This window comes from Accipiter gentilis, chromosome 10 (assembly GCF_929443795.1).
Source record: "Accipiter gentilis chromosome 10, bAccGen1.1, whole genome shotgun sequence".
In the NCBI taxonomy this organism is placed as follows: domain Eukaryota; kingdom Metazoa; phylum Chordata; class Aves; order Accipitriformes; family Accipitridae; genus Astur; species Astur gentilis.
Window position 1 is genome coordinate 20,612,590 of NC_064889.1, and position 66,805 is coordinate 20,679,394.

A 66,805-nucleotide genomic window follows, 5' to 3' on the forward strand; every position below is an offset into this window, starting at 1 on the left:
CACATTACTGTTATGGCAGAGAGGGGAGAGCCACTCGCATTTGTGCCATTGATTCTTTCCAGTTTGGAGGCTGAGAAGTTAATGTATTCAACTCCTCTTTAACGCCAGCCTTCCTTCATGTTATTCATACAACTTAACTCTGGCTGCCTCCTCCTCATCCCTCCTGCTTTGCCTCATGCTTCTCAAAAGGCATTTCTCTGCATGGCACATCAGAAACTAAAAATCTAAGTTGCTATCTTACTTCCAAACCGAGCTGTTGTCAGCATTAAACCTACACAATGCATTACAATATAATCCATTTACAGGGTGTCTTATCATGCAAATAACTCAAGGTGCCTCACAATAAAATAAAAAGGACAAGAGGAATAAACCCCAGCCATTGGAACACACAAAAAGGAAACCTTGAAATTTACTTTTAAACACACTAATGGCTCTTTTCTCCCAGTGAGGCATGAAGAGGGACAGGGGAGAGGATTTGACCAAGGAATTCCTATTAGCATTTGATGGGACTTAAATGTGCAAATCTACCCCAAGATCACTGGGAGACTAGATTCCTTAAAAGCAGAAACTTCCTTGATATTTTGAAGAGAGAAGATTCATAAAGGCATAAGCGTGAGCGAAAAGCTTGGTCACAACATCGTCCCGTTGGCTTAGATCTAAAGAAGTATAAGGCCTGAATGATCTGGCTTAGGGACAGGAGCCGTAAAAGTTCCCTGCAACACAGAAGCAGAAATTCTGTTTAAAAGCAAAAATGGCTTTGGCCAGGGCTTACTTATGACTCATTTCCAAAAAAGGGTCCTGGTTTAAATTAATGTTCCATTATCAGTGTAGAAATAGCAAATAAAAGGCACTTTTCCCCTTCCTACTTAATTTGTTTTCATTTTCCATAGTTCTTCCTTAGACTGTCACAAACTGCTCTTTGGAGGAGATGTATCAGTAGTTTCCTCCCTCTCCTTTGCTCCCCTGGGTTGGAGCGTGAAAGCAGTCGGAGGCACTGAGCAGATTGGCTGTCCCAGGAGCAGAACAGGGGAGGAATGAAGACCAAACCACGCTTTGGACTGTTGTTCTCCCTCTCCCTCTGAAGGCAGTGCCAGCTCACATCACGGCCCACGTTATTCCCCCGGTCAAGCCAAATGAGCTTTACCAAAATGACAACCAGAGGATGGGGCAAAGCAGATACGCCTGTTCCTCGCTTAGGCACAGGAGCAGCAATAGACGCCACACGCCTCATATGGCACCCAGAAATAAAACCACCGTAGGAGAGGCGACAACTTGAGTCACTATTTTCCTGCTCCTTAGAGGCCAAATTTTAATGTAGTAAAAATGTCAAATACTAGAGATATAACCCAGCACTAAGAATAAATGTATGAGGGTGATGGCTCTTCTAGCAGGTTGTCTAATGCAACAGTTGCCCACATCAAATTCAACCGTTCAGCCCACTGGCTAGTACCCAACTGGAGACTGTGGCTGAAATCAGACTGAGGAGTGGGAAGACTTGTAGCACCAAATTCAGGCTGTTGAGGAATCTCTACCTGACTTACAATAATAGAGTACAGGTTTGAAATGATCAGAGGTGGAGCTTTATTAGTCAAATATTAGCCAATATTAGCCAAACACTTCAGCAGGACTCAGCACTGGCCTGCTGTTCTTTGATCTAAATAGTGACATTCAGGTATTTCCTTTATTTTCTCTTCACCATTGACCAGATGTACATGCAGGTTCAAATTCAAAATATTTAGTGAGTGTTCAGCTTTGGGGCACTCAGGAACAGAATAAAGAGGACTGGAGCACCTCAAGCATCTGTAGATAACTACCACAATAGAATGGAAAGCCTGTGGATATCCTGGCAGAGTTGAACACATCTTCCTCCTCCCAAAAAAACCATTTCCAGCATCCAAAAATTTGCTGTATTTTTTTTTAATTAGTAAGCATTAACACATAATCGGAACCATAATACAGCTAGCAACCATCTATCACATTCTAATTTCACTGAAGAATGTATAACCTATTTCCAAATCTATACTAGCTGCCATTATAGAATGTTATTATTATGCACCACTACTTGCTCTACTTCTGGAGCTCGTTGCAGCTAGCCTTGCCCACAAGCTGGGTTAAGTCTATAGTCAAATAAGCAAAAAACTAAATTGTAATTTTACATTTTTAAGACCTCTTCCTTTCTTTCGGGGTCACAATAGCCATGGTTTCTATGTTGCTCTGAACATTGGCTCTATTCAGATTTGACTGATCTTTTTCTTCAGGATACCCACTTCTACATTCATTTCCACTGATTCAAATCCAGAGTAATACTTAAATAGTGAATGATATTCCACATTTCTAAATACTATCAGATTGTTACTTGTGGCCCAGGCTAAGAAGTAATGAACTCCTAAAGTTACTTTAAGAAATAAAAGACTAAAGTAAAACTGCAATTTAAATTGGAAAGTACTGTGTTGTTTGACTCCTCTTTCTTCAAAGTAAAAAGACCAATTTATTTGCCATTTGAAGACGATGAAAGCCTAAGACACTCTTCCCCCTTCATCTGTCATATATTGCTGGACATGTACATCACCCATGGTTTGTGAGAGCCTTTCCTTAGGGATCATAGCTAATTTCAGAAGAGACGGAGGGAGATGTATAATCTGCCTTTGCAAGATCAGAATCAGGTCTGCCTTGGTAAGCTAAGCTTTAGCTTGGAGAGAGTTTTTATGGCTGAGTTATAAAAACCCTGGAAACAGGGGAGTTTATGATAGAACCACTGACAGACCCTTAACTATAGCAGTATTCATGGTTACCACTACAAGACATGCATTATGTTGGAGGGCAGTAAAGTTAAACCTGCCCATAGGGCATTCTGAAATGTTAACTGCCAGTGCATATAGTAAGATTTTTAGCACAGGTGTACTCTCCAAATAAACTTGGCTTCTAGAAACCTCGTCCTTTTCAAAAAAAAAGAAAGAAAAAAAAAAAAAAAAAGGTTTTCATCTATGACACTGGAAACATTTCTATAGTTGTTGTGAACAACTACATTTGATTAAAATCTGTCAGATTTATCTTTGTAGCAGGAGGGAAGAAATATGTGTTTTCCTCCAAAAGGAAATCAATGTGTCTTTATGATAGATGCAGAGTGAAAACGGGGATGGTGTCACTTTAAATGGTGAGGGAGGAACAACGGGTAACCCACTGGATATTACCATTAGCTGCTGGCATAATTGTTGTGAGGCAATGCCCCCATTCAGATCTTATATTCTGCATTTATAGGACTGTTTTATGGTCACTGACCCAACAGTTATTACTCAGACTTTTAAGGCACAACATCTTCAGTGCAGAGGCACTGTGGTTTTTTGTTCTCTTCACATTTCTTAATTATCACACCTTAGTGAAATCTCAGGAAAAAAGTCCTTGGGTTTTTTGCTGACATTATTAGTGCCAGAGTCCAACTAGCTTCTTTGAAACAGAAGAATAATAGCAAAATAATTTTACTTGAAATAACACAGAATTTGAAAACTGCTTACAGCATGCTGGTTGATTTAGAGGCCAAAACAAATATTCCCATTGAGATAATGTATCACCAAAATTTGAAAAAATGTATTAATTGAAAGAGTGAAATAGAGCTTGATTAAAAGCAGTAACCTAATGTCCTTATCAAACTATTTGACCTTAACAAATGCATTATCAGGTTGGATTATGACATTATCCAGAGTTACCAAATGAAATGGTTTAAAGAAATCTACGTATAAATATGCTACCCCTATCCTGGAAGGCTTAGAAGCTAAGTAGAGGAGAAGGAAGTAATAAGTAATGATTGCACCTCTGAGCAACTGCACCACAGAAAGATGAAACTACTTGCTCAGTAAGACAGATTTTTTTGCAGAGAAGGAGTATAATCTGTATGTCCTGAATACCAGACCATGGTCCTATGTAGAAAAACCACGCTCTCCTTTTGAAATTATCTTAAATTTAACTAAGCAAAACCACCATAGTTTTTGATGCCAAGTGATATTCAGCACCATTCCTTGGTCTGCACAAACCCCTTTTAATAAGGTTCTGTCAAAGGAATCAACAAATACACATGCACCTCCAGGAAAGATACACAGATTTTTAGAAAGATTTTGAGAAGGTTTCACAGCAAAGGCCCTTAAACTGAGCTATTATAAGATGAGATGGTTACAAGAATAAATACCCCGTTTTCAGACTGGGGAGAGTTTTTGAGCAGGGTCCCCCCCAGGAGTCTATGTTACCAACTATGCCAATCATATATGTGAAAATTATAGACAATTATCCAAGACTATCCAAGCTAAGAGATCTCACTGTACAAAGTGCCAAGGTATTAGAAAAACAGGAGAAATTCAGTGTCACTGGGTGGAGAGTGATGCAAGTACAATATAGACACGCACATAGGCTCTAGACAAATCTATGCCACAAAGATCTCAGTGATTGTGAATAATTCACTGTAAAGCATCAATTCAATGCTCCACAAAAGGGAAAATAAGATACAAGAATATGAATAGAGAATGAAAAGCCAGAAAATATCCTCATGCCATGTATAAAACCATGGTGGTTCTGGTCATTCTGACTCAGAATAGATACAGAAGATTATAACACCTTACTGCCTTTTTTTAAGTAAAGAATACCTCAAAAAAGAAAGAAGGGACATGATGTCTGGCCCGTAAAATCTGGAATAGAATAGAGAAGGTAAGTAGAGAATGATTATTCATTATTTTTCATAATACAATACAGGGCACCTGTTACAAGAAAGTATTTTTCTCCTCAGCACAAATTAAATGATGGAATTTATTTTCATAGATGTTGCAAAGAACAAAAGTATATATGGATTTAAAAAAAAAAAAAAAACAAACCCATGAAACTTCACTCAGTAATATTAAACATCAGCTTTGGTTGTCTTTTAACTGCTGATTATGAAACCAGGAGGCTACAGAGTCCTTCTCATAATCGTTTCCTAAGCATCTATCATAGACTGTGCTTGGGTCAGGTTTTGCTTTGGTTTGACCCAACTTGTAGTTTACAATACAATGAACTTTATTATGAAATTTTCACATAGTACATAAAATTGCGCTAATAAAATCTGTAGGTGACAGGAAGAATTATTACGTTAACAAATGATGGGAGAGGACAAATTCTGATTCAGAGTCTGTTTTTCTGTATTTACTGTAATGTAGCTAAATACAGCAAAAGTCAGGGAACAAGGCTACTTTTATAGAATGGAAAACTGACTCAAAACAGTTGAACCTGAAAGATTTAATCTCCACCTCTACTTAATGCTATAGCATAAAGAGGCCAAAAACCTCTGGAGTCCAGAGCTGGGGAAAAAAAAAAAAAAAAAAAAAGATCCAAGTAGCAACAAGGAAATTATCTTGTTTCTGACAAAAAGCACTGGTAAGATAAATCATTAGACAGCTGGGTCCAACTCTGCTTTCAAAAGGGAGACAAATACTGAAGTAAGACCATAGGAGTTGAAAATAATCTAGATACCAGAAACAAGCACTACTGTGCAACATAGAAACTCAACTTCTGCAGTTTCACAAAAGGGAAGGAGGAGGACTCGATTTCTAAGCAGCGGTACCTGTACGCAGGGAGAATATTGGATAATAGGGGGCATTTGACCTTGCTGCCAACTTGACGAGATGTAAAAGTGGAAACAGAAGTTACGGAAAGTGACCTTTAAGTAAGATGCAGTTTCCCAGTACTGAAAACTGCTAAACTTTGAGACAAGTGGGCTTGAAGTGGTTTAAGCAAAATTTGCTCTCTACAAAGAAAAAAAACAGATTCTGCTGTAGCTCTTAGGAGAAATTCTTCAATCTGTAGATACAACAGTACAGCTGAAAATAAAAACGGGTGAAAGGTGGCTATCCATTTTAATTGAGACAACATAGAATTTGTCTTCTTCATGGTCTGACTTGGAACACCCAGCAATTTATACACCCTCATATTTGAAAGGATATGGGGAAAGAAGGAGGATGCTTATGCAAGTGAGAGAAGTGTTTTGCCAGCCTCAGCATCCATAGACCAAAGTCTTCCTCTTACTATTCTGTGACTCTGGAGCCTTGCCTTGCCTTCTTTTATTATCCTTGTGGTTCAACATTAAGAAAATATTTATGTTTCAGAGTCCTGGGCGTTAGACAAATACTTGCAATGTCAAAAATAATTCTCACACCTTGGTGGTATAATTCTGCTTCTGATCTTGCTTTATTCCAGTATTTTTTCCCTTGGCTACATCAAAGATTTTGCAATGCTAGAGATGAGATGTTGAAGAGGTGGTCAAAATTTATGGTGGCAATGGAGACATCTCACAGGTGGTAGCTGGTGTCTGTTCTTTTCATGCTCAGGATCGCACTGACCACCAGTTTTGGACCTGAGAAGGAAATTAACCCCAGATCAGATTGTCGGGGACAGTGAGGGAATTTTTACTGTGTGGGATTACCTGGATATATTTCAGCCAGTTTCTCTAGACATTAGTGCTACCTTGTTACGACCTATTTTCTGCCTACACTTAATATTTGGGCAATGAGAAAGGGCAGAGCAGAGGGAAAAAATTGTATAGAGTTTTAAATAGGTTGCAATATCTGGTCTTATCATAGGTAATTTGTAGTATTTAATAGCCCTGATATACAGGAGGTCACATGAAACCATTTAGAAGTCCTGTCTGGATTCAATTTCTAAGAATGTATTAATCTCTGCCTGGCATGGGAAAGATAATGGCATTTCCTTCAGTAGAGCCTCAGTCAGTGCCAAGAGCAGGAGTCCAACTGTCATTAGATCAGCCAGTGAAAACAAGAGGGGTATTTGGTTGTTTATTTATTGAGTCATTCCAGCTTGATATTGGCTTTATGCCAATGCATATAAGTTCAGAGATAAAGAGTTATTCCTAACGATAGCAGGACAATCCATTTCTCCCCATTACAGCACACAAATCTAGTGCTAAATTAAATCCAATCCCAGATATGCAGGTAACCTGAACCTCGACTTTCACAAGGGAGAAAAGGTTCAGGAGACAAGCTGGGACAAATCCAGTGAAGGGTCATAAAGGTGCAACGAGCCAGATCCCTGCATAAAACTTTTGCTGTCTTTCAACAGCCCAGCGAAGATTTGAACTTGGAAAGGTCCAAAGAAAACTATTTTAAACCAGGTCCCAGAATGCAAAGTGAACTAGTGGGATTGCTCAGGAGCCTGAAGTGGCATTTTTTTATAGAGCAAACAATATAAAGTAAATAAGGGAGAATGACAACCCTCTGTATACTCTAAAAGAAAACTAAAAGTCCCACTGGTGTGCTCTGCTTGTCAGAGAATACAGGAGCAAAATGCAAGCGTGTTAAAAGGCTCTAGCTTGGAAGAACTTTTTTTTTCTTCTTCTTTAAAGCAATGAAATGGTTCAACAGCCTTCTGAGAAGGTGAAAAATCTTGCCTGTCTACATTTGTAAGAAAAGCCTGAATTACCTGCCTTTCCCTTTAAGCATTTTCAGATACAAATCAAACACAGATGGCCCATTATGTTTATGACCTCACTGTCAATTGCTCTAGATAGTGCATGCATTAATTATTGAAATATTTTCATAGCATACAACTTTTTAGTGTTCACATTGTCACAGATAATTTCAACTTTTGGATTAGGAGATATAAATGGTGTTATTTACGAGAATTAATCTCTCCAATGCCATAAAAGCCACAAATATACTGGACTTTTTTTATAATGAATCCAGCCTAAAAGAAAAAAGAGGAAAAAAAAAAAACACAACCGAAAAAAACCTGGCCTCAGTCCTGAAAGTCAACATTATGTTAACATTCTCTGCGATACATAAACGATGCCAAAACCTATTACAATTGCAGTAAATTTTGATTACCAGAGTTGTTTGTTATTTATGTCTAGAAGATAAAGATAATATTGGGAATAGCCCTCTTCTTTGCTGTGTATAAATTACATCCATAAAATATTGTGTTTTTTAAACAGTAAAAAAACTTGATTGAGGTTTTCAAATTGTTGTGTCTATTCTGCTTCAAGAAAACTGCCTTTGGAGAGTGAGCAGGCAGTGGCATTTCTTTAATTCTCATTTACTTGCATTAGTAAAAATTGAGTAACTCTAGACCAAGTCCAGGAAAGTCCAAAGAGTAGCAAACAGCTCCTAGGAGCAGCGAAGGAATCATTTTCAGAATAGGGTCATCAAAAACACCAGTCTCCCTAGAAACAGCCCATTGACTGAGAGTTAAGGCATTCTCCTAGAGGTAAGATTTAAGTTTACACTCCTGTGAGCAAAGAAGAGGAATAAATCCAAACCTCCCCTTCCTTGGGTAGATAGAGGATAAAAGGTGGGGAATGGCCTTTCTGCCAGCTGAGTTTTGGGGAGTACCTTGAGAGCATCAGTCAACTGCAGATCCCTTGACATCAAACTGGGATGACCCGCCTGTGAACAGCACCAGCCCCAGGCATAAGCTCATCATCACTGGATCCACATGCTGGATTCCTTAAAAAAAAAAAAAAAAAAAAAAAAAAAAAATCGAAGCTTGAGTTCCTATACTATTTTCCTTCTCCCAAAAACCTAGATTCATATAGTGAGAAACTTTTCTAGGTAGGAACTGTCTTACTGCAGCAGAAAAACATAGGTATTTTTATTTCAGTTGCTATTCTTAAAAAAAAAAAAAAAAAAAAAAGGCAGATCACCTGGTGATTAAGATTGCAAAAGGCATATCTCTATCTAGAAAAAAAAGAAAAAAATACTGCAGCTTCTTTTACTTATGCTTTTATTGCCTTAACATTTCTGCAAGACAAAACTAGAAAGGGAACCCCAAATTTATGGGGTGAAGAATTAAATGAGTTAATCTGTCCTAGAATATTCCAGATGAGCAAACAGAAAATGTGCCTTTTTCATATTACTATTTTCAGCAAACCCTTCCAATAAGCTGATGCCATCCAAAGAGCAAAGGTAGAACAAGGTGGGGGAAGGAAGAGAAAGATATTTCTCATGGAAGTACCCCAAGGGAGAAATAAGTTCATGACTAGCACATTTACACCTTTCTTGATTTATTTAAGGTACAAGAATAGTGTAATATGACCTGTTTGCTTCCCTAACAAGCTTTTATATTTGCAGCAGATCAAGTCCAGACCCACTTCTTGTGGCACAGGCATCTCTGACAGCCCTACAGAAGACCAAGAGCACAGACCTAAGACCTCTCCAGCTTCCCATAAGCGGGGGTGGGTGGGTGTGTGGGTGGGTGTGGGTGGGTGTGTGTAAGCAATTAAAGGGGGCGGGGAACCACACTATTTTTAGCTAAAATTTGTGGTGAAGCAGCAGCACCTCCTTCAATCAAGGGCCCCAACTTCACACACAATCTCCATCTCTAATCTTTCTACTTAAGTGGGATCTGGCTTTTTGTAGAGCCCAGATTTATTCTTCCCCACCCCAAGGAAGAACTACACCAAGCAGGGGAGTGCTTTGTGGTACTTCCATGAAACCCTCCCAAGCAAGTATTTCCCATCCCCTTGTGTCACTCTTCTCAAAAGCTCACCATCTGTTGCAGATGCTCTGATAGTTGAAATAACTGAAAAGGAGAAACAGCTGGCAAATAAAAGCCTAAATTTTCCAAGACATCCCTTGTCTCATGAGATGGAGCCTTCTAAGTCCTCCAAGGTCCCAGCATTCCTTTAGGTTAATTCCTTTGGTCCCAACTGGCTATAAATTCAGTGCAGCCTTAGGGCTGCTTCCTTCAATGTATCTTCTTCTTGGAGGTTGTTGTCATTGTTGTTCTCCTCCTCCTCCTCCTCCTATGTGCTGTTAGAAGGGAGTTAGGAAGGAAAGAAGATGTCTTCCCTTAAGTAGAAGTTGCTCTCCTGTAGGTTTTCTGTTGCTGTATTTCTATCCAAAACTGCTCTTAATCTATTGTCTTTTTTTATTTATTCTAAAATTGTTAGCATTAGCTTTTGCTAAATCTGAGAATTAGAAGTAGAAAGATGAGGTTTCAATTTGTTGTGGTTTGGGGTTGGGGTTTTTTTCTGTAGAGGATTGTTAAGGTTTTTGTACAGCTTGAAGGGCTAAAGCTCATGCTTGTGATCATTTCAAATGGATAGTGTCTACTCTTCCAGGACCAGTGCTTATGAGACATAGCAAATATTAACTCTTTCTTTTTTCTTTCCTCTTTTTTTCTGCTTCTATATAGAAAGCAGAGGCCAGGTTAAGCTTTTGTCCTCCTAGATAACTAGGAAGTGTATTGTTTAGCTGCAGCAAACCTTTACTGCTTTTTTCCTGTATACTGTGAAGAAAAGTGGATGTTCAGGAAAAGACATATCCTACTGAAACATGTTTGGGGCTGGTGGAGGCGGGCTGGCTGTGCAAACATATCTTTAGGGATTTATGATGATCAGTTTTTCAAGCATTAGGAAAGCCTGAGAGCACGTTATTTTTAAATGAGTTATATATTTAGCGCTATGCCCACCATTCTTTCAGCTCTAATTTTAGAGGGCAGGGGACAACTCTGGCACTATTGTAGCCTTGTCTAAATTTAATATAGCTGAGCAGCTGATGATTATCAGAGAGATTGCCTTTTTGCTCCTTCAGGAATTTTTCACTCAGGAAAAAAAGTCGCTGTGTAGTACTCCGCTTAGGGTATCATACAAACTGTTGTAGCACATGAGAAAAAAGTGTGCTCTGAAATAGTCTTTTAAGCCCTACCCTTACTCCAGGTAGGTATTTCGGATACAGGAGAAGTGAATGAGGTTGGCTTGGACGATATTTTCCTTTGCCTTCTGTAGAAACAGTAGTAACTTGTGCTGGCATATACCAGCAGACCAGTCCTATCCCATCTCCTTATGAGTACAGATGCCACTAGATAAAGAATGGAGCTAAGGATCTTCCGGTTCACCAGTTGCCTTCTGGAAGAGGTGAGAAGTGTTGTTCTTCTCATCTGCTTGCCCAATTCCAAGGATCAGGTGGTCCATCCAGAGCCATGGTTTGAAGACCAAAAGAGGAACTCTTCTAATCCTTCAGTTCAGTCTCTTACAAGGTGAAGCCCCCGGGGGGTTCCCCCAGTTACAGTCAAGGGTAAGTGTGACTTTTAACTCTTACATGGGCGTCAAGACAGTCAGGCCTCAATGTGTTGTTTTTCTTATTATGGCCATAGTAAGCAGTATCGTCTCAAGCAGTGTCTCTCTGAATTTGTCAAATGATATGCTATTCATATTTTATGGAAACGGGGACTTGTGATGCAAGGAGGTTTTTTAAGGATTTGTAAGTGATTAAAGGCAACATACACAAACACCTTAGTATTAGAGGCAAGTTTAATCTGCATTAACTCTACAGCGTCAAAGACTCATTCTAGACAAAGGGTGCTTAATGAAAAACTTCGTAAAAAGAGGCCTTGCAACTTCCTATAAATATTAGGCTTTCTGCCTTCCTTCTGAAATACACTAACAGACTCAAGGGGGGTTATTGATGCTGGCAAGTAAGTTTAAGCAGTCCTCAGAAGTTCCTGACACTGTGTACAGCATTAGATTTTTGCATATGGTTCCCCCCACACGCACTTACGTGTTTTGAGGTTGGGGTGACTGCAGGTCTCTGAGAAAGCAAGATTGATAAAGCAAAGCAATCGGAGTTATTTCCTATGCATGAAATTGATTAAATGCTTCACTTAAATGGCTTATAAATTTGGCTCTCATATTTCTGTCACCCACTGCAAAGATTACAGAAACTCCGTCTATAACCATGTTGTATACAATACCAAATTACAAAAGGTTGTAAAAACTAATGTTTTGTTTAAAGTTTTGAGCAGGACCATATGCCTTCGGTGACCTTGAGTAAGCTATTTTAATTCAAAACATTTTAAAGAGTAGAAGGAAAGGAAAAAAATCCATCTGCATAACAAAACTGAACTAACACAATTTAATACTCAGTATGCAGCATATCATTTTTTACTTCTTGCCAGAAAAAATGTTGAATCTCCTTCTACCAGAGTATTCTAATTTTATAGCTATTAAGTGTATGTGGTATGAAACCTAGAAGCTCAGGTTTCCCCAGATTGAATTTGCTTTTCTTATTTTATGAACTCTGTCATCAAACCTATATGGGAACTTACATGGTCCCCTTTACTCTAGAACCCATGTGCATCAGGCAGTAGTGTTTTGGACCTCATCAGACTCTTTAAAGGGAAGCTTTATTGATTTCTGCCTTAGCATAGCGTTTCATTACCACCCAAAATAGGATGAGAAACTGAGGCACAGAGACGCTGAGGATCTCAAGATGCCAAAAACAGGTGTGAGCATAGTTTGCACCCAGATCTGCTTGTTTCACTTTCACGTGGGACAGCCAAAGGACTTCGTACAGTTCGGGTACTGGGGTATAGCTGTACAAGCATAGTCAGCTGCTGGAGATCTACTGGTACAATATTAATTCCCTGACTGTGCCTAGTCACATGCACTGTCCTGCACACATTTAATAACAGCTGCTGGTTACACCCAGTTATGGTCTCAGCCCACAGCAGAATAAACTTTGGGCCACCTGAGTCTTCTGTTATTTTAAAATCTTGTGTTGGCTTATGCGTTGGCTGTCCTGGTGTAAACACCTGACCTGGAAACTTGAGCTCACCCAAAGCTATCTAACTGTAGGAAAGCACATTATAAAATCACAGATATATAGTTAGCCACACTAAAACAGGTAGATTGCTTTATAAAACCAACAAACATTGTTCTTCTGACAGTCATAAATAAAAATTTACAGGATCATTTTTACCTGCAGCTCCATTTTACAGATGGGAAAACTAAGGTTCAGCAAGCAAACAGGCCTTGCCCCGTGTCAGAGTAAGTTCTCTGGCAAAGCCTGAGGCTGAGCTCTGGCTCTTCTGCTCCCCAGTGCTTTAAGAATGCAACCATACTCTCCTTAGCTATACAAATAAAGATCTTAAGCGATTAAGTGTAAGTACTGAAGCGAAGCTCAGGGCAAGCAAGAGTGAATTGGCATGAAATGCAAACGTAAGCATGAGAAAATTATCCCTGTGTTTTAACCATAAATGCCTGTTTTCTACAGGAAAAGCTATGTTCTCCTATAACATTTACAAGCCATCTTGTCCCCAGCAAGGATTAACATTTGGCATCGAAGTACTGATCTGGCAAAGAGCTGCCAGTAATGTAATCTTTTTTACAACCAACGACATGCTTAAAGTCTTGACAGACTTGACCTCTGCCCATTGCTAATCCCTAACTTTCTTGCCCATTCAGATGTACATCTTTAAAGAGATGGCACCGAATGTATAGCCAACAGCTAAACTTTAACTGAAGGTGTAACAGGAGCTGCCCAGAGAAAAGCACTGGGTGGAGGGAAATCTGAGTGTTTCTTACCCAGCCTTGTGCTGGGATTTTGACCCCATCGTGGGGGAAGAGGTGTCTGCTCAGTTATACATGTGCAGTGACTTTGTTTCTGCCCAGATGGGAAAACACACCTTTTGGCAAGAGAGGATGTAATGATTTGCTTGGATTACAGGAGCACTGAAGAGCCCTAACTATAATCAGACTCTTTATGCTCAGACTGTCTGAACAGTCCTTGATCCCAAAGGATAAAGCTAAACAAAGTAGATGAAGCTCACACAGAAAAATGAGGTATAAAGAGACCTTATGTTTTACTGAATAAGTTTCTCAACTCCCAGTTCAGGCGTTTGGTTGAAAAACCAAAGTGATAGATTTACACTATGTTCAGAGAAAATAACAGCCAATCCAAAAAGATTCCAGCTGTCTTTTCTTTCAGTTGTGTGACAACCAGTCCTGGGACACATGCCAGCTCCTCAGATATTGCTGCTCCACAGTTTAGTTATTCTAACTCCTGGCAACTGGTTATTTGACCTCTTGGTGGCTTGTCGTTTTAATATCACTTTCTCTATGTGGATAATCTAGTGGGAATCCCTCCTTTATAATGCAACAGTCTATACATGGTAATTGGCCAGAACACTGAAGTATTGTGCTGTTAAGTTCAGTCTTGAGCTACAGCTGAGGAGCACTTATCTTGGTTGGGAAGCACAAAAATATGGTTTAGTCTCTTGTTTGTGAATTAGTGATCCCCAGGCACTAAGCGAAAAGTCTAATCTTTTCTATGCCATGTGTTATATACCAGTTTTGGATCACTCTCTAAAGCCATGTGATAGCAATCCCCTCCTCCCAGCTGAGCACAGCCCTGGCTCCAAAGGACATACAAAGAGGAGATCAGCTAAGGAGCATCAGCCCTCATGGCTTTTGCTGGCTTGTGGGTGATGAGTTACATCACCTTTGTGTGAGAAACCGGATGGGTGTAAAAACTTCTCTATATTCCTCTGTCCCATTAACAGTGATTACAAAGCGGCATAAAAGCCAACGGAGTGCTCTCTATCTCACAGGGATCCTCCAGTGAGTGGCCAGTGCTGTTGGTTGAGGGTTGCTTTTCATTAGATTCTAAAGCAGCCTAAAAGCATCTCAGAAGAGCCTGGTGTATCTAGACAGTCTAATCTCCTGATGCTGTACTCAGTGAAAAAGCATGCAAGCAATCCAAACAAAAGAAGCAGCCATATATCTTTAATTTAGGGTTATATTCCATTGTAAGCCCTTTGTCCACCTTGAGCAGTCAGAGCACACCCATAGATTTTCCAGTAGTCTGGGAATGGGATCTTAGAAAATGGTGCACTCAGTCTCACATGGACTTAAATAGGTTTCAGAATAATCCATTATGCATCAAGTGTTTAATCGACATAATTAATATTTTTAAGGGGAGCCATTTACATTGTAAGTTCTATACACATTATTTACAATTTCAACAGTAACAGTTAATGCTCTGTGACAAACTATATTGTTTCCAGCTTGTTATCCATTCATAACAAGGTCAATCTATTACCATTATTTTTGTGAATGTAGATGTTACCTTGAGGCAAAAAGTTAATTGTAAATTACAGAGGAGGGATTATTGAGGTTTTTAACTGTATTCACTGTAATGTATTGTAATGGTGCTATTTTATGAAACATTTACATTTAAAAGCATTTTGTTATTCTTATCAGATATGCTGGACAAATTCACTTCCAAACTTTTCAAGAATTTACTCAATGGAAAGGGAAGAGCCATTTGAAAGGATCCAGCTGAACTTTTTATAACCATTGCAGTTAAAACCAGATGTCTCATCTATTTTTCCCCTTTGTCTGAGACTCGTCCCTATGCCATTACTGTCCAACACAACTCTGAGAAATGCTTAGTGCTCTAAGAAGCAGGAGTAGATTTGACTGTAACTTAGAGTAACGCTTTAGCCCTTACATCACGAAAGTGATCTGTAAGAGATGTAACTTAAGTTTATTCAGCCCCTCGTACACAGTAAGTACACAGTGCCAGTCTGATGTCTGAACTCTTCTACCTCCTTAGTTTTGCACAATTTCTACTGCATTGGCTGATGCCCTGGCAGACAAAGTTAAATTTTGTATTTTTGCCCTGTCTTGTTTGCCACCACCTGAGAAAAAGTCAAAGGGTGTGTGGCATCGCTGGTTCCTAGATCACAGTAAAGGCTGTCATTCATAGGCTCTGCAGAATAAGATGCAGAACCATCATAAAATCTGTGTTTCTCACATTTTAATGATGCATCTCAAGGCAAAACCCATGAGCTTTCTATTAGATTATGGACTCGTCCCTCATAATGGACAATGGAGAGTTGACACTGTTTAACTTCAATCTAGACAACGCTTCTGCTTCACCTACATACAGATACAGCAGGTCTGCCTACCACACTGGTCTCCACCTTGGTTGTCTTCTATATTTGTACTTTGAATTAGGTGACTGACTTAACTGCATTTTATTCTGGCTTCAGTTGTAACACTGGCATTGAATCTTTACAATCGCTTCCAGAATAACAGCAGACAAACTCAAAACACTGAATATTTTGAGCTGACTAAAGGAAGTAAGAAGATGATCACTGATCAGATGCAGAAATGCATTTCTAGTAGCACAGGAATAAGAAAAGTGTGTTAGATTTTTATCTACCTTTCTCTAGTGTAGAATAGGCAGGTGACAGCTGCTGGGATATTTGCCTAACCATCCTATAAAAGATACATTCTAATTTCTCAGTAATGAAGTTTGTGTAGTATGCTAGGGGTGTTTGGGTGAAAAGAAATTTATTTCCCCTGAAATATTATGGAGAACAATTTAAATTTGTTAGAATCCATTGTTCCAAACCCCAACTGCTCACTTGAAAAAATCTCTTCCTTTCTTCCTCAAGTCCTAATGAAAAAGAAATTTGACAGGCTTATGTCTTCTATTTGAAAGGCTTAATATGCCAAATCAGACCAGGTTTTCTTTTACCACACACTCTCAGAAACTTCAAGGCATCATCAGGTATTAGCATATCTAGCTTGGGAAGGGTTAAGCAACATTATTTCTGTGGTCTCCATTGCTGGTAGTATGTTCAAAGTGCACAAAGCTCAAGACATGTGCATTCTTCGTCCAATAACTTGTCCAGTAATTGGTATATTGATTGCTAATGTCATCATGTTTTAGTATATATAAACCCTCTCACTCTATCACACAGCCGCCAACAATCCAAGAAGTCATTGTTTATTCATTGTAACTCCCAAACTGGCCGTGTCAGATTCTGCTTGAGGCCTTGCTGATAAAAATCAGCAGATGATTGGGCACACACATTCTTGACATGGCTGACCCATGACATCTTAGGGCCAGCAGGGAGCCTGTCATTATGTGTACAATACTCTTCTTTCTTTCCCCTTATCTATTCCCAGATGACTTTGAGATTTTTATTAACTCATTAATGACTGAAGATGTCATTAAAGAAAGTGGGGAGGAGGGGGAAGAAGGACATGTTGTTTGTTTGTTTAAAAGTGGGGAGCAGCAAGCCATTGGCTCCACATAGAGAAAGGTGGAGGAAGCTTAAAGACAAAGCTGAAGTCTATCCAGAGGAAAAGATCATTAGTTCATTAGGATGACTAAAGTTAAGCTTTGAAGGGAGAAAAAAATACTAGACCATATTTGACACACAACTGAGGAGAAAAGGATGGATTTCTCCACAAAAAGAAAAAAATGCTGGTCAGGTTTACGTAGTACAACCAGTAGTCCTTACAAGCACAAAAGGACATCTTCCTGGTGTCACCCAGGTGTTCAAATACTTAAGTATTCACTCAGAATGAGTTTTGTGTTCAGGGTTAGCATTTTATCATGTCTTTAAAAGTGTGTTGTTTTCTACAGGGAAATAGTATCTGCTTTTTTTAGTTTTTCTTGTAAATATGTCAATTGAACAGCATTATATGGTAATCACACCTGCAGTTCTTCTCCAGTTGTTTTGGGGGTTTTTTTGCATCTTAAGTTTGTGAATTCTGTCTGTAAATGTAGCAAACTACTGAATATAACTTTGTGGATTTTTACTATATGGTCAGGATTTGATTGCATTAGAATATACATTAGGAGCAGAATTTTCATGTGAGTTTGTTCACAGCCTGCTTCTAATCCTACAGCAGTCAGTCACTAAACTTCCCCTGAATTCAGGATAAACTAGTCCCACCTTATAGACTTTTCTTCCATGTTAAAATCTTGCCTATATTTCTTAATTTTTCTTTGAAACAATCTCACAGTTCATATTTTTATTGGAAGCTGGATTCCTGTGACAATGAAAGTTGTCTTTTTTCCTCCTGAAATTTGGGTGTTTCCTATCATTAGAGGCCTGTTGGTTTCAAACCAAGGACTGAATATTTTCAAGAATTACAATTATTTTATTTTAATGATTGCCATTTGTGGATTGACTGAGGAATAGTGAATGCTTTTCTGTCTTAGGCAGCTGCCCTCCATATGGTTGTTGATCTCAACCTAGAAATTCTCTGACATGATTGTAGTGGTGCCGGACATTAAAGTGACATAGAGCTAGATGTCATCTGCATTGGCTGGCCTTTAATAATCTTTGTTTCAATGTCTACCTTTTTGATGAGGTGAGTGGAAGAAAGATGAGCCTGTTTCCCTGAGGGACCTGCATGTATTGGTATAAAATAATAGAATAAACTCCCTGGATGGGACCTGTGAATTGCTAAAACTAACTCAAACAGGAATCTGCTTATTCCATCATATAAACTGCAGATAATGGCTCGGCAATCAGGCATATCAATCTGACCTTATAGACTGACTATAGCAAGTTTTAGAAAGCTTAATAGGAGTTTAAAAAGAACAATTTAATTATGCCATATTGTTTCTGACAACTCTCCCTTCTCTCCACTCAATAGATGATCAAGATCACCTGGGTCATAGGGCAAACATTTATTCTTGGGAATAATGATAATATTTGCTGTGTCCTGAGTCCTTGCAAAGGCAGTGGACATTTTCTGCAATATTAGAAGTCATTTCTGGTTTGCTTCTTTGAGAGATTTCTTTTCCTCTTTTGTCTCCTGATAATTAACAGAACATCGTTTGTATTGCACTGGGAGCAGGGGTTCTCCATCAAAGTTCAGAGACTTGTACAAGGTGCTGTCTGGGGCTTTAAAAACTACATATATATATATATATATATTCCAAAGGAACACGCATGGGTTTGGAAAAAAAAAGAAAAAATAAATAAAATAGCAAGAACACATCAGCATATGCTGGCCTAATCAGCTATGCCCAGCTTAATCAAGGTGTGCCATTTACCTAATGCACATTTTTGAGAGGAAGGTTTCCCTTCTTACTTTCTGACATCCAGGCTCCCTTCCATCACGTACCAAAGTGGGAACATGTGATGAATCTTTGGATAATGGACTGTTGCTTTGACAAACTACTTCTCTAGCGAAACACGTGCCTGTGTTGGCGACAATAATAGCAAAGTGTGGATTTTGTGGAAGAAATAGAGGCTTTGAGGGCTACAGCACCAGACTCTGAGTCTATAAATTGCTGGACTGGGATGTTAGATGCCTTTTAATATTTTCAAACATCCAGTAGAGTAATGAAAGTACTGTAGGACTATCCTGATGCAAGACCTCGGGAGAGTTGTTTTCAGAGATCATGGGAGCTCACAACTTGTTTAAGAACATGAAGTCCTATCCAAGTAATAGCTGGAAATAAGTTGCTTGATTTTTCTATCCCTAAAGACAAATTCTTGTAATAGCAAAAGTGTAAAATCCAACAAAGAGAGGCTTCATACTTTCAGATACTCCAGCAACTTCATAGTGGAAAAAAGGCATACTGACAGTGAAACTATTTGGGGTAAATAATGAGGACAGACTTCTCAGAAATAAACTGGCATGGATTTGGCCATGAGATGTCAGATTCATAACTTGGGAAATGAAAGACTCTATATACTAGAGAGCAGGCCCGAGCCCAGCAGTGGCAATTCAGCCTTCTGAGCCACAGGGATTTCTTTATAAGCAGTGGTATATTAAATGTGGAATCGGGTAGGCCAAAGGGACAGCAGTAAAACAGAGACAACGTGCAGTGACCAAAAATGAGCTAAAGCCAGACACTAATTACCTTGCAGTAATTTTGTTTTCCTTTAGAGTTGACTAATATCTCTTGCTCCTGGATGGTAAATGCTTTTCCTATCACTTAGGTTTTACAACTAGTACCTTTTTTATTTTTTTTTTTTTTAGTTTAACTGAAGCTGCAGAGAAAGCAGGTTTTGTCTATTTATCTGATTTAATACCTTTATCAATATAAAGATGAGGGGTGGATTTTTATACTGTGCACATAGCTGGAGTGGGCTGAGGAAGAGCACTTTTAGACAGGCCTAGGTCAACAAAACAGATTCATCCATCACATCTGCCAGAATGGAAAGATAGTTGTCTCGATGCTCAGTCAATCCGAGACCTTTCTGCTGAGTCAACTGACAAGATTGCAGATATTTGTGACAATGAGGACACTTATCCGCTAGTAAATAGACTGAAGACCACCTACACATTTGGCAGTGGGTCTTCAGTTTAGGAAGCTCTAAGCTCTTGAACACCAGCATATTGTTATTTGCAGTCCTCTTCTCCTTATCGGCTGAGAATTGTTACCAAAAACTAAGCTAGAATAAGACAAAATAACAAAAGGAAGGGTTTCTGAGGTGATAATGGTGGAAGGTGTGAGAGTCAGTAGAAAGTACAGTAAAGAAACCCATGACAAGTCATGATAAATGGGTCGTTATAAAATTCATGTTTAGGCTGCACCAGTCTGGGGATAATGCCATTCGTCATGGCAACACTGGGGCACTAATGAGCCCTCATTGCATATTCATGGCTTTGGCGCCTCTCTTCTCTCTCTGCCTCCCTCCCACCCCGAACCAATGCCTGGTAAATATCTCCACCTCAAGCTGAAACTCGACTTAGGCTGCTTTTTTTTTTTATTTGTTATGTTGCAGCAATTACACTGTAAAAGTGCTGCACAAGATTGATTGCTCTGATCTGTAGTTCAATTGTAAATTAGAATACACATCCCCCTGGGGACACACGGCCCCTATTTGTGATTAAGAAAAAAGCCCCATAATAGACTAATAGCTAAAGTTCTCTCTCTTTTACTTTCAGGCAATTAGCTTGATGAAATGGCCTCTTTTTGTGTACCCTGGAAGTGTAAACCGATATCATAATGAAGTATATGATGTTTATTCTATTATTTTCACCTTGCCATGTATGCAGGAATGCATAAATAATGGCTGCTTTGTCTAGTACATTTACTGATTCAGAAGTAAACTATGTCTTAAAGATGCAGTGTATGATCCTGCAGCCTTACGTTAAGCTGGACACTGTGACTAGTCCCTATAAAAACTAACGTTCTGCTGGATGAAGTTGGAGACCATTTTTAGTCAGGTGATTAAATACTGTTTGCAAGACACTTCCATTTATAAAGAACCTTAATTGGAAAACCCTCCTAATAACCTTGTGAGAAAAATAAGGTATCTCCATTTTACAGAAAGGAAAACTGATGGGGAGATGCTGAACACATTACACAAGCCCATACAGGACCTCAGTAAGTGCTTAAGAAACCCTAGCTCCTTGAACTTTTTTACAGGTAATCAGAAGCTCCTTTTCCTCTCTTGTAAAGTGTTATTAATGCTGTCCTGGGTGGTTCATGGCGTGGCTCTGACCTTAGCTTGCCTCAAAGACGTAAAACTCCACGGTGTCATGCTTGCCTTTGTTCCCATGTGACATACATGGCTAAAGCTCTTTCACCTGAATCCAAGGTGGATATGGTCATGCCTGTATTCAATATCAAGTGTTGGCTGTTGGCTTTCCCAAGGCTTAATTCGAGCTGTCAGTCTGAGCAAATGAGTCATGTTGTGCAATAGCATTATAACATTGTGATGGTGTTTGTGCAGTTCAGCTCAAGATAAATATCTGGGAAGAAAACTGCCATATGATGATAGCTCCGGCCGTACCTGCTTTGTTACAAAAGGTGCTTCTACATTAGCCTTTCACTTTGGCCCAGGAGTGCACTTTTGAAGTGAATCCTCCAAATGACCCTGCTTACCCTGCCTCACAACGCGAGGCACTCTTGGAGCACGCAAACCGAATTCTTTTGTGTGAAATCAAACCAGATGATGTGGTCTGGAAGCTCCAGCAGCTAACGGGAATTCAGCCCACAGGAGCATGCTAGAGCTAGTCCGAGTCAACCTCTGACATGCAGTGACCTAGGGCCAGGTTGTGCTCTTCAGTGTACAGTGTAGACATACCTTTATTTGCCTATTTGCTAAGCGAAATGGGGTTCCTAGCCATAGAGTAATGAGAAGTTCAGATAATATGGCAGGGAGGACATGTGAAATGGCCTGAAAAACCTGCATGAGAAAATGCACCACTTTATGTATAATCCCATCAGTTTATCTGCAACAGAAATATTTTCATTCAGTTTAAATTCTGTGTAAGAGAGGTTCTGTAGGGGAATATAAGAGTTTGGAAACATTTTGCTAAGCACTTCCAGTGCAAACCTTCAAAGGGCAACACTCTGTACATGGCTATAATACCATATTCTGTTTAAACTTGTTCATCATTGTCTTCTTGCATGACAGCCCTGGCATTTAAAATATGTTAGGGGTGACACAATACTTTCACCTGGTGCAGACATATATCACTGGAAGGATGTTCTCATAAACAAAGTGCTGCAGGCTATGATCTTATCATTCTCCTCTTCCTTCTTCTCAGTTCAGTTCAATGACAAACACGTATTTCTCTTCTCTGCTCCAGTTTCTGGTCAAGAGAAGCCTGGTATTGGAGCAACAGGTGATGTTGCAAATCAGGAATGACAAGCATTGGTGGTAGCCTGGTGGGGGGGAAAGCAGCGGAGGGGGCAGCAAACGTGCAATGAATTTTTTCATGCTTTGGCTGGCGCACCAATTCTACATGGTGCTGCAATTTTATAGCATGAGCAAAAGTTTACTCATGTGCATGCCTGCACATGCACGGCTTTTTTTGAGAAAGACATAAAGCAAATTAGAGTGTTCACATGTAATTAGCTGACTATTAGTGTGGTTCAGCTGAGGCGATAGGCAGACAGTAAACTTTGAGATAGCTTGCAGATAAAAGGACTGAGGGTGTTCTGGAGAATGCTGGAGGTAATAGTTCAGAAGAGAGATTCCTGACAAATTGAGCAGGCATCTAAGGGTGTTCTTGCCCTATACCATTAGCACAGCACAGTGTAGCTATACAAGCCTTCCGTCTCTCACCTACAAAGCTTGACCCTTCCTGGCATCCAGGGCTCTTTCTCCTTGAGACCACTTTTAAATTATTTAAGAATTAATCATAATTTTCTGTTTAAACACATTAGTTTGGACTAAAACTGTGAAATTCCCTGCTTATGCTTCCTGCCCTATTTGTGACAGCATATGAAAGAGAGACTACAACCCTTGTAGAAGCTGGAATACCTCCAGTTATTTATCTAAGAGTGTAGATGACCAGGTCTAGTAAAAACATTATCACTTACCATAAGTAAGCATCACACTTGGAAAGAAACCCAAAGTGTGTCCCAGTTCAAGTCTTTGCAACTTCTATGAAAATGTGGGTATTTTACTAAATCTTTGTGCTAAATGAAAATGTCATTATCTTTTCCCTCATTCTATAGCTGGCAGAGAAGTGTTTCTTTCTGTCCTTTGGGAGTTTTCAAGATTTCATTTTTTTCAACAAATTCTCTGGCTAACCAATAAGCTGCTAAAAAAAAATAAAAAAAAATAAAACTGAGCCATTTGCTTCAGGAATTTCAAAATATTTCATTTTTTGCTTTCACTTACAGATTAAAAATTAAAACTAAATATATTTCAAAGGAAATAAATGTTCATTTAGGAAAAAATATCTATTGGGACCCTTGCAAAGATTTTGAAATGTCTTTTAACATCTTTTTTTTTCAGTTGAGAAGCCTCATGAAAATCACATTATTCCCTCCAAACCTTTTTGCCTGATTGGTGTTTTCCAGTACAAAGTTTTCATGGAAAACCCCTGACATAATCCACCTGTATCATAAATTCAGTATCTCAGGGTGTTCTTGTTTGGGTTGGCTTCTGATGAGGAATAATTGAGAACTTCATGCTCTGAGTTGATCCGGCACTGAAAATTTAAAATACTGTTGAAATTATCCATACTTCTGAGTATCTGTTCATGTAAAAGCTTACATTTCTCAAGGCCTGTGTACCTATGGCCTGTTGTCCCTTCCATTACTCTCAAAGAGGACTGATGTAAAGTGTTTCTGTTGAAATAAAAATTTGTCATAGGTTTTGCACAACTTTTACACTATTTCTTTGCCAGTGTGTAAACTCCGTAGCAAGTCTGTTTGGACTCTGTCTGCAAGGCAAATGCACACTTGATATATCAGAGGAAATTTTCTTCTTTTCTGTCATGCCAGACATCGAATTCACCAAATAGGCAGAAGAACTAGCACCGCTGGAGTGGGTAAAGCCATATTCACCAAAGAACACACTATTTTTTGTAGACAAGGAATCACTTTTCAGTGTAAAGTTAGCAACATTTGGTAAATAGTAATACTTTAACTCCCAAAGAAAATTACCACTTCTAGTTGTAACACTCACTTGTTCAAGGCTTACGTAGGTATTTGTCATGAACAAAAGTTGGAGTAAATTCTCTCCACAAGAAATGTTGAATCAAGAGTGCAAGATTGTGTTGATGTTCCAGTTCAGCTTGAAGGAGGGAACCTTCTGCTGTAGATCTCAAGTGATGCTCAAGGCGAAGAATAGCACATACGAGGAGAGGAGCCAGCATGCCGGTGGCCAAGAGCCTACCACTAGAGATAAAGCCTGGGGACCGTGTCAAGGTAAGGGCCCTCACAAGCCACTCAGCAAATGCTTTCTTTGCAACTTGTGCTGCCCTGCTTACCCCTTCTACCTTACCGTCCTGTTAGTTTTCCTCCTCCCACTCTGCAGAATGACAGGAAAACCTGAGGTTTTTCACAGGTTTCTGGAGAGAGGAGCAAGCTTCCAGACAACCATTTGTCTTGCCTAGAAGTAGCTGTGCTTGCTTAGACCAAAGGTCCAGATAGCCCCTCACCATGTCTGTGGCAGAAACCCCTAGCAGATATGCAGAAAAATGACAGAAGTCAAACACAAACTAGTTCTTCTGAGACATTTTTCTTGTTCCTGTTGCTCAGTGCATTGCAGAGACTGACAATAGAAGTTGCATAAAACAAAAATGTTTAATGGTATCAAAGGAACCATCTTCCATGAATTTCCAGTCCTTTTTTGATCTGATTATATTTTTGGTATTCTGTGGCAGAAAGTCCTACAATTTAATTGTGCTGTACAACAAACAAATTTTTCTTCACTTTAAACCTCTTTTGCTCCTTGTACTAACATAGTGAATAAATATTCCCAACTTCAGAACATTCTTCATAACATTTGTCATTGTATAAACCTCAGCCATCTCCTTTCAAAGAGTTCTAAATTATCTAGTTTTTCCTCGTGTGGAAGCAGATACGTACAATTACCCACAAGACAACCATTATCACACCCAACTGTTGTTACTGAGACTGAAACTCTTTCGAAAATTAATTTATTTAAAATAATCCAAATGGTGCAAATATCTGAAGATCAGGCAGATCTATAAAACCTGCCCACAGCAAAATCATGCAATTAGAATCATGCTCATAAGTGTTGGAGTCTTAAAACATTAATAGATCATTTTAATGGAAGGAGTTATTAAAATTGTATTTGATTTCCATTATTACAACACTGAATGCACTATGGAAAACTGAGTTCATGAGAGAAGTACAGCGCATAACAGATTCTTATTATCTGAGTTGGAACTTTAAAATAGACCATGCTTTACAGTTCTGCCTGAATTTTCTTTAGTATTATTTCTCTTCTAAATTGATAAGAACTCCTGTTTTTATATTAGAAAGAACATGAGGAGGAGGATAAGAAAACAGCTGGAGATTGAAATAAAGCCTCAGAAGAGTAATTTGAGGAGAAAAAAATCCTTTCCAATGTAAGTAATTTTTATCATATATGAAATATGTTGTTCTGATCATAACAACTATCAGAAGTCCCATGAATTGCAGGGTTGCTGTAGATGATTTAGGAAAAAGTCGCCCCAAATGTGGAAGTAATTATAAAGAAATTCACGACTCACTAGTAAGCATTCCTTGTTTTATTTCTGTTACAGGTAGACTGTAATTTCTGGATCTCTATCTGACATCTCTTTCTTGGGCACTTACCCTCCCTGATGTGTTTATAAAATTCCACATTTCATTAGTAGGACATCACCAGAAAATCTGATGTACAAACATCTTCCTTAATCCAGTAGAAAACAGAGTTTGTTGGAGTCAATGGAATCATTTCCATTTCCAGCAGACTTAGGAACAAACCTGCAAGGGTTAAAAAAAAATATATAAACATGATCACAAAGTGGAGGAAGGAATACAGTGAATTTGCTCTGCAACTGAGATATTTTTAGTTTTGTATTCTTTAGAATCCCTGTAAAGGTATGTCCCTTATGCCTAGTTGTCGAAAATAGCATTTAGGTGTTTAGACTTGAGTTGATTAAATCCAGTACAGAAGTGTGCTCTAAATTTTTCAGTGCAGCACAAATGTGCAAAAATGGTGTCTTCATTTTCAAAAGCTCCGTATCATTTAGAAGAACTGTTCCAATAAATTAAACAAAGGAGAGTATTTGTATTAAAAATAGAAACAGTGTCCTGTAGAAAAAATATTCTCTACCTTCTGAACTTAAAATACGGTTTAAAATTCAATGATCAGACCCTTAGCAGGTGTAAATCATCACATCAATGATGCTGTAACACTTTACATGATATTACCAAATTGTCTTGCTGGTAATAAAGAATATCCTCTATGGAATAAGGACCAATGACAGGAGAAAGTATCAGCTGATATTGTCTCAGCACGCATAAGTGGTAGACAGAAATATTCATGTGCATAATCTTACACCTTGCCTACATGATACCCAGTGGGCTAAAGTAATAGCATACAGAATTATCTTGGAAAAGGCAATTCTCAACAGAAAGTAAAAATCTTATGAGTTGTCTGTAAGTTTCTCATAATTATACATGGCAAAAATGAAAATAAAACTAACAGGCATGCACTTGGAAAATGTTTCTTTAAAGTTTCTTTAAAAATCCAGAGCATATAATACTCAAATGTTTTTCAAGCCCAATTTTTCTGTTTCATCCCAAGAAAATCAGCATCTCTCTCCCCATTCCTTTCCATGGGCTTATTATGTCTTTATTCTACAGCCCATGGAAATAAATGTAATTCCTATTACTCAGAAAGGTGATGAAGTCATTCTGATGAAACATGACAAACTTCTGCTCTGAATTTCTGGTCTAAATTTTGGAAAAGGACACCTCAATTCAATAGCCATTTCCATGAAGAGCCATACAAGCTATGCCGTCTGCTACAGCACAGTTCCTTTAACATACCAACATAATGAGTCTTTTCCAGAATCAAACTTTTCTTTAAAAAGCAAGCGCTTCCTTTCCTCAGTATTAAAAGTGCATCTCTTCTGATGCTTGTGAAAATTATTTTTAACAGCTTCCTTAAGATGTCCATTTTGAGCAGCATAATCTCAGGGTTGGGATCTCAGATGTTCATGAAATGTGCTCTGACCTATGTGTTCTGCTCATGACTTTCCCCAGTATGCTATGCTTGGTATTTTTTTTTTAAATCACTTGGTTTTAATTCAAATCAAGTCACTATGAGGATGGTAGGCCTAAATTCCATGTAGCAAAACATGTAGTTGTTGACCAATTCCCTGTTTTCTCATATTGGTTAAGATCAATTTTGGTTCACTATCCCAAAAAACTTTAGAAAAAGTCAAATGAGGGAGGAAAAGTATAGTGCATAGTGGTGAATGATGCTTGGATGCACATATTTAAAATGTCCTTTAAGTCCAGAATAACCAGAATCATGATGTCATAACCAGATGACATTAAAAGGCCAAATATTTACCATACATGAAAACAAAAAAACAGTCTCTATAGATTACCTGTGGGTATCTTTATTGCAGATACTGAAGGATATTCTAGATTAGCACAAATCAAGAAAGAATTAGGCATATATGTATGATTAGTCTTTGATCTCATGTAAAATGTAGAAGGCAGAAAATACTGTGTATTACAGGTCCCTGAGCAAGAATCATCTAGGCATCAAGTGCAAACACATTACAATCAGAAGACTTTTTCTGAAGTATGAAAAAAATCCACTAACAGCAGGAAGCAGAAATATTAGAACGTTCCCCTTGAAGCCCTCAAAACTAAATCTGGATGCCACTGTGTAAGGCAGGCTCCAGCAGCGCTGTCTGTCCAGGAGCTCTGATCAGGCCGTCTCCTGACCTCAGTATCTGCACAGTCCAAGCAGGGACACATTGAATAGTAGCATCTTTCTGAAGCTGCTTAATGTATTAGGCTCTTTTTTAACCTGTTGCTATCCTGACTTCTCTTGTAGCGTGTAACATGGAGAAGTGTAGCCTTTTTCCTTATTAATATAGAACATACAAGTATCCTCGTATGAAGACTAACAAAATGCCACCTGTTGTAAAACAGCAAATATTTTGTATAGAGGGAAAATTCTGTGACCTGCCTACTAAATAAGAAGCATAAACAGTTTACGTATGGCCCCAGTGAACTCATCCCATTTTGTGCATATTGGAGCTCTGCAAATCTCCAGAGTTTTGTGTTTAGCAAAGCAGATGTGCAAATGGAGATCCTGGTGACCTCACCTCTGAGAATCAGGCCTTTGACATATATTACTCTCCTGCTGACAGCAAGAGAAGTGTGGATCAGTTGGCATTTCACACCTGCAACTAATGTAGAAGTTGTAATGACATAAGTGAGCATTAGGAATAGAAGTGATGCTTTAGACACGAACCAGCTATATTTAACAGGAAAGGTGCAAATCCACATTACGACTCGGGATATGTATTAGCTGCAGCCCTTCTTTAACCTGGAAAGAAAGAATTATATCCAAGGGAACTTACCTCAGAGAGTTTCTCTTTCCGCTGGCAGAAGCGATGATTAGGCTAAAATTGGCCACTGGTTTTATCTGTAGTTGGGGAATATACGATTTAGTTCATACAGCTTCAGCTGGTAGGCCAGTCTCGGTTCAAGATCCTGATCTACTGTAAGTACCTCTTCTCAATCAATAGAGCAATGAACTTGGAGTAGAGCCGAGGACCTTGCCCAGCTCCTTTGGCCTGGACCGAGCTGACCTGGTGAATCTGCAGGGGGATGAGATCTCGCTGAACATCTGGAGTTCTCCAACTCCCCTCTGCCTTGGGAAGTCTGTGCCTCCAGACAGGCTCCTGGGGCCAGAAATTACAACAGCTTTTCACCCACTATTTTCTTGTTGGTAACATGCTCTGCACTGCTCCTTGGGCCTTTTGGAACTTCTACTAATGCTGCAGGATGTATTTATCCTATAATATTCATCACTGATTGGGGCTTTCTTCACTAAACCAGATATATCAACTGCAGAGCATTTGGGGTTGGATATGTTTGTCTGTTACTCCATCGAGGAGTAACAAATCTTGTTGGGTGGGTAGGAAGGTATCATCACCCATTATAACAGCTTGCTTAACCCAGGAACTCATCTCCACTTGATAGTTTTTGGAGGGTTTTTTATGAGTGTCTAACAAGTGGCTGCTCTGATGCCTCCCAGCCTACAGTCTGATGCCTCATGGCTTTCTTCCTGGCTGAGAAATGTCACAGATGGAAATGAGCGGTTTTGTTTCCTCCTGCCAAGCCTACAGGGTGGAGCGGGTCACACCAGCACATATCCCCTTGAAAAGTCAGGGGATGCTACCACCACCAAAATGGGCCCCTGGGCAGTTAGTTACGTGACATTCGGCTTGAGAAAGGAAACCGGTTTGTCACCTCATTGCCTAATGGTGTGATCTCAAGCCAGAGCTGGGGCATACCTATGGGTGCAACAGATAAGATTACAGTATTAACAGTATACTCATCATGTTCTGAAGATATTCTAGTTTCCAACCTCAGAATGTGATACAACATTAAAAACATGGTGGGATTCTCCATTACATGAATACTAATTTATGGGTTCTCATAACAAAGAAAACAAATCATCTCTCCCTACTCATCCTCCTGATATCTGTTAGAAGATACAACAGCTCCAAAGTAGATGAGAGCTGTCGTAATCCATGACGGCCTGGCCTGAGAACTGTATATACATGTAGGAAAGGGGTTCTTACCCAGAATAACGTAAGCTATAAACGAACTATGTGTGAATATTTCTGTATAACATGATAGTGTGTCTATAATCTGCAAAATGTATTTTGGATGTAGTTGAGAATAGTAGTGTGTGTGATTCAAAGTAATCAGGTACATTAAAACATGTAAGAGGGGCACAAAAAGGGAACGTACAGGTAAAGGCAGGAAAAAAGGAAAGAGAATAGATGTGGAGACAGCTAAAAGGATGACAGGTGTGACAGGCAGGATCAAGTAGGACAAATACAAATAGTTTATAAGAAGATGGAAAAATGCCTCTCTGGCATTGTAGCTTTTAGTGCTTCTTCATGATGATGTTATAGTGCTTTTTCTACTCTTGATGCAAATCAAGTATTGAAGTTCTCCTGGTTTGGGTTTTTTTTCCCCTGTGTAAGATGTCCTTTACACTGCGATGAGATCACTAGTATATTAGTTCATTTTAATCTTTTCAGAAAGAATCCAGGAACTGTGGTGAGGTCATGACTGCAGAAATGTATAAAAGGATGGGTTTATGGAGGAAAGGAGAAATTTTCCTCTCATTTAGCAAAACTGTAACAGAATTTGTAGCTCTAAAGTGTGTTGGACAAGGTTTGTTTATTTTTGTCTGTTGCATGTTTTTGCAAAAGACATCCTGCCTTACACTTTTTTTTTCTGAAGTATTGCACAAATCCAACAAAGCTTGCAGACAAAGCACTCTGCTAGAGCAGTGCTCCGTTTGAACAATCACCTAGAAGTATCTTTACCCATGGTACCTCCCCAGTCATACAGTCAAGAGGGGGGCAAAAAAATCAGACTCCTGTGATGACCTGAATGTCCTCACATTAGACCTTCTGTATCCTTCAGAAGGCAGATGCCTCACTGAGAACATCCTAGTTCCGATCTCTTTCAAGGAGGAAAAGTCCCTGGGGCATCCCCCAGGGCCATGGTATCACTGTTTAATACAACATAATTGTGCATCATTGATCAATGGAGTAATGTCAGGCATGAATTTGGACCGTGACATTTCAGGCAATGACAACAACTCGGAAGTGCCGAATTTTCACTGTTATTCTGATTTTATGTCCAGTCTTTTCCACTCTTTGTTTGCTAAGTGAAGTGACAAGACTTAATTATAGAATTCTGAAAGGTCTCCGGATGGATTTAGTACTGTAAAGAAATATGTAGACAGATGGAATCACATGCCTCACTTTACCATGGCCAATGTATTGTATTTTAATGTGTTCTAATGAACTTAAAAATTACTCCCCAGCGTGCTTGCTGCCTGGGTCAGAGGGGTTATTCTGAGTTTGCCGTCTTCCTGGATTCTTGAGATAATTCCCTTTGGATTTGTTGGGTCAACAACAAAGTGGTGATAACAAATACACTGCTGCTTTAATCCAGTGCTATGCTTTCTCCCTCTTTGCAATGTGGATTTGTGCATCCTAACAGTTACACTGTTCCTAGTTTAACAACTTTAGAGCATTAGTGACATGCAGCATAAGACCAGTTCCCCTTTCACATCTAGAGACCAAATGTCCTGGATGATCTGTGCGACACAGCGGATGCTGCAGGTTTAGTTTTGCTCAAAGAGTTTAAGAACCTTAGTTACCCAGAGAGGAGTGGGAGATTAATGGCGTTCATGGATAGCGATAGGGAACTGTGCGCTCTAAATGCCATTGCAAGCAAAGAAGAGCCTACCTCTACATGCTACTAATATACATAACTATAGAAAGCCTTTGTATTTAAAAAGACTAATTAACAATGCTTAGTGGTCTGGATTTCTAAATATGAATTGTCAGGGATTTTAGCGGGCTTAGGGAGGTGGGGAAATGGGTTAATATTGCATTGTTTAAAATTACAGGGTTTTGATTGTTTAAAACAATAAGCAGATAGGGTGTCCATGCCAGATTTGAGACATTTGTTCCCTTTTATTTGTACTAAAATTTCAGCTTGAGCTCACATTGTCATTCTACCCAGACTGCTTCCCAGACGAGCTAATTTGTCTACCTGTGTTCCATTTTAGGCCTTGGTTTTAATTTGAGGATGATTCCTGCTAATACCAAAGACTGGATAGGACATCCATTAAAAGTCTACACAGCAATTGAAATGGAAAATTCCAAAAGAAACCCTATTAGAGTTTTTCTCCATCAAATCAACATTACAGACTTCTTATGCATTTCTTAATTAGACATTGATATTAACTGGACTGTTGCATGATTTAAATCTAGCTCTTAATCTCAGCTATTCTATGCTGCTGTAGTTTTTATGACATCCAACTAGCGACTGCTTTATGCATTAATCTATCTGGAAAACCACCTTCACATTTTTTTTGTCTTTTTTTAGAAGAATAAAGGCCCCAAGAAGGAAATGAAAGCTTTTGGGTTCAGCCATTAGTAATTTTCTGCTTAGTATTTGAAAAATTGCTTATTTTAATTGCTTCATAGAAGAAAAAGATATCAAAGCTAACGTTCTTTCTCTCCAAACTTTGTAATTATTTCTCTCAGACTCTTATTTGAAATGCCTTGAAAGGATTTTCATTGAAATGTAGATTTCTTCTCTTTCAAAAGTACTTTTATTCCCCCGTGCTTCTTTCCCTTTTTTTCTAGTGACTTCCTCTCTAGATTTAGAGCAAAATACATAGACTCCAATTTCTGGACACTGTAGCATGTGTCACACAGATGCCCCTTAAGTGCCATCTTCTTTAAAACTAACCTTCCCATGGCCTAGAGACCAAGCTGACAATTAGCCATAGGTCTTAGACAGCCTGGTATCCTCAGGCTTCCTCCACAGACAGCGAAGAAGAGTCATAGGTGTTACAGGGGTTTGCTGTATCAGTCATATTCATTCTGAAAATTGCTGTGTGATTTGCTTATTAATACCACTACCAAAACCAGGGGGAGCCTAACAGAAAAGTTTTATAGATGTTAGTGAGCGTGTCAGTGAACTGAAGTTTGGGGCTTCTGATAAAGTCTAGGGACAGGTAAGCTTTGTATAGTTTGGGGTTCTGTTTCCAGCAGTGTAAGTCCTGAATACCCTAATCCAGGGAGGAATTTGCTAACCAAAACCTGTAGTTAGTTCTGCTTTGTATTTAAACATCCGTAGCACAAAGCTTCAGGATCATGTTGGCCTCATCAGTAATCCTTGATACCAATACAGCAATAGTAGCAAGAAGTTCTTTATTTCACCTATACATTTTCAGGGAACATTATTTACTAATAGATTATGATCTGGTCAAAATGATCTATACATTCATTACATCTGGAGTGGGCTTTCATAACTCACAGTATCTAAGAATGAGGCAAAACTCGCATTTGTTTATAGTGCAGCAATTCTGCTCAGCAAAAAAAGGTGCAGAGAAAATACTGTCCTAAGCACCTTGTGATCTGCTCTAAGTCCCAGGTGATTTCTCATGCCAGCTCAAAAATGTCTTTAAGAGCCTCAGAAGATTGGGGACCTGGCTGCCTCCGAGACTCCTCAAAATATAGCTGTTCTCTCTGCAAGTAAGCAGCCCTGCAAGCCTAGTGCAGTCATGGCTAAGGTTATCTCATAGGGGGAATCTTCACAGTGGAACAAAACATTTTGAGAAGAGAAGATTGAAATGAAGCTAAAGCATTCTCAATATCAGATTTTACTTGCAGTTTTTGCAATAACACAAAAGGAAGAAAGAGAACAAGAAAATGAGTTAGAGGAAGATGGAGAGAGAGCTGGTCTATTAAGCAGAGCTACTTTTTTACTCTCTGAATTTACAGTCCTGATAGACATCTTTATTCAAAATTACTCATTTTTTATATTCAGATACTACAGTTTTCAATACTAGGTCCTAGATTTGTCTGGACAGATTACCCTCTTATCCCCACAATGAAACTTAATTATCCTTTTTATGTCTTCAGATACTTTCAGTCATTTCCTGAACTGTTTCTGGGGACAGAGCAGCTGATGGGTCAGTGAGTAAAGCAAGTACTGTGCATCCCTGTTGGCCACACATTTCTGAAGGCAGAAGCCCTTTGGCCCCAGGTCTCCTTAGAAAGATTTTGAGCACTAGTACATGCAATTTGCTCAGATCTACTTTTGCTGAGCTTTTTTTTTGACTAGGCAGAGACTCGGCATTTTCTCAGCACCTTTCTGTGTATTACTTGGAAGGATCTAAATGTGAGTAACTCACCTGGAATCTGTAGAAGGTTATTTGAATGATTCATCTCTGAGACAAGAATAACCCCTCATGAAACCCAGGATGGAAATGACTGCATGGTTTAAAACACACCTTCTTGTATCACTGCTCTTGCAGCAGGAAGGAATGCATCTGAGTAGTTAAAGTCCAAATAACTAAATAAATTTGTTCAAAGCAGCAGTAGTAGCGCTGAGGGTCATTTAAGTTGTTGGCATTGAGTAGTTGCTAGACTTCAGGACACTTCATTGGTTTCATCTGTGAAGAAACTTATAGCCCACATTATCCATTATCACTACCTTCTTTGTCTGACAAAACTAACAAAGAGTAGTCAACATGGAAAGGTTGCATGAGATAACCCAAGACCTGCAAGTACTAAAGAGAAAATTGTAATGAGTATCCATCCAGTTTTTGAGAGTTATTTTTTAGCTCTTATTATTTTTGTAAAAGTCTCAGTTCTTGAAATAGGAAAGTAAAGAAGTGTTACAATAAATTAAAACATAAATAGGCTTAGGAAAATCACCCAGTTCATCAGAAAGCAGAGAAATAGCACAACTGGTGTGTGTTATAGGATCCTTTATGAATTAAATGCTAAATCCCAAAGGGCTGACCCGGTTAAATAATTTTAATATATAAATAGAGCAGGTGTTGCTGTGGTACACAGGTATGCTTCATTGGCTTGAACAAGTAGTGGTCAAATGCAGTTTCACAACTAGGCTGGGATTAACAACAGGCTTTGTACGGACTTTAGACATTCTATAAAACCCGAATTAAACAAAAATCCACCTACCCTGGGAAAGTACTCATATTCCAGTCACATCTCTGCATGGAAGTTGCTTCTTCCAAATCCAAATTGTGACACCAGCCTGAAAGCAGGGAACAGGATGGCACAGTATCACTGAGACTGCATAGTCTTCCCACCAAAACCAGAGATTAAGTCGGCACTGTGGAATAAAACACAAGTTTCTCTGTCACACCTAACCTACATTTTTTCCTGATGAGTTTATCACTCTTAATAATTTCCACTAGCCTGAGAGAACAGATAATCTGTTTTCTATAAATACAATAAATAGTGCTTCAAAGGACATGGCATTTATTCAATTCATCATTTCAGTGATCCAAAATAAATGTAAAAAGAAAAGATGTCTAAAGCAACAAGCAGCAGAGGGTCTTGGGCTGAGTCTCCATTTTTGCTGCTGATGGGTTCTGCCATCTTAGACCAGTAACTTCAACCTTCAGCCGGGGTGCATTTGTCTGCCTCCATAAAGCAGACAGCACCTTTTATAGGGCTCTTACAGTACAGTGTACTGTACAATCTGTACAGTGCATGGCAGTAAACTAGGTCCTGATCTCATCTGTGCCCTCGCTCCATGTGACTGGAAAATGGGTGATAAAAAATAATAATAAGCTCTGAATAATTATGTATTGTCTTTATAGTGAAGCAGGTCTTGAGAATTGTGAACTCTCCGCTGGGAGAAGTCCCATATAAAAAATCTCCCTGGCATAAAAATGAATCGGATCCTGTCACATGAATGGCCTGCATTTACTATTCTTTTCACTTACTTTCTAGTCGCTCATTTTCTGAGCTGACTTGTGCCTGTTCCCTGGTTGTCAGCAGAAGCTGGGTAACAAGAACTTGCTGGAAATGGCATATTAAATAAACAAACAAACACACACAGAAAGAACTGCTGACTCGGCAGATGCGCTATTACAACCATGATGTAAAACTATCAAACAACAAATGTAACTTCTGAATGTCTCATGATTCACATCACAGACAGCAAGGGAGAAAAGTGAAAGAGGATTTTGACCAGTACTAATGAATTTGGAACAACACTGGATTTTGAGATCATAAGCAATTCAGGATGGGCCCGGATTGAATTCTTGCTCTGTCTGAGCAGCATGTGTTCTCCTTCCCGTAACCATTGCAGCATTAAGCACTGCATCCATCATCTGTAAAAAGCCAGCACTTGGACTACCCTGATAGCAAGGACTACTCCGCTATAACCAAGAAAATCAATCAGCATCTCAGCTCTAGGATACTGAAAATGTTTGGGAAGCTCAGGAGAACGCTTCTTTCCTCCCAAGCTCCTGACAGCTCTGAGCGTGATACCAGGGCTGCTTGTTTCATCTGGGAATTGGGGAAGGCACATGCTGCCTAGACTTTGAAGCTCTTAGAAAAGGTATTAGTTCATACCTGCTGCATTGGGCTCACTCCAGGTATGGGGCATCTCTCCCAGGAAGATGGAGCAAAACAGAATAGGGCAGAGGCAGAAGCACTGTGAGTAACCTAACGGAGGTTCTGGTGGGAAGAAGGGGAGATCAATTATCAGAAAAATCTGCTGGCCATTAAGTGTCCTGCAGCAACTATTGTGACACTGAAGCAGTGAGTTTCCATGTGGCTTTAAGACATCTGCCCTAAGGAAGCATTTGCAATTGAAACTGCATCCTCTTTTTCTTAACTCTCCAATTCCCATGGGCCAGCAGTTGCCTTGCTAAATGAAATGCTTCTTTAGGGAGACCGGCTGGCCCCGGGGGACTGGTAATGCAATATAGTGCCTTTCATCTCTCACCCATGAACCCAAGTCAAACAGAGTTTGGTAAATGGCCAATAACCCCTACCATCCCAGGGGCTGTTTGGTGACCTGTGTGAAATGAGGAGGGTCATCTCTGTGTCTGTTTACTAGAAGGCAAGTGTCAACTTCACCATAAAAAGGGACACAGTTACTACTCATTATCACCCAATTTAACATTCTTAAGCCAAGAGAATAAGCCCGGAAAACTCAGACAACTTCTTACTCAGTGGTGGTAGTCCCAGTACGTCAGGGCTTGAAGTACATTAATGAGGACAGTTGTATTGTAGCAAACCAGGCTGTGCCTCTCCTGTGGACAAGAAATCCAAGCCTGAACTACTCACAGTGGCACATGATTGCAGTTCTGCCCGGATCTATGTGGAAATGCCCAGGAAGAATGGTTCCAGTTTTTAGGTGCAGAAGCCACTGAAGCATGGCCATGAAGTTACAGAAAGCTGCAGACTTCTGCAAATCTGCATTTAGGGTCTTAAATACACACAGGCAACCTGCATAGGGACACAGCATCCAGCACCGATAGAGTTAATGTGCTGAGAAATCCTTCACTGGAAGGCTCTGTTCCCTCATCCGTCATGAATATACTGTTCTGGTTACCAAAATAGCTGTATTTGGAAGGGTTGAAGGCCAGAAGCTCACTGCGCTACCCATGCTTGCCCTATGCACTGCTCATTTTAAGGTCAGACCTTTAGCATCAGGAACCTGTTAGAAGAAAGAGGAATCACTTTAAAAGTTGTTGCCACTCTGGGGGTTACCCTGGAAGGTCCAAGAGGGGAAAGGGAAGGGTGGGGGCAGAAAAACACTTGGTCAAATGAAAAATCAGTTGCGCCTAAATTTCAATAGATCTGCATAAACCTCAGAAACCCACTCAAAACCCCAGCCAGCTTGTTCTCACCCACAATGTTTCTAGTCACCACTATCATTTTCTAGCCCTTCTATGCCACAGCAATGATAACATTGTCATTGTCAATTCTGAGTTCCTGTTTAATCCCTGCTACTTGATTAATTGCACTAAATTGGTATACCTGTATTAATTAAACAGAAGACGGCAGAGACAGCTTTTACTTATTCTTTTGCGTAGACCATTTCCCAGGGCTTCTGAGGTTGTAGAAAAATAACAATACAGACACACCACACATCATATTTCAGCTCAGCTGATAAAACTATTTTACTCACACAGTGGCCCATGATTTTTTTCACATATCACAGTAGAGGCTTAATTACCATGTTGCTGCTGCATGGCAGCTCCCCTTGGTTTTTTTTTTTATTTGTATTATTTGCAAGTCGTAATCATGTTTTCCTGTCATCCCCGAGCAATGTGCGTGCGTGCGTACAGGCAAATGCCAAGCCTGGAAAGGAAATTTGATGCGTGTCCATGAATCGGAGTTTTCAAACTTTGGCTGAAGATTAGTACATGTAAACATAGCTCTGCCCCCTTCATCTTGGATAATTGGTCACAAATGCTACTTGACACTTCTCAAATCAGACACTTTACATACTTCTGAGCATAGCTGAACTTTTTTGGCAGGAATTAATTTGCTTTGCAACTCAGCCACTCATTCCTGGCCCGATCCCTACTCCACTGATTTCAGTGCAATGTTCTGCCAGTGCGAGAAGCACAGAGGCAGGACCAGATCTGTTTGCTAGCGTTGACGAGCCTGGCTTTGTTCACTCCCTCAGAAATACAATTACTGCAGCTAATGTTCTGCCCTTTGCCAGCCTTGATTAACAGTGGGATTTTTACCTTTGAGTCCCTCTTTCCATCTCAATTACTGTACAAGTTACACTGCATCAGGGGACAACTCAGAAAAATGAAGGCGGCAATGTAGCATCACCAGAAAATGCAACTTCTGACACGCTGGGACCCTACCACAGCAACATCAGCTTTATGGGGGAGGGCTACAGACACCACCCGCCCTCGAAGACATTGTCTCAGCTTTCTCCTACCTCTCCTGCAAACGGTGCACGCCCCAGCAGAGAAGGGGAATCCATTTCTGAAGCGCTGATGAAGTTTGAAGTAGCCACAGAATTTCATGCTATTAAGCAGCCTCCTGTTTGCTCTGACATTGCTGTGCGTTTCCTCAGCGAGCACTGGTACTGCAAGAGCTGAGCAGACCATATGCTCACTTAGAAGGGCTGCCAGGTCTCAGGGAGCATTACTGTGCCTACTCCAGGAGGGGTTTGGGGCAAGAACACTTTCCATAAAGGTTTTCACTAGGAATATTGTATTTTATCTGGTGATTTATTTCTGTCCAGCCTCTGGACTAAATGCCAGTTTATCAGCATATCCATGTACATCTATGAATAACCAATGGAAAATATCATTCACCCTTTATTCACTGGAATGTTGATAAGCTGCAGCATATTAAAAATGTTTGTCAATTTGTTCTTTTCAGCTATCAAATGGGATGTGTGCCAGCATGCCCTCCTCATGCTGGCTGCTTCATCCAGAAAATGGAGAAAAAATGATGAAACATTGTCAGTTCTAGAAGAGGGCGAAGGCTCGCATGAGTTACTTTAGCATTATTGTCTTGCTCGTCACTAACACTAAATCTGTAAATTAGATTGAGCTCCTACCTGCTGAAGCAAAGGATGAACTCTGTGCTGTGCTTCAGGTATAGACCATGAGAGGAGCAAATACCTGGTCACGCACTCATGTTGCCTTGGCTCTCAGGGCTTCATACAGCTGGAAGCACTGGTAAGGAGGATCCAGGACAGGCACAGTCCATGAGAAGCTTCTCCGACTTCTGGTAGCTTGGGCAGTCACTGAGAGCTGAACCACCATCCAGCAGCAGTCAGAGAACCAGCTGCACCGACCACCTCCCCGTGTGCTTGGTCCCCACACTTTCCAATCCTGGTCTTGTGATGGTTCATGCCTAGAAAAGAAGGGTAGCTGCTGTTATAAGAGATATGGCAGATTCACTGTGGAGAAGCAAATGCCCTTATTGCCCCTGAATTTGCCATGGAATAATGCAAGAGAAGACATTGCCTGCTAGTATGTCTTGGGTTTTCATAGATTCTTACCTTAAACAGGTGGAGACGTATCTTACTTCCTCCTGTTTAACTCTGATGTTGGAACCATTATGGGAGTGGTGGGTATAATATTTATAGGTGAACAAGGCACTGGTTGACAAAGAGATGCAACATAGCTCTAAAGCCTGAGCTAAGGAGGAGGCTTAGTTTCCATTGCTATTATCCATCACTATATAAATTTAGCTTTCAGGTCCTAGACATTTTAAAATAACATGTCTAGTGTTAGAATAGAAGAGTATCAGAAAAAGTGAATTACAGGTTACAGGCTTCTAGTATTTGCAGTAAAAGAACTATTATAGTAATTACACCTATAGAGTACTCATTTATGTTGTTATTAAGGGAAAAGGATAGTAGAATTAGGATGTATGGAAAGAAAATCCTGCAGAAAGGGAGCCAAATGATTTAGCTGGGACAAAGAACTATGATGGCTACTCAACACACTTCTGTTTTCAGGACATGAGCTTACCGTGTGTGTGTGGACCAGCAGTGGCCAGTGGTTTAGGGGAAACCACTATAGGTCACTGATGTCTGGTAAAAGTGGGAACAAACCACAGCCCATGGAAAGGCCTGACATCACACACAAAGCCCCAAACTGGGAGCTGGATGCCTTATTGTACCGCTGAACATCTCCATAGTCTTTGCTAGGTGAGAATGGAAATTGCCCAAATGACTCTGTGAACTCGATACTTCACAGACAAAAATCCTTCTCCACTGCCAGAAGGATCAAACCCAAACTCTTCAACATTTGAAATGAGACCAGAATAAGAAAAAAAAAAAAAAAAAAAAAATCTTTTTTTCGGGGGAAAGGTGAATCTCCATTTTGACTCATTATTTTGTGGTTGGGGATAAGTGGCCATTATTAGTAGTACATAGGTACCCACTGTTGTAAATCTACTGTGTTACCTCCTGGATGTCATTACTGAAAGTAAGTGAACTGTTGCTTCAGTGGCTAAAGATTTACTCGCTTAATGCCTGGTGTCATCAACAAATTCAGGCTGGCAATGACATCCTACTTGTCTAAACTAATATACAGCTTTGCACTCTCCTTGTGTTTCTTCCCATTCAAACTTATGGCTTAGTGTTAATGTCTACCACTAACCAACATTACAGCTGAAGTGAATGAAGTGATGAATGAACACACAGTTTGCATGTAGATAATTAGAAGTCCGGCTGAGTAGATCACATTATTTAATATATCATCATTATGTTTGTATTTTAAAAGCATCTAAACAATATTATTTCTTCTAAAACTCCATCTCTTCAGTGCTCTGACACCAGGGATGAATTGTGTTATGCATTTTGGTAGAGATTTGCTTTCTAAAAAAAAGATGGATCCACTTGGAGCTTAAATCATTGCTGTAGTAAGTTAGTAAGCTGTCCCTACTTGAGAAAACTCTTGTGTCAGGAGTAAAACTCCTTGTTTGGCTGTGCTGCAAGAAACAGGGTAATATTTAATTATGACAATTCAAACTCATCTGGTTTCTCCAAGTGCAGACTATATCGATTTACAGTACTAATATAGAAAAGGCAGAATTAAAAAACTGGTTTATTTAGAAACTCACTTATTCCTAAAAATGTCTGTTCAGCTCATTTTTAAATTTGATTTCTTATCCCAGGTGAATTACACTGCATTTCTGAATCTCAAGAACTGCTTGTGCCTGATAACAGCTAATCGAAGTCCCAGCATAGTTCAGTCATTTTGATTGTAAGATTTTTGTTTGTTGCTTTATTGGACAATGGTGTTTGCAAAAGAGAGATTAAGAGCACCAGAGACAGCATTACAGACCATGGTTAGTGCATGAGACTTAATACTAGTATAGGACCACAGTCTGTAAGATCAGTGGCAAATGAAACCGGCTTGCAGGCAGAATCAATGTCTTGTTCTGAAAAAACAGTAAGGAAAATCTGTGCCAGCGTTTCAGCATGACAAATGAACTTAGGCAAGTTGAAGATAATCACGATTATTTAATATTCCACAGCTTTACAACTCAATACTCTGTGGACAAAAGATCAGAAGGCTGCTGAGTCCAAAGTTTTGAATCTTTGGGTCAATATGCTTCTCATGTCTTCAGCATTTAGTTTAATTTAGGAGGAAACAGTTCTGATCTAAGATAAGATCTCAAACAAAATTGACGTGGGCTCGCAACATGGCCTAACATAACAATTTAATCTATCCTGTGCTTCCCCTGAAAGAAGGCTTAATAACTGTGGTATGATTTCACCTGCTGCTTCTAACATTTGCTCATTCTTTTTTCCTGAGCAAATTTGGACTATCAGATGGCGAGCAGCTTTGTTCATGGTAGACAAACTTGAATTCATTTAGGATTAATAACAATGGGTTCAATCCTGGATTCAATGGCGGTCTTAATGAATGGAGTCCTTGGAAGACAAATATTTGTTTGTATTAAAGAGAAATAATTAATTCTCAATTTTCCTGGGTATGAGGTGATTACAACGCATATCAGAAAATGTTTTCCCTGTGTATCCACCCTTGGGCGTACGAACTGCAGGATGTTCCCCAAGCCCTGGCATTGCAGATGCAGGCCATTTTGTCCTTGTTATTTCAAAATCTGAAGTTTCACAATGAATTATTTGATGTGAGGAAAAATGTGTCTCTTACTCACAGTATTATCTCAGGCCCTCGTGGTGATCTGATGCCGGGGAGTAAGGCGAGAGAAAGGTCCACATCGCTGCGATCCGTCAGCAGTCGTAGCTCAAGACGGGACTACTCAGATGGAGGAATCCAGGCTGGATCTGGATTTTGGCCCAGTCCTCACCATTGTCTTAGATGTGGGCATCTTCCAAATTCCTGTGGGAAATCCCGCATTCTTTACTACTTTCCCTGCCTCTTAGGAAGAAACCGGAGCACACGCCGCCACCATGCCGGGCCAGGGAAGAGCTGGCTGAGCCGCCAGGCTGGGCTGCACTGTCCAAAACTGAGTACCCGCTGACCTCAGTAAAAATTAGCAGGCTTCAGTAAATTTACCCTGCAGGCAATATTACCCTGGAAAAACATCGCCCACGTTGCTAGAGTTTAGGACAACAAATTAGAGCTTTTCATATGCACTGGGAGCTCCCCCCACCCCCCCCACCCCCGCCTTTTTTTCCTCCCCCCCTCCTTGAGCCCCCAGTAACATCCAGTTGCTTAATTCCATTTGAAATCACCCGGGGTAGGCACCTAAATAATCTTGTCCTTCATGCCTGTCAACATCTTGAGGCACCTAACCACCTTTAGAGATGTGGTGTGAAAGCTTGTGAACGATGCAATCGAGGAGGGAAACAAAAGACAAGTATCCCTATTTGCTGCCCAAGAATCCACAAAGAATGCTGCTTCAGCTCTGCTCTGATTTCTAATTAGATTATGAGTGATGTAGGACTCTGAAGCCAAGCTGGAGTTTGTGCTAGCACTTTGCATGTATGAATGACAAAGGGACACTACTTTCATATTGATTTAAGCAAGCCAGTGGAAGAATGTTTAAACATCAAGTGCTTGATGCCCCAGTTTGCCAGAGCACCTGGAAATATCAAATTAATTCCAGGTGTTCTGCCATTAAGACAGGCTCGCTGCTTTTACAGCCACACACACAAAATGTGGCTCCCAGTTCCACAAATAAAAACTGAGTGGTTTCTGCTCCTAATGCCTCGACAACTCTGACATATTGCAAGTTCTGGAAAGAATTTTAATCTACATAGTTTTTTAAATGGGGAGGGGAGCGAGGGGGGAGGGATTTTAAATATGCTGCATACAATTTGTGATGGTCATCTCTAAAATGCAGCTCCATTATCCTTTTCCATTTGGAATGAATGAGGCTAATTAATTTCAGGCCATACTTGATGAGGTCAGCACCATACGAAGGGTGCGTGCTAGACATTGCTAATCTCTTTCAGCTGAGAGTGATGAATTAAAGATGAAGCATTCCTTTGCAGGCCTAATTTAGAATGTATATCAAAAACCTACAGCAAATAATACTATACCCTACAACAAAGGAAAACTTGTTCTCTCAGGCTCCCATGTAGGGTTGATTTTAAAGGCATTTTCATTTCACTTTGGAATTCCAGCTGTGGATGGGTGAAACAGTTCAGAAAATTCAAGCTTTCTCTCCTTCTATTGCTTTTATGGACAAAAGTAGGCAAGGGGGAGGCTAAGGGGAGAGAGAAACTAGTCAGTGTTTGATCCTGTGTATACTGCGATTCTGACTGTACGCTCGACATTTAGGAAAGCTGCCAGGGTCTTATGCTCCCCAAGCACCTGTGACGTGACACCCCCCCACCCCCCCAACAGTGCACACTGACATTTTACTGTTGGATTTTTCTTGAAGTCTGGGGGGAAAGCTATCAAGTGTCCTGTTTTGTTCAGCATCATCTCAAGGATGTTTTGCTGGACATTGCAGGCTTTTCCCTGGGAAGAAGGACGGGTCCGGCAGTTCTGCTAGGTCACCCAACAAGGACACAAGAGCTTCCAAGCCAACATGGAGATGTGTTCGTCTGTAGGGAAAAACACCTCCCTATGTAAAAAGGTCCCATTGCATGTAGGGGCGCAGGTAGCAAAATTTAACAGAAAAAGTCACCACGAAAGCAACCACACCAAGTCTGGAAGCAGCACATATTGCCACAGGGCTCTCAAATTTGCTGAACTTGGGGCTCAGCCAAGCTTTGCCACCTTTCCCTTAGGCAAAGCCCCCCATAAAGCCCACAGGGGTTTCCCCCAAGTGAGGGACTGCAGGATTTGGCCCTACGGGCAGCAAGAAATTAACCTTAATTGTCCTTTGGGTAAAACAGGGACTATGAAATCCTAATCCGGCCTCGGAAGGAGGCTAAAAACAATAGACCACCAGCTTCCCCACCACTTTGCTGTTTAATACCTGGCAGTTTCTTGAAATTCTTGACAGGTTGCTACAGCCAGTCAAAGTTCCCAACTGGTGGCCATAAGCGGCTGCCGTCTTTGTATCCCAGTAGTCCTCATTAGAACAAAGCTGCTTCGAATTAAATCCAATCTACATGCCGAATCAATCTTTCAACCCTTTGATTGCTTCTGAAAATATTTATATTTCTTAATAATGCACATTTTGTCCCACAGCCCGTGATTAAACCCAGACAAGGTCCGGAGAAGCCTGAAGTATATGTGGAAGGGGTTATTTTGGACAGGAAAAGAAAGATAAAGAACACAGGTTTTTCCTATTGTGAAGCCATTAGAGTGTATAAATCTAGCAATTGCAGTTGTATAAGCATCAGAGTGGGGTTGTAATAAATACAGATTGGAGTATTATAGTAACCAAATGGAGTTTATGGATTATGTTCACTAGTTCATATTTCTCAGCTACTACAATCTAACTAGCATCATGCTGCACTCAGCTCTATTAATATTCCCATTTAATATTATCTTTACATGTTTGTGGGGGAAAAAAAGTTAGGAATCAACTGCTGTTCCCTGTAAAACAAACATGTTTAAAGAATCATGCCCTTCAAAGAAAAAAATAAACACGGGGATACTGTAAAGCGACTGTGTTAGAAGGGCACGAGCTGCGGCTGGCTGAAATAGGCTCCATTCTGCTTAAAGTTAATAACTTCCACCTGAGTGAGGATCTGGCCCTAATACAGGGCATTTGCTGCCTGAAAATTAGGATGTAAAAATGAAGACAATAACTGCTACTATCCCTTACCCGGGTAAATTTTGAAGGTGGTAAATAACAAGCTTTGGCTGGAGATGAGAAACACACAAAGGCTTTGAAGCTGTGCTTTGTGGTAAATAGCATATTATTCCCTCCTCAAAAGGTAGAATACATCACGGGTAAGATATGTGGAGATGAAGGGACGGATACATTCCTTGGCTGAGAAGTAGCCCAGATAGGGCCTGATCCTCCAGAGTGGGGATTTGCCATCGACTAAGAAGGTAGCTGTGGCTGAGGACACAGATCAGATAAAGGCACTGTACCTGTCTCCCTCCCTAAACATAAATGACTGCCCTTGTCTATAATAAAAGGGGAAAATTGACTTCAGAAAACATGCCACGATAAGTCTCCTTGGATAAAGTAGTAGAATGCCTGGCTGAAAGGGAAAGAAATCCTAGAAACTAAAAATATATTATGCTTATTTAATATCATTGTCAGCAGCAGCATCCCATGGTAAATACAGCTAATATACTTCAGCAGTGGGCTGGTAAATGCTTGTGATAGTTTTGCTTGTGACAGTTTCCCCTTTTATAAAGGAGAGAAGGAAATATTCTCAGTTAAAATATTATTCATTGATTCTTTCATCACATATTTCATTATACTAAGCTGTAATTTCCTAAATATGTTGGGGAGGTGGTATTATTATTATACATATATCCTGAGTCTTGACAGCTATTTTGCATTAATATATGATTTGGATGCTCAGTCTTTAAGGTAGAGAGAAGGGGTTTTTATCATCACCAAAAATAAGGGGAGAGGAGTGATGAAAAAAACCTTTCACAAGTAGGGACGGATCCAAAATCTAATCACACACATGAAAATCCATTTTGGATCAGACCCCCAGCAGAACATTGTATAGTATAACCAGTATTTTCTGAATATCTTCTATTGTTTGACAGCCCTGATTTCACACTAAACTTGGAGTTCGTTTCAGAACAGAAGCCTTTTGTATAGAAACTTTAAATCATATCCCTTCATGAACACACACATACCATAGAGGATATTGTCTTATTAAAGAGTTTAAGCCTAAAGGTGTATGCCTATTTTTAAAAGAAATTTTCTGATTGTAGATAACTGCTCAATTTGATTTAGTGTCCAATGATAGTGATGGGGTTGATAACTGAGCATTCATCGGTAATTCATCTTGTGCTAGTAGAAATTTACAGCAAAGCAGTGCTTTCCCAACACTGACAAGTCCTATTAATCTTCTTCAGACACATTTCAATAGGTGTCTCCATCTGTGCCCAACATCTAAACACTCTGGCATCACTAGGGACTTGGAGACACCTTCATTTCAGGTTACACTAGTGAAAATGTGATACTAGATTGTACTCTATTTTTAACCTAATTCTCTCTTTTCATTCAATTAGCCTTTCTTGCCTGCATTTTTCTACTCATGTGTAACATCCTTTTCCCAGGAAGAGCTTAAAAATGAGATTTAGTTACTTAAAGAGACAGAATCTGCCAGGGCAAAAGCAACCAACAGCTTAATACATAAAAGCAGGGTAAGAGAGCTCACCCATACAGTGCGGAGACCGAATCGCCAGCCGCAAAACACGTCCTGTGTTGCTTGCCCACGATACTGCCCTCCTGATGCACCTCGTGCAGGCATTGTTCGGTTAGGACAGGTCTGAAACCAAACACCCCACCTCCAGCTTCCCAATGTTAAAACAATTGCAGAGTATTTGGGGGTTGAAATCCAGTATGTACCAAAACACTTTGTTTGTTCAGGCTGTACGGGGATCACCACCATACATCCCCACTTCACTTTACGTATACGGCTAATGCATGAACAAACACAGCACAGTCAAATTACAGCAATAACATTTATGGGTGGATTATGTTCCAACTTCCTCGCTTATTATTAAAAGCAAGTAAACTGCAAAGCACATGGAAGAGGTAGGGTGCAAATGCGGGTGAATTTCCACTCAGAACCAAATGTTGTTTTTTCACTTTCAAAGCTGCGATGAGTTTGTTAGCAGACGCAGCACAGCTTTAAAGCTTACTCATTCAAAAATGTGTGTTTGGGTTCTCTTTTTCCTCCTTACTCCATTTACGTTTGCCTTTCAAAGAAGAGCAGATGCACACCATTTGGATTTGGGTGGCTCCTACTTGCTCTGAACTTTCTTCTGAAAAGAGCAAACCATGAGCCATGCGTCTGCTCCACAACTCAGAGGCAGTTTCAAACTTTGTTTCTGGCTTTATGAAGTTCTCTTGTGAGTCGTATTATAGATCTAAATGACCTTATTGTAGGTGGCAAGTTTAAATGTGCCATATTAATAACTTGTTATCCAAGACAAATTAAGTCCTTATGTGTCAAAAGCACTCTGCTCTGGATTACCTACAAGACAAGTATTTATTGAATAAACGTTGGATCCAATTTCATTTTAATGTGACTGACTGTATGCTTCAGCCCTTTAGAATGAGATAAAAACACTCAAAACCTATAACTGTGTTGCAACATTACACCTAACTTGTCTATTTCTATTATTGTCTTTTTAATGTGGGATACCAAAAGTGTTTGGCATTTTTAAGGATGATGATGATTATGATGATATTATTATTATTATTATTATTATTAAGGAGAGAGAGAGAAAAAAAGACTGGCATTCAGCCTAAAGAGAAATCATTGAAACAAATTAATCCTATGCCGTTTAAATTGACATGGTAATCCATCATCAGCAAAGGGAAACTCTGAAAGCAATCTAGAATCTGCAGTGTTCTTTCACTGGCCCTCAGGCACAAAGACAGATAGTAAAAGAGGAAGAGGGGAAAAAAAAATCATAAAAGTTAGCAACACCTTAGCAAAGGGAAGGGCTAGAGAAAGCAGCTTTCACTTTTTCCTACTTTCAACCACCCAGTTCAGAACGCAATGCTGATTAACCTTCAGCTGTTGCCTACTAATGTTTACTTCTGTATGTCAAATCATCTTCAGCTGCTGAGATAGGAGTAATTTCAAATAGTGCAGAGCCCCCATCCTATATAAACTCTACCATTGAAAACTCTGCCAAACATCAGCTTGGGCATTTCTGCTTACAGAGGGCCTTTTATTAGCCTAAACTTGATCATTCCAAATGGACGATAAATTCTATTTCACAGCCCTGGACAAAAGAGCTGTACTATCCTTGGGAGTTTAATAGCCAGGATTTTCATAGAGCTAGCATGAAAAACTGAGGGGTTTTATTTGGGTTTGAGTTTGGGGTATTTTTTTTTTGGTCTATCCCCTGCTTTCTCAGCAGGGCTGTCCACTATAATGTATGTTTCCCAAGGGTTTTTTCAATCTAGGTTTAAATATCTAAAGTGATGAGACTTTGTGCACCTTTAAAATTTTATTATACTTACGGTCAGAAGAAAACATAAACCTCTTGGGCCTTGAAAGCCCATTGCAATACAGCCATTATCCCTATAATGTCAACAGAGCTACAAAATTCTCTAGAAATAAACCTTTTAAGAACAGCTTTCCCTGCCTCGTGTTTTCGTTTAAGGTCAGTGGTGCATCACTTTTTGGAAAATGTTTCCCCTCTCTGGCCAGATTTAGCAATCTGAAATAGAATGTATATTACTAAATGAATAAGTTTAATTTTAGACACTGAAAAAATAAATAGAAGAAGAGAGCTAGGGCAGGAATAATACCTTTCAGTTAGAAACAGACATAGTAGAAAGAAAAAGTCAGAACTTTAGTGCCAGGGGCAAAGGGGTGAAAGGCTGGCTAATACGAACCATATCCAACATCTGCCCTATTTTAATTTAGCAGGGATAAAGTTTCTTCTTTTTTATTATTAAGAAAACTTTATGTGGCAGAGAAACCCATGAGCTATGTTATCAAAACTGTTTTATTGTCACACTGAAACTTAGAACTATTAAGAATTGGTGGAGCAAAGAGATAAAAACTCCCCTTCTCTCTCCTTTTATACTCTGTGACAAGCCTGGGCTCGGGTCCTGCTGTCTGGGATGTCCTTTTCACGTCTTTATGAAGTACTGCACTTGGGGCTGTAACATAAAGGGGAGGTTAATTGTTCAGGATGGGTCCAAATGATTGATTCTCCAGGTTAAAAAAAAAAAAAAAAAAAAAAAAAAAACTGAAGATTTAAAACAAAATACTGCTGCAAAGACGTTCGCGGTGGTCGCCCTCAGAGATGAGCGATGGTGGTGGTGTACAACAAGTGTAAAGAAGGGCTGGACTGGGGAGCTAGCTGTATGAGAAACAGCCCAAATTGCCAGGCTGGAACATGATCTCACTCCATCTAAAGTTTTCCACCTAGATAGTGCAAATTCTACTATAAAATAACAAAGTATACTAAAACACATGTGAGTAGCTGTAGGAGAAAAAGAGCAAATTGGTTTCTGACAAAAGAAGGATGAATACCTTTGGATAATCTAAAGTTGGAATTTGATTGAAAGCATAACATTCCTTTAAGCATCAATATGCTTAGCATCCAAAATATGGTTATTTTATTACCAGTTAATACTTAGATCAAAGCAAAACACTGTAGCTGGAAGGGACATTCTCTCTGGAAATAAAGTTCCATGTAATTATTTCCTATTAAAAACTAAAACTGGTCTTAGATTCAAAAATTTGTGCTTTCTTACATGTGATATAATGCAAGCTTGTCAAGAGAGAACAGACGTGCCGTTTTTCACTGTTTGCTGGTATCCCTTTGCTTTAAAGTTTTCAGTTTAGCTTTAACCTTTGAATGTGAAAAAATCTCATCCAATTTACCTCAGTGAAACACAGGGGATTATTCTGGATAATATTGACTAATTTCTTACAAACAGAAATTAGAATTTGATATAAACCAGCACCATTTTAAATAAAGGCTCCAAACATAAGGAGGTAAAATATAAAGAAAATGATACAGCGATTGATCAGCAGTTGAAACTTAAATATTAAATTGTAAACAAGTGTTTTACTCTTGGGTAAAACAGCTCATCTTAATTCAATTCGGGACATGGAGTTTAAAATATGCACTCAAAATATTTCCAAGAAAGCTGCAACCTTTCAGAGGAGAGAGATAAGAATGTATTTTAATTATGAGGTTATAAATATGCGATCTACTTTTTTTTTTTTCCACCATCCCCTAATGTGGTACGTAACACTGTTCAGATGCAGTTATATATCTATCTGACTGTCTCTATTCCTGTCCAGGGTTTTCTTTTTAATTTTATTTTTGTCATTTTTTTTCCTGATAGTTCAGTCTCTATTTATGTCATCTCTGATGCAGGCCCTGGAAAAAATAATATATCTTTCTGTACTTATAAACTACCATAGAAGAAATAGGGAATGGTTCCTTTTTAAAACTGATGGGCTAGTATTATAAGTAGCAATACGAAATATTTAGACACATTATTTCAAGCTTTCCGGCTGCTTCTGATTCTGCTAATTGTGTTTGATCTGTCACTCAGAAATTAAAAAAAAAAAAACTTTAAGGAGTTCATTAGGAGTGCAGAAAGGAAGAAGAGTCAGATATAAGGCAGCAATTATAACTTGGGTTTAAGATTTTTTTTATTTTTTGCTGACTCCTCAGCTATATTGTTTAGTAGAAGGATGGCTACAATATAATTCTATATTGAAACCTTTTTAAATAAAGAAGGAGCTGAGGCATTCAGCTGGGATATTGTTTGCTAGCTCAATTAGTATCCAAAGAATTTGAAAGTACAATAAATGTATCTGAAGACCATATCTAAACATACTTACCAAAAAGTACCCACCTCTCTCAGCAGTTCACATATTTCTGCCTTCTGACTGGGAGGGGAAAAAAAAAAAGAAAAGAAAAGAAAAAAAAAAAAAAGGCAGTTCGGATGTATAGGTTAAGACTGGCGTATGGCAAGGTTTGTGTGAGATACAAAGAAACCTGTATTTCACTCAACAATTTCATTGCTTAAACATATAGTTTAGAAGCATCTTTTCCTTAAACATGTGGTTCAATAGCATTTTCTTCAAAGGAACAATTCAATGTGTTAAAAGATTTAAGAACAAAGAATGTGCTGCAAAATGCAAATTCTTACAGTGTTATACTGTGTATGCAATTATGTATGTAGGCAGATAGATATAATTTGAGAGTTATTAACTTTCAACATCAATGATGTACCCTGAATCAATACAATGTAACTACCTATTAAAATATAAACCAGGTGTGTTACCAGGCAAATACAGTCTGAGAAGCTTTTCTATATTTTTTTTCTTTTAAGATTACAGCTCCACTGTGGAAAAGAAGCTCAAGAGATTGCTGCTGGTCCTAAAGATGGAGATTGCTTTGCTTTTCTTTTTTTTTTTTTTTTTTTTTTTTTAATATTTGACATTTCTAGAATATTTCATTTCCTCCACGTTTGAAAAAGAAAAAATTTTAAAAATCCCACTCTGAAATGGTGTAAAGGGAATAAATTTTTCTCACAAACATCCATACATTTATGCACTTCCCCGTGCATGGGAACAAGAAAAGTTCCCTTTCCATTTCCATTTTTCCTTTGGCTCAAGGGGGGGGGGGGAATGGAGGGAGCAGAAATCATTTTAAGCCTTGCCCCCCCCGCCCCCGTCGGATCGACCCCTCTTGCAAATCCCTTTCTTCTGCCCTCCCTCCCCCAAACACACAGCCTGCCGCAGTTAACCTTGGAGCCGCGCTGGGGAGGGAAGGGTTAATGAAACCAAGCTCTTTACGACCTCCAGGGTCAGACTCTTCCTATCTGCAATCTAAGGAATTAGGTAAGGAGGTTATAAGATTATAGTGAAAGGAGTTATAGGCCCTCGTAGCCTCACACCTGAACATATTGGGCTAATCCACTGGGATTCTTAAAAATCGCTTCAGCTATGGAAAACTGTTAATTAGGCTGAGTCTATCCCGAGGTTTCCTGTTGCATTAGTGATCCAGCCGAGCTGCCCGCGCTCTGTAGGCTCGCATGAAATGCGCTTAATATGCCTATGTATATATATCTAATTCTTCCACCACCACCGCCCCCCCCCTTCTCCACAACTAAAGCCAGCGTCAGCCACCGATTTCGGGAGGAAGCAGAGTTTGGGTGAAACTCAGCCCGAGAGATGAACCAAAGTCATCTCCCCCCGCCTCGTCCCTGAGCCCCGAGTGCCCGGCAGGCTATTTGCAGCTGTTTCTAACTTCAGTGTTTGTTTACAGTAGCAAAATTAGCACTTGGAGGAGAAGTGAAAAGCTGTTTTCACATCAGTTTTACTCCTCGGTTCCTAGCTTTAGATGTCTTCCCTCCCTCCCTCCCTCCCTCCCAGCCATCAGCATCATTTAAAGTGCGGCTCAAACTTTCTCCCGCTCCTTTGACTTAGTTCTCTGCAGTCGCACCCTATTTTCTGCTGAAGAAAAACACAGGGAGGAGGTAGCGTTTGAACACGGCCCAAACGTCAGTGATTCGAGGCAATAACAAAAAAAAAAAAAATAGATAGATAGATAGAAAATCCCAAGCATCCCTAAAGAACGTATTTTAAGGTCGCTTGGCAGAGCCCTGCCCTGCTCCCAGCTTTCTGCCCTTTGGCACTTAGACACTCGCTCGTCTCCAGCAAAGTTTTCTTTAATCCGCCGAGACACCCCAGGCTTGTACCTGAGCCACGGCTGAACTGCTCCCTACGACCGATAAAATCCTGCAGCAGCAACTCCCCAACTTCAATACTTAAAGCACGGGCTGGGTTTAGCCATATTGTCATTTGAAGAAATGCTGATTATTTTTTTTTTTTATGTCATTTGTGGTCACCCTCGAATGGCAGTAATCTGTAGATTACATATTACGAGCCTTGTCATTACGTGGATAAAATGAGGTGGTTAAACGCTAAAATCCATTTTACTCACCACATTTGCTCGGGGGGGGGGGGGGGGGGAGGGGGTGAACAAACTTGTAGGAGAAGGATTTAAACACCTCGCATCTGAGCTGGATGTGCCCTCGCTTCTGCTGCTGCAGAGCTCCCTGCCTGGCGGGCACCCGGGGCTGGAGACCCCTCAACTCCACCTCGAAGGCAGGCGCCCAGCCCTCGCCTTCCCCTCGCTCCCGGGTCTTTTGTCCCCATTTTCGTGGTGTCTCAGCATTGCTTCACAGGGGCGACTTTTCTCTGCCTCTCCTGGGTTTGCTCTGTAGCATTTCTAGGCTCCTACTCGCCTCCTCTCCCCCCCGTTTGCCTCTTTCATGTGTGTCCCTGATCCCTCTCCAGCTGATGCGATTCTTTAGAAATGTGGGTCTTATCCCGTCCCTACCTTTGCCGGGTCTGATTAGATATTATTTTTTCATTGGCTCTGCTACAATGGGTTCCTCCCTTTAATCTCTCGATGTATTTTCCCCCTCCCGGTATAACCAAATCCATGAAATTCACAGCCTCTCTCTTTGACACGACTGGCTCGTCTAATCACTCCGTATCGATTTCCCTAACTCTTTTCATCCAGCTGAAGACACATCTTAAAACACTCCAAGCCAGAGTGTGCTCTTTGCTTTATACACACTAATAAAATGATTTACCCTTCTCTCTCTGCTCTCCTCACAGGAGAAAATCGTTCAAGTCCCGGCTATTTGTGTGTGATCAGTAAATATTTAGTGTGGCGACATCTTCAGCTCCTCTCCTGATCAATACGCAACCCAACAGGAGGTGGACTATTGTCCGGGTGGTGACTTGCTGAGATCTCCTTTAGATGAATTCTTTGCCCCCCATACAGTCTGTTATGATTTACCCTCGAAGGTAACCAGGAGAGAGAAATTGAGGCTTTAAAAACGTCTGTTTCTAACCTGTTTACCGTGACATTAAAGCACCTAAGCAAGGAATGGCTTATTCTTCCCTCTCTCCCACCTTCCTTTGATGGGCTAGCACATCCAAAGTGCTGCTGGAAAACGAGTATCAAGCCGGGCAGCCGTCGCACGGTTGCTTCGCATCCCTGTACCCCTCTGCCCCTCTTCCCCGGCCCCTCCAGCAAAACCCCGTCCTGTCTCTGCAGTGCAGTGTCACGATAAGGGGCGATTCCCCGGTCCCACCCTGCAGCATCTCCGGGCAGCGGACTCGCTCCCACAGCTCTGCCTCAGCGGGTGGGTATCGAAGTGCCCAGGGATGGAGTGTGCCCCAGCAACTTCCAGCCCACCTCCCTCCTCCTCCTCCTCCTCCTCATCGCATCCCGCAGCTCTGCCTGCCCCAGGATCAGGCTGAGGCAGGGCTGGGGGCTGATTGCTTTTTTGTTTGTTTGTCTGTTTGGGGAGGGGGGGGTTGGAAGGACGTGGAAAACCTGCAGTGAAGATTAAAAAAAAAAAAAAAAAAAAAAAAAAAGGAAATGGAGAAGAGCTTAAAGCCCGGTTCCTGTGGTTAACCATACACGAGAGCTTTCTTTCCCAGGGTGATAAAATGGACAGAAAGAGAAGTTCGTGAGTGTATGTTTTATCCTGATCTGTTATTTCACTCCTGGGAAAGCCTATGCCTCGAATAGGAAATACTTCCACTTGTAATTACCCCAGGACTGTATGCCGTGTGCCCGCTGATCTCCGGTTAGGTGTCTGTGCAGCACACCCAGGCGAGACAGCTACGCCTTGTGTGCGTGTGTCTGTCTTTGATGCAGGGCTGGGTGCCTATACACAATAGATACACAATTATATCTGTAATGTGTGTGTGTGAGGGGGGGTTGGGGGTGCTTACCCGCATCATGTCCTGTAGCCTACAGAAGTGCCCAGCTATTTCTATTATTTCCGTGCGTGTGCATTTGCACATAAGCTATAGGTCGAAGGCACTTCTCTCTGTAAATGTACATTGCATGCATACGTGCTGCATAAAGATATGGCTGTGTGTTACAGATGTGCGACTGTTATTCAAATCTCAAACCAGCTACATCCACCTGTTAACTTTGTTTAGAAACCACTTTCACTAATGGCTTTTCGCTAACTTATTCAGTCCGTTACTCGAGTATAGGAGGCAATGGAGGGGAAAAAATCCATATGAAACCCTGCTTACAGCCTCTCTTCGAGAGGACACTTTACACACCTTGCCTAGACAGGGCTCCTATAGAGCGCTTATCTCTCGAATATATCTTTATACTAATGCATACTTAATTGGTCTGTCTTGACTGTCCATATAAAACAATTTAATTAGGGTGCTTTCTGCTTTGGAAAGAAAGAAAAAAAATCTGCCCAGCATTTATTGTATTTAGCACCAATACAGGCAGAAAATGTTGCACAAGTTTTTGGTTGAAAGAGCACCTATGTGTCCATTGAAGGGCGTTGATCCGAAAAGACAGAGAGGACAAGTAAAATCGATTTGAAGCGACCCTCTCTGTCCCTTTCACACCATTCAGACACTCCATTCCTTCTAAGACAAAGACCCAGCGCCTTGGGAATGCTGGCAAGGGGGAAAAAAAGGAGGAAAGAAAAAAAAAAAGGAAAAAAAAAAAAGGCTTCAATCCCCCCAAGCAAAAGGGAGAGCTCTGAAATTCCTTCATATTGCTGTTATTTACACCCCCCCCCCCCCCCCCAAGATATGTTCAACTCCAGGATTTTCTTCAATTCAGCGTCTAACACTGCTACTGCGAGGAATGTCCCTGGAAGGGGAGGAGGTAATTATGGCTATTAGTGCTGCGAGCCCAGCCTCAACCTTGGTCACTCGCAGGCTTTTAGGGTTAAAATAGCCCTCACCTCTGACCCCTGCGGAGCAAAGTTGTAGCTATCGCCACAAGTTGGGCCAAAGTTTTCAAATCCAGGGCTGGGCAACACCGGAGGGGGGAAACTTCTCCCTGGAATTATTTTTGGTTGGGATCTTAATCATCTTTAGTCTATTTAATTGCCTTTCCCTCCTCCTTTTACCAGACAATCCCTTTCGGAGTGCTGGGGGGGGGATCTCGAAATGCCCTGCTCCCAGTACCTTTCCCACTGCTCTTTCCATTTAGGTTTAATTTGGCAGATTGTTTTCAAGCATGAAAATGGTTATCATCAAACTGAATTACTAGGTCATCCTTTCATCCACGGATCTCAGGAATAAACGGGGGGGGGGGGGGGGTGTCCCCTTTAGGCTTTCCCCACCACGACCCGTTCAGCTTTACAGAAAAGGAGCGTTTGGAAAAGGAGAGAAAGGACGAAAAGCTCGAATTTGTCTCCTGGGCTTTCTGCACACCTTCACGATCCTCCTCGGCAAGGGGGGAATTTGGAGCTGGGGGGGGGGGGGGCAAAGTGAGGAGGGGAGGGAGCCCACAGATGCAAGTACCCCTCTGGCAATAATAAAAATTCATTCAAGTGGGCTATGTCTCCATCTTCCATGTACTGATTAGACTTAACAAGAGTGGAAACTTGTGTAGACCATATTTATGGTATTAACGAGCAGTTAAAAGATTTATCCTTCTTCTGATCAATATTGTTCGTGCCCGCCCCCTCCCCCCCCCGGCGCCCCGGCCCTCCCCGAAGGCTGCAATGACAATCGCCTTCATACTTTTTCATCACCGATCGAGGTGGCAAAACCCTTTTGTAATTTTCATTAGCCCAGTAAACATGCAATTAACATGCAGCACTGTGGTTAACTTAATTCCTGTTTTAAGGCAAGGACAAGCAAGAAATGGAAGAGCGTTTGTTCCATTTGTCAAGTATGACACACTTCTTACCCTAACAGTTTCTTAAAATAAAAGCTCGGCTCCCCACCACCACGACCACCACCCCTCTTTCCAGAAACCCCCCACACTGATACACACACACACAAAAAGGAGCAGGAATCCATTAGTTGGAGAGTATTCTCCTGCCAAAGGCGGTATAATGTATTCCAAATTTTTCCCAAGCCCTCACTGTACTGGGGTCCCGTCCCCCCCCTGCCCCGGGAGGGGGGCTGACGAGCTGATATTTCTCGTGGGTGAAAGATTCAGCCTCCTCCTAACCGTATTCTTTTTTTTTTTTTTTTTTTTTTTTTAATAAAATAAAACTAAACGTGCTTCCCATGTCTAAAAGTTGCCATGTTTGTGAAGGGGGTGGGGAAAAATGTCTCCAAGGGTTTCAATTAGCAACAAATGATTATTGCAACGGATTTTTGGTAATGAAAAAATGTGGAGTACCTCTTTCGAGCTGGGATCTCAGGGGCAGTGAAAGAGAGAGAGAGGGGGAGAGGGAGAGAAGGAGAGAGAGAGAAAGAGATTGCTGATTAGCTCGGATTCTTTCCCAACTTGCTTTAGCGTGTGCTTGCGTTCCCTGCCGACCCTACACAGGACACTATATATTTTTTCCCCTTCGGTGCATGTGTTGATAGTTCAGCCTGTAGTTGTTTGCGGTTGGCTTTTTTTTTTTTTCTTTTTCTTTTTTTTTTTTTTTTTTTCCTGCCGGGGAGGGGGGGGAGGTGGGGAGGGGGGGGGCTGAAATCGGTCGCATCCATCCTACCCCCACAGTCATTAAGTTAGGAGATTTCCCTCTCTTATTTTTTTTTTTTTTCCTCCCCAATTGGAAGGGTGGGTTGTGAATATTTTTTCTTTTTTTTTTTTTTTTTTAAGTCTCGCCTTTCCAGCTCCAAACAAGGTGTAGCGAGACGCTCTTCCTTCTAAGGAATGAAATGAGAGACAAGGATCACTCAAAGACATCTCCTACCTTGGGCTTGGGGATTTTTTCTTAAAGGCGAGGCGCACATTCCTAAGCAGCTATGTACAAAGCCCCCCCTGAAATCTTGTCTGTGTAAAGTTAGAGTGTGTTCAGGATTTTTTTTTTCCTCTCTCCCAAGGCTGATCGCTAATAATACATCGAAAGCACTTCCCTTTAGGTTGTGGGAAATCTATTCCCTTCACCTTGCCTCCTTTTTTTTTCCCCCTGAAGGCTGTAACTTCACTTTTTTTTTTTTTTTGCCTCTTTTTTTTTTTTTATCAGTTTGCACAATCGCTTAGATAAACACCAAGAAGGAGACTTCTCTTTAATTACCCAACGCACATCTTTCTGGGGGGCAAACAGCGGTCTGATTATTTTTTTTTTGTTTGTTTGTTTCACCTGCCAAACTAAAGGAGAGGTAGAAAAAGGAAGATGCAAGCGATTTGGGACCTTGAACAAGGCAAATATGGTTTTGGTATGTTTACTTATAGTTTTTTTCCTTCTTCTTTGACACTTTTTTCGGGCAATGTGTTGTGATTCTTGTGTTTCTCTTTTAAGGAAAACAAAAAATCCAAAAAAGCAAATGTTAGCTAACGTACGTCTTAAACGATCGTTTCTAAGGTTACGTGGGTTGCTCTAAGGAGGGGAAGAGGGGAGGGGGGGAGACCCAAGTATGTGTAATTGCAGCACCATCAGCTAGCACGTCCTTTAGCTAAATAAAGCAAGCAGCAAACAAACAAACAAGCGACCAAACCCAACGACCGGAATCGGCTTCCAGGTCCGAGGCAAGGCAAAGCGCCTCAAAGTCATTTCCAAAGCAGCGTCCAGGAGGCAGAGCCCGGGCGCTGCCTCCCCTGCCTGGGTCTCAGGCTGCTGGGGGGGAGCGGCAGACTGACCTGCTCGGGAGGGTGGGGAGGGGAGGACAAGTCTCTTAACTTAAGTGATAGGTATTAAACTGCACGGAATTGTGTCGCCGTGTGCAGCTGGCAGCGTTTATTTAGGGGTGGGGGGGAAGGAAAGGGAAAAAAAAAGAAGAGGTCGGTGGTGAAGGTATAGCGCCGAGATCCCCTCTCCCCCTCCGGTCCCTTCTCTGGCTAAGCAAGTACAATGGAAAGAAGCTGGAATATACTCACCATCCGAAGGTGTGGTTGGCAGTTCGGCTGAGGCTTTAAGGCAATTATTTATCCTCTCTTTTTTTTTTTTTTTTTTTTTTTTTAAGTATTATTGCAAAGGACGTAGATCTGACTTTAAGCAGCAAAAGTGTTTTGCTCTGACAACAGCATGCGAGGCACGGTTCCTCGTTAAAAAAAAAAAAAAATCACAAAACAGGATTCTCTCCCCCCCCCCCCCCCCCCCCCATTCCCTTACCACCACTATCCCTTAAAAATACCTATTCGGTACAGCGCTCGCAGAAACCCTGATGCAGAAATCTTATAGTCCGGTCTAGGAGTGCCCAAGCCAATTAACTTTAAATCCTTAGGAATTAATCAGATTAAAATGTACAGAAGTTTCATTCTCGTATGCATACGTGAGCCAAAAGTCGTTTCCCTTTAAGAGATCCTTTTCTTTTAAAGTTGAATTTTAGGCAGATAAGAGACTTACACTAGGGGGCAGCCAGATACTGTACTTGCTCCGATCTTCAGCAATTTTTTTTTCCTCTCTCACAGCATATGCTCTGATTTAGCACTGTAAATTTTTCAGAGGACCCAACTCTGACAGCCCCTGGTGATTTTCAAAGTACCACAAGCCAGTGGTTAAAAATTGCATTGACTTGGAAGTTCAGAGGCACACAATAGGAGCCACTTTCCCTATTCATGGAACTTCAGTGTGGTGGAAGAGAAAAACACACACATACTACATTGAGGGAGAAGAGGAATTCATTGAATTCTGTTAGACGTAACTGCTTTCCACTGAGTTCAGAGCGAAACTCAGTATTTGTTCGATGCTGTATTCATATTGCGATTTAATCTAGAAAGAATTAGAGGACTGTTAGGCAGCTTTCTGCCAGGAAAGCAGCTTCCCCCTCCTTCCTCCTCTTTTTTAAAACCTAAAGATTTACACCGGCTCTATCCCCTACTCTATTTTAGCAAAATAAATCCTTCCACTCCCTCTCATTAAAATAAATTTACATCTGCAGTAAAATGGCAGGAGGGATGCGTTTGTTTATTTGGAAAACCAATGCGGTCTTAGTTTTAAAACAGAGCATTTCCATTGTCATTAGGCTCGGAGAAGGACAGTTGAGAATCTCCCCCTTCTTTGTGAGGCGCTCAGGTTTCGAGTATTATTTAGCGAAATTAGATGCAGTTCATTTTTACATTCATCTGTTCTGCCTCAACCCACTCGCAGGGGTGTTTTCAAATAAACAGCAAAGCATCTAATGGTGCTAATAGATAGTTATATTGCTGCATCCCTCGAAGAGCAAATAGTTAATCTGGGGCATTCTTCATTAATGCTTGAGCAATCAGCGTATACGGCGGCTTTTAAGCGTATATCAATGGCTTTTCATTTTTACGATCATACGTTCAAACTATTAATATCGTACGTCCTGTTAAAACCGCTTTCTCTTCTGATTTCTGCATTTGTTAAGACGGCATTAATGCTTTTTCATGTGGTGAATTAATCCTGTTTACTTTGTCAGATTTGAGACAGGAAAGGTTGGTGTTGGGTTGGGTTTTTGTTTGGGTTTTTTTTTTTGGTTGGGTTTTGTTTTGGTTTTTGTGTTGTTTTTTTTTTTTTTTCCTCAGGAAATTCAGCATCAGCAACAATCTGTGACTATTCTGCATTTTGAACCCCCACCTTCTCCCACCCTCCCCGAAAGGTGACCTCCTCGGCTCCGGGTTATTTGGAAATCATAAGGCAGTTCCCCACATTTTAGCGGGGAAAGACTCCTTTCCCCTCTTCTGCCTTTCCAGTCCCTCCTGGTCCCTGTTTCAGGGAAAGGTTATTTTTGCTCCGTCAGGATCAATGGGACTGCCGCAGCCTTGCCTTTGAAATTGAGCCGCAGTACATCTTCGTTCGTGGGGTCTTAACACGCCAGGTTTCGAAGCAGGACATTGTCAAGTCTAGGTGCTTTCTACAACTTTCCAGTCATCTCAGCACCTGCGGCTTTAGCCACATATATTATTCCGGCGGCAGAAGGGGGTGTGCATGTGGCAACATGAAAAAGTGTGTGTGAGGAGGTGAGGGGCAATTAATCCTTTACAGAGTTGTGCACAGGTCTGTGTCCCCATGTCCGTACTCGGTGACCGGCTCGAATGTGAGCGTACATACACGCGTGTGTTTGCAGAGGAGGAATTGCCTGGCCGGGCATTCATCTGTCTATTTTAGCGTGTTTTCTTTTTTTATCTCTCCGTCCCTTCGCCTGTCCGAGTGTCTTTGGCCATTTTCACCAGGAGATGAACTCAAAGTCCCCGTTCCGCTGCCCGGTAGCTATATTCAGCGGGAAATAAATAAACAACTGCGTACTTAGATCGGTTACCTCTTTAGTGGTGCTCCCACTATAGAACAGAGGTTGTGTTACGGTGTCAGGGTACGTGCGATCCGAAGGGGGAGAAAAAAAAGAAAAAAAAAAAGAAAAAGAAAAAAGAAAAAAAAACCCAATCCCCCCCACAAAACCCCAAAATAAAGTTAAAGGGGTCGAGACGAGCTGCGTTACGGCGATGCCGCGGAGGTTGCGAGGGAAAAGACGCGGGTGTCACGTTCTGCCGAGCGGCGTTGCGGGGTTTTATTTCCTCCATCGCGCTAAGGGGAAGGGGGTGGACGGTGTCTGGCGTGAAACCGCCGTCCTCTCGGCCGGCCCGCCGGCTCACCGGGGGACGAGCGCTCGGGCGCAGCGGCGATGCCCCGTTACCCCGCCGGGGACGCGGCTGGGAGAGCGGCCCGCTCCGGAGCGCCGGGGCGGGACACGGGACGCTCGGCAGCACCCCGCGGCTCGGCGGGCGGGCGGCCGGGGCGCGGGGCGAGCGCAGGTGCCGCCGCCGTCCCCGTCCTCCTCCCGCCGGTCCGCCCGGAGCGAGGCCGAGGGGGCCGAGGGCGCCGCCGCCCCCGCCAGCGCCCGGCGGGACCTCCGGCGGGCGGGAGCCCGCGTACCTGCGCAGCCCTGCCCCTGACGGGGAGACGGCGGCCGCTCCCCTCCCCCAGGCGGCGGCGGCGGCGGAGGGGCTCGGGTTTGTTTTATTCGGGGAGTTTTACCTCATTTTAGCGTCAGTTTTTCTGATTCTCACCCGCGCCCCCCCCACCTCCGCGCCCCGCCGCTCCCCACCACCCCCGAGGCCGTGCCCCGGCGGGCGGCCCCAGGTGAGGCGGCGGCGGCGCTCCGCTCCCCTCGCCGGGCTCGCCTTAACCCCTGGCCCCGACGGGGGAAGCACGACACGGCGGGGAGCCGGGGCGAGGAGTAAAGAGCGAGAGGAGCGCGGAGCCGGCGCGGAGCGGCGTGCGCGGGGGGACGCCCCGGCCCCGGCCCCCGTGGCGGCGGCGGCGGCGGGGCGGCGCCTGCCTCTAGGACCGCGCGGGCGGCGGCGGCGGCCATGGCAGGCCGCGCAGGGCGTCGCGGCCCAATGAGGGCCGAGGGGCGGGGCGCGAGCTTTTGACCAGTCAAACGCCGGTCGGGTTGCCTTATAAGGCGCGCGGTCGCCATGGCAACGTGCGCTAAGTTGCAGCAGTCGTGTCAAAGTTCACTCTCCCGCCAGCGGGGCGAGCGGCCGGCGGGGAGCGCGCTCGCCACTCGGCCCACACGCCGCCCGCCCGCGCCGCCGCGCCCCGCCCCGCCCCTCCCCTCACTGCCGCCGAGGGGGGGGGAGCCCCCGCTTTTTTTTGGGGGGGGGGGGGGGGGAAGGGCTGGCGCTCTCCCCCCCGCTCTCCCCGTGGTGATTTTCCCCTCTCCCCCCCCGGCTGAGAGCGATGCTGCGCGCTGGGTTATGATCCTTCCCTCTCTCCCTCCTCCTCCTCCTCCTCCTCCTCCTCCTCCTCCTCCTCCTCCTCCTCTCCTCCTCTCCTCCTCCTCCTCCTCTCCTCCTCCTCCTCCTCCTCCTCCCGCTCCCCTCTTTTATCATCCTGGCTGGCTGGGCGCTGCGCTGGCGAGTTGACTCCTTCCCTCCCCCCCGCCCCGCGGCCCCCCTCCCCCCGCCCGCGCCGTGAGCACCGGCGGCGCGGAGGCGAGAGCCCACTTGCGAGGCGGCAGAAGCAGCATAAGGCAGCGCGGCGGCGGCGGCAGCGGCGGCGGCGGCGGCGGCAGCGGCAGCGGCAGCACCCGAGCGGCGGCGGCGGCGGCGGCGGCGGGAGCGGCGGCGGGAGCGGCGGCGGCGGCGGTCGGCGGGGACACGGCGCGGCGGGAGCGGCGAAGCGGCTGAGCGGGGCAGAGCGGAGCGCAGCGCGGCGGGGACGGAGAGGAGGAACAAATAAAGAATCATAATCATAATAATTAATAATAATAACAATAATAATAATAATAAAAAGGCGAGGAGAGGAGGAGGAGGAGGAGGAGGAGGAGGAGGAAAAAAACCAAACAGCCAGCCCCCCCACCCCCGAGCCCAAAAGAGGGAGAGAGAGAGAGAAAGAGAGCAGCGCCCGGGCGGAGCGGCGGAGAGGAAGAATTAAAGCGAGCGAAGGAGGGAGGAGAGACAGAGCAGAGAGAGAGAGAGGAGGAAAGAGGAGGAAAAAAAAAAAAAAAAAAAAGCCCACAAAAACAAAGCGATCGCAGTTGATGTTGCTGCTGCAAGCTGGACTTCCAAAAACTACGGCGAGACCGTCCGCTCTCCGCGCCGAGAAAAGTCTCCTCAGCTGTGCGTGTTTTTTTCCGCTGTGTGTGTAATCTTTAACCTTTTATTCATTCTTATTTTGATGGCTTTCCTGAATGGCTGACTGCGAGCTTCCCTGGACCTGGCCCCCAGACACCCGCCTCTCCTCCTTCAACTACTCTGCTGCAGATCAGCTCTAAGAGAGAGAGAGGGAGATCTTTGAAGAGATTTTTTTTTTTTTCTCCTCTCTCTCTCTCTCTCTCCCTCTCTCCCCCACCCCCACCACCCCTTTACTTTGCTCTCCTGGAGCCCAGACAATCGACTCGCAACTCGCCCCCCCGCACACACACCTCCATCGCCCCGTGCTTCTGCACCTTCGCCGGTACCGGGAGATCCCCCCCACCCCGACCCTCCTGAAAAAAAAAAAGGAAAAAAAAAAAACCAAACCAAACCAAAACAAGGCAAAACAACAAAAGAGAGAGGGGGAAAGAGAGAGACAGGGGAGGAGGAGGAAAAAAAAAAAAAAAAAAAAAAAAGACTGCTGCAAAGCTGATCTGAAAAGCAAAGCAAACAAACTTTGAAAATAAAGGGGGAACAGGAAGTTTGGCAACGGTGTCCAATAGATATGGCAATGGTAGTCGGTGCGTGGCGAGACCCCCAGGACGATGTGCCCGGAGCTCAGGGAACGCAGCCTTCGCAAGCCCCGCCGGTGCAGGGACCTCCGGCCGGGGCCCCGCACACCCCACAGACCCCGGGGCCCGGGGGCCCTCCCAGTACGCCAGCCCAGACCAACCCGCCAAGCCAGCAGAACCAAGGAGACAAACAGCAGCAGCAGCAGCACATTGAATGTGTGGTTTGTGGGGACAAGTCTAGTGGCAAACATTATGGCCAGTTTACCTGCGAGGGTTGCAAGAGTTTCTTCAAGCGGAGTGTAAGGAGGAATCTCAGCTACACTTGTCGTGCCAACAGGAACTGTCCCATTGACCAGCACCACCGCAATCAGTGTCAGTACTGCCGCCTCAAAAAATGCCTCAAAGTTGGCATGAGACGGGAAGGTATTGGGATTTCATTTGTTTTGCAATTTTTTTCACTCGCTGCGTTTTGGGGCTTGTTTTGGTTGTCGGTTTGGGGTCGGTTTTTTTAATTATTATTATTATTATTATTATTTCTAACCTCCCTCCCCAAACCCCAAACCCAGCCAGAACCTTTCCCCACCCCCACCCCCGAATAAACAGACAGAAACTTTCTCGTAATGAAAGAAAGAGGTGTTGGAGGGGGTGGGCAGAGGAGGCAGGGGCTCTTGCATGCTCTCTCCTGCACTCGTAATTGATTTGTGTTTGTTTTGATTTTGCTGATGGAGGTTTATTGGAAGTGGATTTTTAGTTTCACGCTGCTTAGGAGCGAGATGATTATTCTGACGTGGGGTTACTTTTCCTTCATGCTTCCTCCTGCATGCTCAGCGTTAGCCCCCGTCCCCCGAGCAGCTCTGTGTGCGTGTGTCCGTGCGTGTCCCTGTGCCCGTGTGTGTACACACACACACGCAGCCTCACGAGATGCGCGCACACACACACGCGCGCACACACACACACACACACATATATATCTCTCTCTCTCTCCTCCAGCACCCTGCCTTAGATTGCAATTTTACACAGGCGGTTCAAATTACTATTACAATGGGACTCACCCTACCGAGGCTCTACAGCACTCCACTGTGGATTCCCAGCCGGATTTTTCCTCCTTTAAAAATATATATATATATATACACACGCATATCCGCGCGTGTGTGTACATACATATTTCCGTGTGCCTGCCTCTCCTGATTGTTATTATCGCACTTTTCTCTTCTTCCTCTTATTTTCTTGTTCCTCCGGGAGAGGCAGGAGGGGGTAGAAGGGACCGGGGCGGGGAGGGGGGGGGGGGGGGGGGGGGGGGGGAAGAAGGAGCAGCCCAGAAGTAAGTGTGGGGTGCTCGGGTCTCTGCAAGTCGAGTCTTTGTGATATAAAATTAGACGAGAAATGTGAGCCTGCAGTTTTCCAGTGCGTGCTCTGTGTCTGGACGCTGCTATGTAGGTTAAGGGTTAGGGGGCTTGGGACTTGCTGGGCTCCTCTCTTTGTGTTTCTGCAAGAGTAACTAACCTTGTAATACGTGCGATAACAAATATAAATCAAGCACATTTTTAGGCGTTCTCCCTGCTTGCTGTCTCTCTGCCTCTGAGCCCTTTTTCTCTCTCCTTTTTCTCTCGCTGTCACCGTGTAAATTTATTAACAAAATGAAAGGCCCACTTTCCATGGGCAGCTGAGGAAGGTGCCTTTGGATAATGCCCCCAGTCTCGCCGGGGGAACCTGCCGGGGATGTTGTGGGGTGATCTCGCCTCCTTTGATATTTTTTATTGGGGGGGGGGGTGGGGGGTGGAATATGTAATAACAGAAGCAACAATATATTCGGTGGGCGAGAAACGCGTGCGGGACCAGCGCCGGGGATTTTGAACTGAAGTGTTTCTTCCCTCTCCCTCCCCATCCCGCTCCCCCAGCCTCAAATCCGTAAGCTGGTTCAGATGTAATGAAGAAAAATACCCGGGCACACAAAGACGCATCCCACATCTTTTGAAGGAGGGGTGGCGGTGGAGCGGGGGGGGGTGTGTGAAATAACTGAATTGTGGTGTGTTTGGGGAAGTGAGGATCTCGGGCTCCTTCAGGCAGCCCTGGCCGAGCGGCTAGCATTGCTCAGCTTTTATTGTTGCTTTTACTTGACCCGGGAACCGCGGAGCCTTAAAGCGGGGCGCGGGCTGAACTCTGGCTGGAAAAATGCATGTTCCCCCTTAAGCTGACTTGGTACGGTGTCACACAGGCACGCACAGGCACACAAAGCAGGCTGTATTTGAACCGATGGTCGCAATTCAGATATTAATAGCTGTAGTTTCTTCTTTATTTACTGCAGCGGTCCAGAGGGGCAGAATGCCACCCACACAGCCAACTCATGGTCAGTTCGCCTTGACAAACGGGGACCCTCTCAACTGCCATTCCTACCTATCCGGATATATCTCCCTTCTTCTGAGAGCAGAGCCCTACCCCACCTCCCGCTTTGGCAGTCAGTGCATGCAACCCAACAACATCATGGGCATCGAGAACATTTGTGAACTGGCAGCTAGGATGCTCTTCAGCGCGGTGGAGTGGGCCAGGAATATCCCCTTCTTCCCAGACCTCCAGATCACAGACCAGGTGGCCCTCCTGAGGCTGACCTGGAGCGAGTTGTTTGTCCTCAACGCTGCCCAGTGCTCCATGCCCCTCCACGTAGCTCCGCTCCTGGCAGCTGCTGGCCTCCACGCTTCGCCAATGTCTGCTGACCGAGTGGTCGCCTTTATGGACCACATACGAATCTTCCAAGAGCAAGTAGAAAAACTGAAAGCATTGCATGTCGACTCTGCAGAATATAGCTGTTTAAAGGCCATAGTCCTCTTCACCTCAGGTAGGCAGCATTTCTTTGCTCTTCCTTTTTCCTTCCCCCG

General features: G+C 42.1%; 1 protein-coding gene and 1 long non-coding RNA gene across 7 annotated transcripts; one reads left to right on the forward strand and one right to left on the reverse strand.

Moving 5' to 3' along the window:
• Positions 1 to 25,507: 25,507 nt before the first annotated feature.
• Positions 25,508 to 58,853, reverse strand: LOC126043342 (uncharacterized). 6 transcript variants are annotated; one of them, XR_007507405.1, is made up of 6 exons: positions 58,699 to 58,853; positions 50,756 to 50,789; positions 42,002 to 42,186; positions 38,986 to 39,220; positions 34,547 to 34,622; positions 25,508 to 30,095 (listed from the first exon to the last, which is right to left on the reverse strand). It is a non-coding gene; the product is annotated as an uncharacterized LOC126043342 (long non-coding RNA). The 6 variants fall into 6 exon arrangements; XR_007507403.1 differs by having other exon boundaries at positions 34,547 to 34,700; XR_007507404.1 differs by having other exon boundaries at positions 38,922 to 39,220.
• A 4,026-nt stretch (positions 58,854 to 62,879) lies between these two features.
• On the forward strand, positions 62,880 to 66,797 carry NR2F2 (nuclear receptor subfamily 2 group F member 2; the record flags this gene model as incomplete). The annotated part of the gene is made up of 2 exons (XM_049811567.1): positions 62,880 to 64,355; positions 66,238 to 66,797. Coding segments are annotated over exons 1-2 (990 nt in total), but the record flags the coding sequence as incomplete, so codon positions are not given.
• Between the last annotated feature and the right edge of the window lie 8 nt (positions 66,798 to 66,805).